The 65,754-nt window shown below is 43.6% G+C and overlaps 1 protein-coding gene and 1 long non-coding RNA gene across 2 annotated transcripts; both read left to right on the top strand.

Moving 5' to 3' along the window:
- Positions 1 to 5,264: 5,264 nt before the first annotated feature.
- LOC121079418 lies at positions 5,265 to 15,410 on the top strand. The gene is made up of 4 exons (XR_005825016.1): positions 5,265 to 5,384; positions 7,224 to 7,326; positions 14,073 to 14,154; positions 14,925 to 15,410. It is a non-coding gene; the product is annotated as an uncharacterized LOC121079418 (long non-coding RNA).
- A 1,818-nt stretch (positions 15,411 to 17,228) lies between these two features.
- Positions 17,229 to 59,197, top strand: MN1 (MN1 proto-oncogene, transcriptional regulator). The gene is made up of 2 exons (XM_040576908.1): positions 17,229 to 20,765; positions 53,631 to 59,197. The coding sequence occupies exons 1-2, from the start codon at positions 17,333 to 17,335 to the stop codon at positions 53,813 to 53,815; spliced, it is 3,618 nt and encodes a 1,205-aa protein (XP_040432842.1). The 5' UTR covers positions 17,229 to 17,332; the 3' UTR covers positions 53,816 to 59,197.
- The last annotated feature ends 6,557 nt before the right edge of the window (positions 59,198 to 65,754 follow it).

Raw genomic sequence — 65,754 nt, 5'->3', positions numbered from 1 at the left:
TTTTTTAAGTGCACTCTGAGCTTGTCTCCTTTCCTTCCTTCCCCCAAATCACAATATCAGTCTGAAAATGCTGAAAATGTCTCTGATAAGGCAACTTACTATGAATGTCTCAAAATTCAGTTGATTCAGCTGTATTTGGGAGCTACGTGATGTACTTGGAAGTGTTCTTGTTCCTCTATTCTGGTGAGCACAGAAGGGTCCTTGCCATGGGGTTTCTTGCTCCAGCATTGTCAGTCCCAGCTGAAACTTTGCATTTTCAGAGGTGAACACCTGTGTCTAAGGAGTTGTTATTCTTCCACTTCAGGCCATGGGGCAACACTTTCACTGTTTTGAATAAATGGGAACAGGCTGAGCAGCAGAAATCTGCTTCTGTCTTGCACGACATGCTAAAGGCACCAGGTGTTCTCCCTGCAGGACCAAGTTTGCTCTGGTTTCCATGAAGACCTGTGGGGATTACTGCCAAGTTACTTGGAAGCCCAGTGTCATTTCTCTCCTTGTTTTTAAGCTGCTTTCCAAACAAAAACCAAAAACAAACAGAAAGCCAGGTGACATCCTTGTTCTTGTTGGCAGCTGCTTGTGTCTCCTGCAATGGAATGGCATGACACCTTCTCTTCTTTTGGCCACTGTATTTACTTGGCAGTATCTGAGACAAGGTATGGCTTACACAGGGGGAACCACTGGCATCCAGCTCTCACACAGATGGTGTGAGATGCTTTGGGGCTGATATTGATGCTTCATGTCTGCCGTAACTACTAAAGCCAACTGTAAAGCAAGAGAACTAAGTTAATGTTCTCAGCAAATTTGTAAACAAAGTGAACACTGAGCCCCTTGAACATTACTGGTGAGGCCAGTCCCTACTGTAATCAAGTGCTTTGACACAAATGGCTGCCATAGTTTTGTAAGGGCATGTTAAAAGACTGTTAGAGAACATGCTATCTTTGCTTACAACTCTGGGCTTTCACCCTGACCTGGAACTGTGGCAACAACCAACCATGGGAGGGACGGGGATGAGGCTGTGAAACACCGAGATGATAAAGTCAGAGCAAGAAAAAACCTCCTTTGTATTTAATTAATAAATTTGTTCCTTTGTGTGAATTTTGACTACAAGGAAAAAAATTTCACACTAAAAAGACTAAATATAGCTCAACAAGGTGTCCATCTACAGCAGTTCAACATGCTTTTCTCTTTTACGCTTTTGTGTGGCCTAGTGTAGTATAAATAAATGCCATTGTTATATACCCATGCAATACATGAGGAACATGGGAAATGGCTCCTGAGCATACATGTAGCACCATGGGTACGTGAGTGCAGCAAACGCCAGTGCTCCAGAGAGGGAGGTCTGGCCTAGCCAGAGGGGGGGAGGCATGGCTTTCTCAGCTTGTTGGGCTTGCTCAGCACAGGCTGAAAGGATAGCCAGGTATTGCCGCAAGTTACATTTCCAATAATTTCATCACATGTACCCTTCAGATTTTATGGAACCAATTGCTCATTTTAAGCAGATGGAAAGAATTCCACTTTGCTGCTTTCTGTCCCAGAAGAAGAAATAAGGCAAAACTGGGAGAGGCATGGCTATGATTATTCTTTGTTACATGAGAGGATCATTTGTACTTCCAACTTGCTAGAGACTGTTATAGCTTACTGTGAAGGTAGAAATCTTTCCAGTGATTTAATGAGGATTATTTAATCACCCAGTTAAATGCAGTTGTTCTGGCTGGATTCTGACAGTCCATGTGAAATATGCAGTATGAGGAGGGGGAAAAAAAAAAGAAAAAAAAAAAACAGGAGTGAAAGATTTTGTGTTGCATTTCCAAAACACTTCTGAAAAGTGAAATTAATTTGGTTACTGTTTTGCTTGTGCTATGGCTCCACAGGGCAAAATCTTACACAGAAGAGAAGCTTTGCAACACTGCAAACAGAATCCTGTCCCTCCAAAGGGACTGGAGCAGCTTCACCTGAGTGGTATGCGTTCCCTTAGGCAGTGGTGAGCTGTGCTGAAACAGTTTGTGTCCCATGCCAGCGGCTTCAGCAGGTGAGCTTGGTGGCAGGAAACCGACTGATTTGGTGGCTGTGGGCTGGGTTTGGCCCTGTCAGTGCTTGAGTTGCATGGCTAGGGAATGAGAATTTTAAAAGCCCAGCTGTGTTCAGTAACCAACAGAGATGATTGTCAAAGAAAGGTGATGGACTGTTTGCAGACTGTGAAAATTTCTATCAGTGATATGGCCAACCCTGTCCCCGATTTGGGCTGCTCCTGCAGTTGTGGATAATATCCATATAAAATGTTATCTTGCCATGTGCAGCTTCTGTTTTCCATGTTGTTGGTGGCTTTTCAGTTTCAACATGATAGTGCACTACTGTTGTCTGCCAACATCCAGAAGTAAATGAGGATTGATATTGCTCCAGTTACTCAAAACCTTCATGTTTCTAGCAACTGAACTTGTGACCTCCAGCAGGCTGGCACTAACATGCACATCAGGAAGTTCAGTGTGTTGAATGGGCACATAAATATATTCTGGGTCCACTGGTGATGTACAAGAGTGTCTTTCAACCACAGAGCTACTGAACAGCATTGCCTTGTTCCTGCTTTGCTTTTTAACCATTCCTGACAGATGGATTTTAACATCATGATCTCCCCTCAAAGAGATGGAGTAAATAAGTGATTCACTTTAAATATTAAAAAAGTACAGTTACCCTTGTCAAGAAGAATAATATAGCTTTGTAACTTGTAAGAAGCTCACAACCTGTTTGCCACAGATCTTAGCTCTGCAGACATTGTGTGTAGGATGGCAGGCAGGCAAGCTGTGCTCACCAGGGGACCAGATTTGCTTAGGGTTCATCAAGGCAGGATACTGCACAGTAACGAAAGCCCAAGATCTACAGGTCCACTCTGATGGGGAGCAGACACATGGGGCTGATCCTGGGACTAAAACTGCTTGCATGGGGAAGCATGCAGGGAGCTCCATTGTCACCATGTGAACTTGCACTGTGAGCTGAAGGCACACACTGGATGTTTGCAGTCATTGGTGCCTGGAGGAGGCAGGTGCTTTCCGAACCAATCTTACGTGAGTGACACTGACCACCACAGAATGAATTTTGATGCTGTCATCCTCACATGGCAGTCATGATTTTCGAGTAGGAGCTCATGTCTCTGGAAGTATGCTTCGAGAGATGTTTTCGCAACCTGTGGGTGTGGAGGTCCCACGGCTGCGAGCCAGGCTCAGTCCCTTGCCACAGTGAACAGTGGCACTGGCTCAACAGCTGATACCAAATTCTTCCTGTCTCGGTCCCTTTTGTTTGCTGTCACTGTTAAACATTAACTAAGTTCAGCACCTTACTTTTGTTCCAGCCTACTGCACAAATGACCACTGCTGAGGAGACATGGCTCTTTTCCACTTGCAGGGTCACCTCTGCTGCATGGAGACCTGTATCTAGTGATGTAAAAAGCACAGTTTTAACAATTGCTTATTGGTGGACAAGGTCCAAGTGGCTTTTATTTGCTCTTCCCTGTCAAATCTGTGGTGTATGAATATTAACGCCTTTCACTGAAATACTGAGGACTTAGCTATCTTCTAGGTTATGATGTGCAGAGCTCCTTATCTGGGCACAGGTGACATTGTTAGTAAGCAAGTATATAGCTGCACCGAGCAGAGGCTAAGCTGGCAATGTGGAAACTGTGGGTGCCTCCCACCTACAGTTACTGAAGAAAGAAAAGAGTAGAAAAAGCCTCAGAAAGAGTCTGCAGAAAGTTCTCGGGGCAGTTTTGTGGCAACCACCAGCTGCTCTTGACTCCTTGGTTCAGGAGCAGTGTTTGAGTGAAGCCTGTTGCTTTCTAGACGCGTTTGTGCTTAGCCAGCTAGTATTACGTGTGCTGCCCATCGGTATATTTTGCTAGGTTAAAGCTCCTTATGAAAAAGGCTGCAAAGAAATATATTTGATTAGCTTAGTTTGCAATGTTCATGAGATTTTAGAAAAATATATATATTGTAAAGTTTTAATGTGTTCTCTATTTTGCAGATCTAACTCCCCCTTTCTGTCTTCCTTGTGGAGCGGAAGACCACTGTTACAGGCTCCACTTGCTTCTTGTTTTTGTAACCACACCATTAACGGCATTGCTACAGCTGCAGAGTCATTCTAGTCTGCCATTTCCTTTGCTACCTGGTAAAACTTGCTGCGCTGAAAAAGTAATACCTCCAATGCTAGTAGTGAAAGGAGTCTTTTGTTCCTGTTACATTTCCTGCAAGTGTCAGAATCTCTGCTATGAGAAATACTGTTACAGTCAACTTACTTTAAATCAAGCTTTAGTATGGCAACATGTTAAAGAAAATTTCCATTTCTTGCATCGAACACTCATACACACAATTTGAACTTCAATTTTGGTCCATGGTTCCTCCAGTAACTACCTACACACACCCACCCCATCTTATAAAGTACTAATGGATTACAGCTGGACTAGCAGATTAAAAGGAAGTCAGAACACCTGCCTCTGATCACCATAAAAACATCAGCAAAACCTTTTCCTCACATCGCTGATGGTTTGCCAGCTTCACGAAAAGGGATCTGTAACCGATATTAATTAGAGTAGAATGTTTGCTAATTGCTTGTGCTTTAAAATAAATACTAATATACCTGAGGAAGTGAAAAAAAAGCCATGGCAGTTAATTTCAATGGATCCTGTTAGTTTAGTGGGGAATCTGATCTTAACCAGTGCTTGAGATTTTTAGTAACAGATTTACAATTTACATGAAAATGAACAATTTGTTTGTTTCCCCTTAAGCACAGCCCTCCCACTGTACTAGTTTTGGTGTCTGTGAACTATCTCATGGCCTGTCTGCCTGACCTCGTGCCGTCTTACCCACCCCTTGCAACACACCTGTTTTTTTTTCCAGTTTTGCAACAACTTTTAAAGCACCTTTTCCCCCACTCCATGTTTTGGTAAAACTGCTTTTCTTGGAGATTCATAAGAGGGAACCAGATGGAACAATAAACAACAATTTATTTTAGGGGGTGTTTTAGGCAAGAAAAAAAAATATATTTTATTGCATTGTTTGCTTTTTTCTGAAGGCTAGATTTCTTTAACCCTCAAATGCACAAACAAATTGTTGCAAACTTTTTTTTTTTTTTTTAATTTAAAATAGCATGTATTCATTTTGTCACTGCATTTCAATACTTGTTCTTTCTTGAATTTGATTTCTGTAATATTATAGCAGGAAATTATCTTTAATTTGAAGCTCGTGGTAGCAGGATCAATGTTTGCCTTTTTTTTTTTTTCCAGTTTATGTTACTCTATTTATGTTAAAAAAGTATTATTTCTGTGCCTCCATTTGAAGTAGGAATGGACATGGTAGATTCCATGAATTTCCAACAACTAAAGGAAGTAGAACCTGAAGGTAAGCACCAAATAATTTCATAATATAACTACAGAAAAGTTCATACATGACCATATATGACACTTTTGAGTGGCTGAGGATTCAGTATATTTCATACAGATAAACAAGCTTTTTTTGTCTTTTGCAGATTTCCATAGGTGTTAATATTCTTTTCTGAAGGATTAAACTTGCTTTTTTTAGAAGAAATTGGTAAATTGGGTGTAATGTTTCTGATACAGAATTATGAAAATAAGGTATATAAAATAATATGTGTTGCTCAGTGAACTTACTTGCCATTTTTTTCTGATTTACACTCATGTTTTTAGCTGTTATGTTTATGAATACAACATGTCATGCTTTTTGTTGTAACTTTCCCTCTTTGCATGTATTTATATTGGAAGTCAGAACATGCAGCAGTCAGACTGTTCTAATTTTAAGACTGCATCATAAACTTTTAGCGCAAAAGAAAGAAATATAAATAGTATTCAGTCGATTCAAGCATCTTTTTATCTCTATTTAAATTGTAACCAGGAAATACTAGCTCACTCCACATAAGAAGTTTCTAATTGCTGGAAAATATTTTAAAAACCCTTTCAGACATAGGTTTTAGAAACAAATGTTTTATGGGGACAGACTTCAGATTTCAGCAAACAGTCAGAGCTGACAAAATGAAATATAGGCCATAATTCTGAAAATTCTGCCAGATGAGGAAAAATAACTGAGTGTTTGTTACACAGTCTTCAAATTCAAATCAAAACTTATCTGCAATGACTTTTGCATTATTATGTAGTATTTGTGTTGGACAATTAGCTAAAGCAGACATTTATTTTCACTTTCCATTAATTTGTAGGTAACAGTGTCTCCGGAAGTTAACATTAACTTTAGAAAATAATGAGATTGTGAAAGTTTAAGCTAACTTTTTTATTTTATTTTATTTTTTTAAATATTCCTATGCCAGCCTTAGTGATTTCCTGGGGTAATCTTTGCTTGAAGATAACCAAATGAATAATGGATTATTCATTTCTCAACTGTGCAGTAGCAAAAAACTATCAGAAACTTTTGGCTGTTTCAAAGGTTTTGACGTGCCAGTGGCCCCACAGAAAAAACATTCCCATCTCAACCAAACCATCATTTTCTCAGCTGAAAGAGGAGTTGATGTTCTGGCAGGCAACGGAGCTTTTGTAGGTGCACAGACTGCTTCAGGTGGAAGCGTTCAGGTGGAGCAGGACCAGCTTCAACTTGGGATCTGGCTGCCCTGCACTGGGTCCTGCTATGGCTGGAGGATGTCTCCCCGAGAATGGCCCCTCCAGGTGCTGTTCCAGCCAATGGCCAACACAAGGAAGGGCTTTTTCCCTTTGTACCTGTTGGGATTTCCCATGTTGCAGCCTCTGGTGCTGCCTCTGCGCTTCTGCCAGCACCAGAGGAGCCTGGCTCTGCCTTTGGGACCTCCGGGTACTGGGATGTCTACCAAGACGTGCCGTTCAGTTGTGGGTGACTCACCTGGGGAAAAGAGAACCTGTTTGGTGGTTGTGATCAAACGGTCTATGGAGAGGCTGTGGATAATTGTGTGGCATGTCTTTGATTTGTGACAAAGAAATCTGTCATTTGCCATATGCTCACATTTTGTAGCAATAACATTTTTTCCCAAGAGTCTCTGATCTTAGGAACTGTATCAGAAATACTTTAAAGACTTTTTCCATTTGAGATTTTTTTATTTTTAAAAATTAGTATCAGTAACTAAATTTCTGCATAAACAACACTAAAACCTAGTGGCAGTGATTGTTACTCTTCTGTTGACCACTGCAAAAATTTCAGTGGCCGACTATTTATTTATTTATTTTTTAATTTTTCAAAAAACAGGGTTGCTGAGAAATTCTGCACAAAGGACTTGATCCCAAACAACAAAGTAGCTTGTGAAGATGAATGGCTTTCTGCAAAGACAACTCAGACTTAGCTCTTCTGGGTGAGTGAATGCTCTTAGAGATGCTCCTGTCTCCTTTGCCTCTCTGCCCCGTTTTCCCCTGCCCCAGGGAGCTGCCCTGCATGGTGCTTACAGATTGCTACCCTAAACTTGTGTGTGCTCAGATGTCGTGGAAATTCAGTTTGTGTGTCTGTCATTAACAAGTATTTCTGTGAGTTTCCTTTTGGGGATGCTGTTTCAGAGAAAAAAAAAAAAAGTGGTGGTGGGGGGGGGCGGACAACAAAAGACAGTACTCGTGTGCCTGGTATTGTGTTTTGACAGCATAGTCTGAAACTCGGGGCTGTAACTGTGGTTTTTATACAATGCTTGCAATTCAATAGCCTAAGGAAAGAAAAAAAAAATCAGAAAAAAAAATCTTGGTAGTTTTCTAACTCTTTTTATTAAAGAATTTCTATTTGCTTGAATTTATATGGAAAATGGATTTTAATCAAAAAAGACTAACTAGCAAGACTGTAGCATTGCCTTGAAAGGTTTGACTCATCCTTATTCATACTTAGGCTGGAAATGAATGATTTTAAAGGAGTGTACAAAAGTAACAAAACCATCCCTTTACACAGGAAAACGAGGGTTTCCCTAAACTCTGAGGAGGGTGGGAAATGAAACCGAGATTATCCAGACACTGCAGCCTGTCATGCCTGTCACCAGGGTGTTTAGCCACCGGGGCTATTCTATTCACTGCTATTCTTGATAGCCTCCTCTTCTTCTTGTTACCTAATGCAGGCAGAATTCAACGAGCAAACCATACAAAACAAAGTTCTGGCATTTGCAATAACTTGCAAAAACAACACATCAAAAAGAGCTTTTGGAGGCATATTTTCAACGTACTTCCACCTGAGGCATTGCTTACATGAGGACAAACGGGACCCTTGATTAGATTTGAGTGAAGTTCTGATAGTTCCAGTATACGCAGTACCCTCTATCACTTATACTGCCCCTTTTGTGAATAGTGGGTTATGGTTCTGATTTTCCTCCCCTTTCCTCCATATAGATGCATCTAAGTAGCTATTTTAATTTATTTAAAAATCAGGCAAAAGAGACGAGAATGATTTACTGATGTAAAGTGTATGTATTTTACATTTTGCTTTGCAATGCACTCTACTGACAAAATCTGGAAGTAGTTCTGCTACTGCCCTTATTTTTTATTGTCTTATTTTCTGGTACTTATTGTCTTATTTTCTGGTACTTTTTCTGATACTTGTACTTAATCTGCTTTGTTGCTCTCTTTTTTTTTTTTTTCATTCTGTGTTTTTCCTAGATTTGCTGTATCTTTTCAAAATGCAAATCTCAGTATGAATCATCACAGTCCTAGAGGTACTAGTGCTAACTATTTGGGCTAGTTATCTTCCTTCTATGCTTCAGAGCAGCCATGGATTTCTCATTGCTATAAACACAGCAAACTCAAATTTAATTTTAAAACTCTGTTTCCTCAGGTTGGAAGCAGGTTTCTTTCTAGAAAACCACCTATCTTGTGTCTTTCTTTAATTTTTATCTCTAGAATTATATGGCTTTCTGTTTTAGAATTGCATATCCAAGACTTGAACAAGAAATTTAAGGCATTTATTGAATTTGAACTTCGTAGACATTCTCTCAATCCCAGTTAAAATTTTGGTACGCTAATTTAACATGCTTCCTAATTTTAAAAAGTTGTTTTAGCTCTGACTAGGATAGTAGCTAACGCGGTCAGCTGCTGCTTTTGCAGCGGGCTCTCTGTCTTCCTTGTTTCTTATGGCCTCAGAAGGCAGTCCAAGGTAAATTAAGGGGATGTGATTATTAGGGCTTCTGAAAGATTCAGTAGTCACCAATGAAAATGTATAGTAAAAAGAACCAAGCTACACCAACAAGTGAAGTCCCTGAAAAAGCCTGGAGGCAAAATGGCTATAATTAAAACCTGAAAGCAATGAGTTCATAAAGAAGTAAACGAAGAGGAGGGCTCTCTGTAAATGATGACCTAAAAAGTGTTCTGGGTTGTGAGACCTCATTTCAAATGTATTCATTAAATAATATTTGAATCATTTAACAGTTTGAACTCTACTGCACTGTTAATATCTTCAGGGGATTTTTTTTTTCAGTAACAAAGAAGTCTTTGTTCCTAGTCTATGCTTGGGCTGTGCCTTGGATATTAGTTGGAAACCTGATAGCCTGACATTGCTCGAAGTCTGTGAGTACAATGTGAGTCGTCTGCAACTGGGATTAAAACAGGCCTTTTGTACCAAGATGCTGAGAGGCCACGTGATCTTGGAAAAGCAATGGTTTTGGATGGCAGGAGATGTTTAACCCTTTGTGCTTGTGGCAGGGAGCCAGGCGTGTTGCTGCGGGAAGCAGAACCCGAGTGTTTGTAGGGGAGAAGGTGGCCCATGTTGCACAGGGGTAGCCAGGGCTGCTGCGTGTATGGATTGTTAGTATACTTGAGTAGTTTCTGTCAAATAAGCAAATAATGCCTTGTATGAAGAGCATGCGGGCATATCCCCCTGCTCCTGTCCCTGCCTCGCTGCCCAGCCTGTTCTTGCTCCCTTTGGAACAGGTCACAGAATCACAGAATTGCAGGCGTTGGAAGGGACCTCCAGAGATCATCGGGTCCAACCCCCCTGCCAGAACAGGTTGCCCAGGTAGGTGTCCAGACGGGTCTTGAATATCTCCAGAGAAGGAGACTCCACAACCGCCCTGGGCAGCCTGTCCTAGTGCTCCGTCACCCTCACCGGGAAGAAGATCTTTTGCATGTTGGTGCGGAACTTCCTGTGCTCTGTTTCATGGCCATTGCCCCTTGTCCTGTCCCCACAGACCACTGAAAAGAGGTTGGCCAGATCCCTCTGTCTCCCACAATTAAGGTATTTATAAACATTGATAAGGTCCCCTCTCAGTCTTCTTTTCTCAAGGCTGAACAGACCCAGGACTCTCAGCCTTTCCCAGGTCCCCATGATATGCTGTGGGCGTGCTTTTAATCAGGGCTATCAACCAACGTTCACCAATGTCTCAGAAAGATGAGCTGTTCTGTAAAAATTCCTGAAGCAACATAAATGATAAATACAGGATTATTTTTATCTGCCTAGTGGCTTTTGAATTCTGGGCACTATGTTCTCAGGCTTTGCTCTGTACCCACAGAAACTGCAGCTTGATTTTCAGTCAAGACTGGGAGGTTGGGACCCTTGCACAAGTAGTGCTCTGAACAACAGTTTTACCAAGGACCTCCAAATGTTGACAGTGGGAACGTATTTGCTGTGTTAAATGGACATAAGATGACAGTGAAAAGTGGGGGATCCTCAGACATGCAGCCCTGTGGGGGGATACCCAGGAAAGGCTGGTGCAGTCCGTGCAGGGTGAGTTCCTGCAAAACAGCAACATCTAAAAATGCATGCAATAACCTGTGCTGCTCCCCCAGAGCAGTACAGCTCTGTGCGGGCAGAAAGGCTGGCTTTTGCAAGTGACAGAAGAGAAGAACTTGCAGACACAGCGTGTAAAATATCACCTGATTTCAACATGTAAAAAGGAAGGGCCAAGGTGAATGCTGTTGTGAGCCTAACGCTTAGTGAAAATTAAGTCATCAAGGCTTTACAAGATAGCCTCTGGTTTTCTCCTTTCACAATAGTTCAATTTATAAGATGATGAAAAATGAATTAACTTTAGTGGTTTTCTGGCATTTCCCACAGTGAAAGCTAGACTTTCGAGATACTCAAAGATTGTTCCTGCTCTACCAAGCTTACATAAAGTCCCACCTGGTTCAAGTTTAAGAAAACAGCAGAACAAAGTCAATCATATAAGCTCAATAATAAAATACCGAGGGGAGTTAAATACTGATTATCCATATAGAGAAGTACTACTTTTTATTTATGTTTCTCTGAGTTATTCTAGGAAATATAAAACTTTCACAGTTCCTGCAGCCAAACTAATTCTTTTGTGTTGTTTATATGATTGAATTCCATTTTTCTTTTTCATCACAATCAAAAGTGTAACCTAACAGTGGGCATTTTGGATTTGGAAATTAAAAAAAAAAAAAAAGAGGTATATTGTAGTCTGATTATTATAGATGGGAAGGTTTGCTTCACCATTTCCCAGAATTTTTAAGACTAAATATGTTGTATTTTAATCGTAATACTATCTTGTTTTTTTTCATGATCTATGTTGGAAAAATTGAAATGAATGCAACAGGTATATCTAAGTGCTCTATATGACTTACAGATTTTTCACTAAGCTGACATCACTGGGACCCAGCAGATAATTAATGCAAAAAGCTGTTTGTACCAATGGAAGCCCATACTGATATTGTGGAAAATATAGTAATCTTTACTGAGGTATTTGAGAAAACAAACATGAAAAAATATACACCTTAAAGTTGCAGAGTTTTGTTTTTTTTTAAATGCCCGAGGAAAAAAAAAAAAAAAGTAAACCACCCAACCTTGCAGAAGAAACAAACAAGAAAATCTCTGTGGAGGGCTAAGTTATGAAATCTTTGCAGATCTCTGCTGAAAATATTTCAGTAACTTAACTTTTATTGTTCAGTTAGGCATTTTTTGAAATGGGAAGTAGACAATTTAGTACTGCAGAAATCAAGTCTCTGAAGGAATTTGGTTCAAACTTTAAAGAAAACAATATTGTTGGCAAAACTAAGCATGAAATATTTACATCTGTAAGGTGAACTTTTCAGAAACTGAATGCAAATGAAGTTTTACAGATGAAATCGTCTTTTACCTCCATTAAAAGAGCGTGGGGATCTGCACCCCCCTCAAGAAAGAGCCTTTCCTTACCCACAGCTCCTTCCAGTCCTTGGGAATTAAAGGAGGCACGCACCAATAAGTATTGTCTTCTCTTGAGGAGTAAATTTTCTCCTGATTCTGCTCTGCATTTGCTGCAGTATTGAGCTCATCTAACGACTTCACACATTTGCCTTCTGAGTTGGTCTAGTCACTGAGTTCGCTTTGATTTTGAGATAGAGGGGATGTCATAATTTCCCTAAGTATTCCAGGGAGAAGTATTGAAAACTTTCCTGGTAATGTCAGCCACCAGAGTTAGAAACCTGTCCTTCAAAATTTTCAAATTCCTTTTATTGCATATCCCTGCAAGGGGTAGAAATCACTGCCTGGAAAAATGTATCAGCTTTTTTGCAAAGTAACTCTTGGGAGCCCATACTCTAAAGACAGGACTCATCACTTTGGATGGTACATGACACGTAGCAGCAACCAAATACTTTTTTGTATTGTTCCAGATGGCTGCGCTACCAAACACTGTAGAGGTTATTTAGTAGCCAAAATTTGTATACTTGAAGTCTTAAATATTAATGAAGGGTATCTTTATAGAGCTGGGGATGTAAACACCATGGAAAAGTAAGATGTGGTTTTGCTCAATGGAACAGCTTAAAAGACTTTTTGCTAATGGCTAGCTGGGCTAAAGTTCTTTTTTTTTTTTCTTTTTTTTTCCTAGCATATGGGCTTGTTTTGTACAGTTTATGTGGTGGTTTTTCGTTAGATTCTCAGTGGTAATGAGCCCACACAGTTGATTGCTGCAGGGAGAAAAAAATTATTCTGAATAGGTTTGCTGAATAATTATGAACTGAGCTGAACTCTTACATTTGCTTACTAATTGTATGGTTCGTGATGTTTTATGTATGATGCATTCATTTTGTTAAAAAGGATTTTCTTATTTTTATTTTTTTTGCTGAGCAGCAACTTTTCTCAGTGCAAGTTAAACTGGCACGGTGGAAAGAGCTGAATTCAAGTCTGATGAATTGATGTTTGAATTATTTAAAAAAAAAATCAACCCCACTATTTTGTTTTCAGAGCTTGCAATATGAAACCCAAAATCGTGCTATTGTCTTGAGAGTTGAAATAAATGAATCCCCTCAATTTTGGATTTGGCAGGAGCAATTACTATTGTTAACTTAGAAAATAATCTCCTGCAGCTACAACTATTTAAATAATGCCTTTCCCTTCTTCCCTCAAGATGACCAAACCCAAAGACTGAAAGTAAAAAAAAAAAAAAAATAAAAAAAAAATTGTAAAATGTACTTTTCACTATTTGGTACATCTCAGGAAAGGCTTCTTCCCTCCTTGGTGTCGCGATTGTGGCACTTTGTGACTGACCTGTTCCTGACTGTGATGGCAACAGTCTGGGGGAAATCTTCTACCATGCTCCCCAGTATCGCGCTGGAAAGCCATGGTGTATGCGGCGCAGTTGTCAGCTTCTGGCTGTGTTTTGCTCAGGATATGTTCCAAGCTGGAAACCAGGCTGAGCCTTCTTCTGACATTTAGCAAATAGTAAATGTTTATACCAAGAGCCTGTAGAACACTATAGCTGGTACAGTACCTTACCATTTCAATCAGCTCACTGTTTTTACTGTCAAAATATTTAGGCTGATATTATTTCCATATTTGTCATCGGACAGTTATACAGTACTCCCAAGCTGCAGCCAGATGCAGGGAGTGCTTCCTGCGAGTTACTGTGCTGAAACTTTCAATGTTGAAATTTGCGCCTAGAAGATGCTGATGTTAGGCCAGAGGGAGGTGAGCAGAAAAGCTTTCTGGTACAGCAGTCTGGGGAAGAAGCGAGCAAGCAGTTAGCCATTGCTTGCTGACTCGAGTGGCCAGCCCAGCTGCTGTGGCCTGGCAGGGACACTCATGCTGGTTGGCACAGACAAGAGAGGACAGGAAACGAGCATTAACGCTTGTCCAGAAGCGTTCAAGATGGCTAGCCCATGGATCAAGGAAGTCTCCATCCCACTACTGTGTTCTCCTTTACAGCATCATTCTGCTCTTCCATAGAGAGACAGTGCTTCCTCCACCTGAAAAACAAATGGACTCTGCATCTCCCAGGAAATGCAAGGTGAGTCTTCTTAATCAGTAAAAATGTGCCATTTCTGAAGGGTTTGGGCTCTTATGTGGAAGCCAATATCCATAAATCATTGCAGGAAGCATCTGTGAGAATACCCTCTTAAAACCCTCTGATTTAGAGAAGAGATGTAATTTTGCAGAGGCCTGAGGTCCTTTTACACCAGCAATGGTAATTCTTCACAGCAGAAATCTATCTGCCTTACAGGAGGAAGTTCTTTTCACAGCAGCTGTCACACAACTTTCATCGTGTCTCTGGCACAGAGAGACCAGGCTATTTCTCCAGAGAACTAGCTATACATAAATGCAACAACAAAGGGTCAGCTGTGATAAAAAGGGTCAGCTACAAATGAAACCCAAGATGATTACGATAGTAATTAATGTTCAAGAATGTTCCTGACATATATTGTCCAACTGGCATGTGGTATCTTAAATGGAAAAATATCTTTTTATGCCATCCTACCACAAACACACAACAAAATATGGATTCTAGCTAAGCTAGAAACAGTGTTACTTCTCTGAGGAGGACACTTCACTTGCTGACCTGTTGCAGCAAGGGCTGATCACGGTCCTTACCCCTGTCAAAGATTTGCCAGTGTGAGAGCTTCAGTGCTGTTGTGTGACTGTACCGGCAGGAGTGGCATTAAAAATCCAATATTGTTTTTGTTTACAATGTTCTTCCTTGTTTTGATTGGCACTCTTAAAATTAATTCAGCTTTTTTTCTTCTCCCCCACCCCCTTTTTATTTACTTATTTTTATACAAGGCCATGAACTCCAGTCCCGCTGCCCATGGCACCTGCATACAGGGGAACCACCGTGCTTTTGGCACTGTGAGCCTGCTGCTTGAGCTGATGGAGAGGCACGTGGGAACACGCCAAGTGCGCTTCCTGGAAGGGTAATGCAGCAAAAGATCTCGCTTGCTGCAAGAACCTATTTAGCTGGGGCACGGTCCAGCCTTTACTGCAGTCAACAGAAGTCGTTCGTGTGTGAGACAGATGGCTGTGGGAGAGCTGAAAGAGGTCTCGGGCCAGACGGGCCCCAGGGCGCTGAGCCCCAGCTCCGAAACAGAGCCCTGGGAGGACTGCAGCCCCCGCCTGTTTTCGGCACCACCCACGGCACCACCAAGACGCATGCAGCGACCATCAGCCGCCCTCGCCCCTTGCCGTCCTGCCCACGCTGCAGCAGAACACGGAGCCAGGACGAGGCCCGGGGGTACCCGGCCCTAGCAACCCCGGCACCGGCGACGCCCCCGCCCCCAGGGGCCGGCTCCGGCGGGGCGCTCCGGGCGTGGGGGCCGGGGCCCGGCGGGCGGCAGCCGCGACGGTGCCCCGCGACGGTGCCCCCCGACGGCGCTTCCGCCGAGCCCCCGGCGGCTGGGGCTGCGCGCGGGGCGGGCGGGCGGCAGGGGGCGCTGTGCCCGTTCGGAACGGCCGCTCCGACGGCGCGCACGCAGGCGCAGAGGGAGGCGCGGCGGCGGCGGGCGGGGGCGCGGAGCCCCGGGAGCGCGGGGCCGGGCCGGGCCGCGCCGAGGCGCTGGGGGGGGGGCGCGCGGGGCCGCTGCGCTGCCGGGCGGCGCGGCCTTCGGTCCGAACCGCCGCCGGCGGGGGCACGGGCCCGGGGGGCCGGCGGCTCCCCTTTGTCACTGCCTTCCCGCTGCGGACGGGAGTTGCTTTCCGTTCCTTTGTGCCGCCGTCAGGCTGCGCGGCTCCTGCTTTTTGCCCTGGTACCAGCCCGGCCCCGCAGCCCCCCTCTCCCTTGTCACTTTGCTAAGTAATAATTTCCATGTCCAATTCCATTTCTTTTCTAGTTCTGAAATCTCCAAGCCATCAGCAAGGAGGATAGTTCACATGAAAACTAATTACACAAAATCAATATTTAATCACAGCGCAGCATCCTGATCCTGCAGGAACAAAAAAATCCCTTTAAACTCTCCTGCCACATACAAATACTTCTCGGCCGCATATTTATAGATCTCTCTTTATATTTGTTTATTTATTTTTTTCGTGGAGTATTTTTTTTTCTTTTTTAAGCTATTGACACGTGCGAACTGCGAGCACCTCAAGGGCCTCACCCTGCCGGGCGTTTCCAACCCCCCGGCGCTATCGGGCATTTATTTCCCCCTAGAGATGCCGCGCTCTGACAGCCCCGCTCCCGCGGTTGCCGGCAGGGCTCCGGGCGGCCCCGCTGCCTCGCCCGGCGCTGGCCGCGGCCGGACCCCGACGGGGCGCCGCGCTCGGGCTCCGCGCCGCGCCGCCGGCTTCGCTGGGGCGGCCGGAGCGCCGAGCCGCTCCTTCTGCCAGCTCGCCGCGCCGGGCGGGCTTCGGCGCCGCGCCGCAGGGGCCAGTCGCGCCCGTGCGCTCGGAGCACCGGGACGCGCCGCGGCCGGCGAGCGGCGCAGACCCCGAACTCCGCCGCTCGGTTCCGGCCTCCGCGCCCCGCTCCCCGCCGCGCTTCCCCGACCGCGCTCCGGGACTCCGCCGCCGCCGGCTCGGCCGGGCCGGGCCGGGCCGGGCACCGGGGGCTCCGCGCGGGCTCCCCCGGCCGCCCGCGTCCCCCCGCGCCGCGGGAGCAGCGGCGGCGCCGGCCCGGGGCAGCGGCCGGAGCGCGCCGAGGGTGCGGGCGGGGCGCGGGGCCGGGCGCTCGGCGGAGCCACCTTAACGGCGAGCCCCGCCCCGGGCCGCGCGGCGCTCATTGGCGCAGCCCCGATGGCTGAAATTCATCGCTGAAATGCAAAACTTGTTGCTGCTCCGCCAGCGCCGGCTGAGAGCGGGGGAGCGCGCGCGAGGGGAGCGCCGCGGAGCCCTCCCAGCGCCCGCCCGCAGCCCCGGCCCCGCCGCCCCGCCGCCGCCGGAGCCCTGCGAGCCGCCGGCCGCGGGCAGCGAGCGGCGAGCGCCCGGCGGGCCGGCCATGCGGCGCGCAGCTGCCGGGCGCCGGAGCCTATGAGCGGCGGCGCGCCGCCCCGTCGGCTCTCGGGCAGCGCAGCGCGGCCGGCGCCGGGCGGCAGCGAGCGGCGAGCCGCCGGGGGTGAGCGCGGGCGGGCGGCCGGTGCCGGTGCCAGCGGCGCGGCGGCGCGGCACGATGTGAGCGGGGCCGCCGAGCCGCGGCGGCCGGTGCGGAGGGCAGCGGGACGGCGGAGCCGCGCGGGCGGCCATGCCCTTCTGAGCCGCGCAGGATGTTCGGGCTGGAGCAGTTCGAGCCGCAGATGAGCAGCCGGAGCGCCGGGCAGGGGGAGCGGGGCTTCGGCCAGCCCGGACTGAGCATGAGCGCGCACTTCAAGGCGCCGGCCTTCCCCGGCGGCGGCCCGGCGGCGGCGGCGGCGGTGGACCCGGCCCTGGGCGCGCTGGGCGAGCCGCCCCTCCTGGGCATGAACATGAGCCTGGCCGGCGACGCGTACGGCTTCCCGGGCCGCGGCCCCGCCGAGCTGCACGGCGGCGGCATGCAGCCGCCGGTGCACGGCTTCTTCGGCGGGCAGCAGCCGCACGGCGGCCACGGCGGCGCCCACCACCCCCACCAGCACCACCCGCACTTCGGCGGCAACTTCGGGCCCGACCCCGGCGCCTCCTGCGTGCACGGCGGCCGGCTCCTGGGCTACAGCGGCGCGCTGGGCGGGCAGACGGCGTTCGCCGACGGCTACGAGCACATGGCCGAGAGCCAGGGCGCCGAGGGCTTCGGACAGCAGCGCCCCGGGAACCTGCCCGACTTCCAGCACCACAGCGCCGGCGCCTCCAGCCACGCCGTGCCGGCGCCCTGCCTGCCCCTCGACCAGTCCCCGAACCGCGCCGCCTCCTTCCACGGGCTGCCGGCGGCCGGCTCCTCCGAGCCCCACGGCCTGGAGCAGCGGCGGCTCCCTGCGCAGGGCGGCGTGGACTCTCTGGAATACAATTACCCCGGCGACGGCCCCGCCGGGCACTTCGAGCTGCCCGTCTTCTCGCCGTCGGAGCCCGAGGGGCAGCTGCCGCACTACGGAGGTGGGCGGCAGGTGCCGGCAGGCGGCAGCTACCCGGGGACACCCTCCCTGCCCCGGGCACCGGGCATGGCCGTGGCCAAGGCGCATCCGCCGCAGCAGCACGGCGTCTTCTTCGAGCGCTTTGGGGGGGCGCGGAAGATGTCCACCAGCCTGGAGCCGGGGGCCAGCACCAGGCACCCGTTGATGCAGCAGCAGCAGCAGCAGCCGCCACAGCCGCAGCAGCCGCCGGGCTTGCTGGCCAGACAGAACTCCTGCCCGCCAGCCATCCCTAGGCAACAGCAAACAGAAGCCAATGCTCCCAACCCCAACTTGCAGGACAATGGGCCAATAATGCAGAACCAGCATGCACAGTTTGAATACCCTATTCACAGACTGGAGAACAGGAATATGCATCCCTACACCGACCCCGTGTTTAATATGCAGCACCCTCCTCCACAACAGCCACCAAATCAAAGACTGCAGCACTTCGATGCCCCCTACGTGAGCGTCGCCAAGAGGCCGCGGTTCGACTTCCCCAGCAACCCTGGCGTCGAGCGCTGTGCCTCCTGGGGCGGCAGCATGCATGGCCCCGCCATGGAGAGCCACCTCTCCCCGTCGGCCTACCCCGGCCTGCCGGGCGAGTTCACCCCGCCGGCGCCAGAGGCCTTTGGGGGGCCACTGCCACACGGTGGCCCCGAGCACCCGGCGCTGGCGCAGCGCCAGAATGCAGCCCTGGTGATGAAGCAGATGGCCTCGCGCAGCCAGCAGCGCCTGCGGCCACCCAGCCTGCAGCAGCTAGGGCACCACGGTGAGGTGGGCCCACCCAGTGGCCTGCCCCCGCCGGCCTTCGAGCGCGAGGCCGGCAGCGGCCGTGGCTTTGACCCGCAGGCGCCGCACCTGACCCCTGACAGCGCCTGGTTTGCGGGGCCGCCGCCACCTGGGGAGCTGCTCCCGCGGCGCATGGCAGCGCCAGGGCTGCCAGCCGAAGCGGCCCCCCATGAGCTGGGCCTGCAGCCGGGCGGCGCAGCTGTGCTCTTCCGACCGGGCGCTGGTGGGCTGGGGCTGCAAGAGCCGCTGCGGATGGCAGGCGAGGGGCCAGCGCAGGCCCTGCCCTCACCTGGTGTCCACCCGCCCTTCGCGCCTGCCATGGGCGGCCTCTCGCAGCTGCAGTCGCCGGGTGGTGGTGTGTCGCTACCCAATGCCCCTGCTGAGCGACGTGGCCCTGCTGACTTTGCCGCCCAGCCAGGCTTCCCCTTTGGGGCAGCCGCACGGCAGCCAGCGGCGCACGGCGCTGCGCCCACCCTCAGCGCCTCGCCGGGTGCCTATCCGCCACCCCCGCCTGAGTTCCCCCCACCGCCGCCACCGCGGCCTGCCGCCAGCAAGCTGGGTGCCCTCTCGCTGGGCTCCTTCAGCAAGCCGGCCAGCAAGGACAATGTCTTCGGGCAGAGCTGCCTGGCCGCCCTCTCCACTGCCTGTCAGAACATGATCGCCAGCCTGGGCGCCCCCAACCTCAACGTCACCTTCAACAAGAAGAGCCCGGCTGAGGCCAAGCGCAAGCTCAGCCAGGCTGAGCCTGACCCGCCGCCGTCAGCTGCCCCGGACTATTTCCCAGCAGGACCGCCGGCAGGCGGGAGCAGCGCGGGCAAGGTGGCAGGTGCTGCCCCGCTGCTGCCTGCCGAGAGCAGCCTCTCGCCCGGCTACGCGCTGGAGCCGGCGGCCAGCAGCGAGGGGAAGGCGGGCGGCGGGCGGGGGCGGGGCCGCCGGAAACGGGACAGTGGGCACGTCAGCCCCGGCACCTTCTTCGAGAAGTTCTCGGCCACAGAGGGCAGCGGGGCTGGCGTCAGCCCGGGGCAGCCGGCGCCGCCAGCTGCGGGGGCGCCGCCAGGGGCTGCAGGCACGGAGCGTGGAGGGGGCACCCCGCATGACAAGCCCCTGACCTCACCCTCCTGGGGCAAGGGTGGCGAGCTTCTGCTGGGGGAGCAGCCCGACCTCATGTCGTCGCTGGACAGTGGTATCCAGAGCGTGACCAAGTCGGACGGCAGCTCCCCGCACGTGGACTTTCCTGACGAGGTCAGCACCAGCTACGGCAACGAGGACGAGGTGTCCTCCAGCTCCGACAACACCGTCTCCAAGCCCACCCGCAGCCCGCTGCTAGGCGGCTCGCCCAAGCTGCCCCGTGGGGAGCATGCACTTCTCAACGGACAGAAGCCCCTGGCCCTCGGCCTTCTCAATACATCTACCTCGACCCCTGACAGCTATGGGCTCAGCACCACAGCAGGCGCCCACCCTGGCACACCGGGCATGGAGCAGGTGCGGACCCCCACGAGCACCTCAGCCCAGGATGAGATCCACCCTCTGGAGATCCTGCAGGCGCAGATCCAGCTCCAGCGGCAGCAGTTCAGCATCTCGGAAGACCAGCCCTTGGGGCTGAAGAGCAAAAAGGGGGAGTGCGCAGGGCAGAATGGGGACAGTGACCTGAGCAGTTGTTGCTCAGAGGGCGTTAAGGGTGCCATGAGCACCATTGACCTGGACTCCCTGATGGCGGAGCACAACTCCACCTGGTACCTGCCTGGCGAGAAGGCTCTGATGGAGGGGCAGGAGGAGGACAAGCCCATGGTGCCGTGGGAGAAGCCCAAGCCCCCGAACCCCAGCAAAGAAGGTATCTGTTGCCCTGCGCGGGTTCCCATGGGGGGAGACCCTGGGCTGCTTTCAGGGCAGGGGAGGTGGTGGGGCTCTGGTCCCTGGACACGGAGCATGCACTGGCCCCAGACCCACTCTGCCCCTTGCGGGAGCCAGGGCAGGTGCTGGGCACTTTCTGGCACCAAGGCTGCCGGATAGTTGTGCTGGGGGCAGCTGATGGAGGGGACAAAGCGCCTGCTGCCCTGTGGGGACCGGCCGGCACTGAGCGTGGTGGGACTGCCCGCCCCTTGGGTGATGGCCCTGAGCGCGGTGTCCTCTGCCGCCAGCTCTGTCCCCACCGGCTGCCTGGCATGCCCAGGGGTCCTGGGGAGAGGGGCTCACGGCGGCGCCCCGTCATGCTGCTTGGCGTGGGGTGCTGAGGAGAGGGCTCCCTGCAGAGCCCTGTGCCTTCCGTCCTTTCCAGTCATTTCCTCCAAACTGTTAGAGAAGTCTTCTTAAGCTGTGAAAGCATGTATTTGTTAGTGGTGTTTTCCTGCCGGTTTCAGGTATTTTCCTGCATGTGTTAAAAGCCTGGGAGCAGTGTGATATTAAACTAAAAGGCTCTTGGCATTTATTTTATTATCAAAAAGGAAATTTAAAATAAGCTTCTGGGTCTGGTATAAAACTTGCATAGTTGACATATGCTTAATTTCGACATTAGTTGTCAGTTTTGATCCTTCCCCATGTCCAGAGGGCATCATAATTCTCGAAGCTCTGAAAAAAATACATTAATGGAAAACCCTCTATTATAAAAGCTTTTTAGGCTAAAGATAATTATGGATTCAATTGGTTTCTATCTTATCTTATCAAATACATATTTTTTTAAGCCGCCTGACTATATGTGAATATTACAATAGATGCACATGCATTTACCTGCTGTGTGAATGCACACAGGTGATTTCTCGATGCGCTGTAAGTACACGTGCATAATTTACGCAGTATAAACTCATTATGTGAGCCTAGGAAAGTTGTTGTTTGGTACTACTTGTGTAGCTGGGAATTATTTTCGTTATGCCTAGTCTTACAGACTGACTTTTTTTAGTATAGCGTGCTTAGTAATTTCACTAAGAAAGGTGTTAGGAAAATCAAAAGGGAGCTGAGGTGGTTTGAAAACTCATCAATTTCCTACTCCTAGTTCTGGTTGGCTTTCCAGCTTTGGCTTTCTGAAGCATGAATCCTAGCCCCCACTGTTTGTCTCTTTGTTCATGTTTAATGCCCAGCTCAGGAGACTCTCATTTGAGGCGGGAGTGTTTAGCATGCACAGCAGACTGTAGGAAGCCCATCAGCATTCTCCGTGCTTCACCCAGGCAAGGACATAAATTGGTTTGTTTGGGGCCTTTCTTTTCCATTTTTAAATGGAGTTGCACACAGCATCCTTCCTGGCCCCTTCTCTTTTATTGTTTCTTGTACACAACATCTAGATCTGACTGGATCAATAGCTAGTTAGCACAAATCACAGTTCCTGTCAGTTCTACCTTGGCAGACTTGAACACATATATACATTCTCTCACAACTCACACACACACACACCCCCCCCTCTCTGTCATGCATACACCCTCCCTCTCAGACACACACATGCACATAATATGCATATATACAGATATGAACATTTACACACTGTGCTACACTTAAAAACAGATTTTAAAAGAGCAGCTTATTCCATAGATCTTAATTTCATGGAATAAAAAAAGAAAAAAATCCGAACAATCATAACAAAACAATGAATAGTCTGTGCTTTTATTAAAAGTGTAATTTGGCTTAGAATTATGTATATTTCATGTATCTGTGTCATATGGAGTGTTGCCTTCTTTAACAGCACTCCTACGTTCACTTTGATCATCACTATTCTTAGTAACATCTAGTGAAATAAGTAATTGCTTTCTGGTCGCGATAACCACAATGTTGCTGTTAAAACAGTTCATCACTTGGAAGGAAAACCATTTAATCAGTGTTCCTATATAAGGATATGTTTTAGTATTTCAGAGAGTAAGCACAAAATAACGAACCAGTTTTACAACAATGGATAGAGGCACTCATTTTGTTTTACACTTGAGTCACTTGAAGGATTTGAATGGACTGGTACTTTGGATGAGGAAATTCATATACACCAGTAGAGACTTTACCATAACTGTTGTTGTAAGTGATAAAGATACAATAGGTGAGATAAAATAGGCCATTCTCTTTGGTTAGTAGAAATAATTTGACTTTACATTACCATACACTTGAGTGTTTGAAACTGTGTTCAGAAAAAGGGCTTTATTTTTCTAGTGATTGAGATTTTAAACCATTCTAGTCAACCGAGATTTGCATCGATGGTATTTTTTCGAGCAGTTCCCTGTTGTACACAGGTAGGATGAGTACGCAGGTTTCAGACAGCACTCTTCCAAGTTCCAGGCGGTTACTAAATGTGCTTAGTACTACATTGGAGGAGTGTTTACCATGGCACACATTTTGTAATACTGTGTAATATTATTAAGAGTGAAATTAGTTGTTAGACCTAACTTCCCTAACCAACACACATGCATTGTTGGTGGGCTATTTCATTAGACCTACTGTGATGGGAGAGAAAATTTATTCATAGTATGAGGCTGTTGTGGTGCGTGTTGATTCCTCTGTGGGCTCAGGGAGGGGTGGAAGAAAGGCTCAGACCGGTGTGAATGACCAAGTTTTACCGTGGCAGAGCGCTGAATTCAGCGTGCCGCCTTCTTGCTGCTCTTCTCTGTAGGAGTGGAGTGTGTGTGCGAGAGGGATTTAAGGCTCTGTTCTACTGGAGCTCTTGGAGGGATATTTTTGTAATTAACAAGCTCTCTAAAACCCAGCAAAACCAGGAACATTTTGAATATTCCATTAATGCCTGGATTACTGATGGAAACAACTTGTTCGAGTTGCTTTAATAACTGTTCACATTCCTTATATATAACTCATCTCTTTTTCATACTCATAGTGGTATTAAAATGATTTGCTAATACCTAACAGTCTATCTGAGTTTTAAAGGTAGATGACAACAGATAACAGTATTTCAGACACCTGTGCTGTAGGTGCCTGTGCAGTATGTATACACTTATATTATTTAATAACAGCCTTTAGTGAGTTCGGTGTATATGTCTGCATTTTTCTTCTGAATTTAACCTAATGGTGACCGGTCATCGCTTTTCACTGAAATGCAGTTTTCAATAAGGAATTTTCTCTGATATATAGTATCTCGTACTAACATGTACTGTGGGAAGAGGCTGTTTGTTTTTCACCAAAAATGCATTATAAAATATCTTCCTTTCCTCTGCCATGCAGCTAGAGCTAGAAGTGAAATGTGACAATATTTAGTGTAGAGAGGTCATGTTGACTTCCAATACCGTAGCTCTAACTAACAAAGAGTAACGGGATCAAATTCACATAAAAACCTAGCACTAGTGTAATGGGTTTCTGCTCTGCCTGGTTTGACTGAACCAGAACAATTTTCCTTCAGTGACATGTTGATTAGTATTCTCCAGGAACCCAGTAATTAGGTTCTACTGGGCTTTCGGCTTTAGTCTTTAATTGAAATTTTGAAGGTCCCATACTGCATATGTCAGGTGAAGACATTAAAATGTAACCTAGAACCAAGCAGGTTGATTGGAAAAAATAAGAATATAGTCAGATATTCTGTGGCTGTTGCACTACTCTGTCTGTGCCGATGTGCAAGTGTGGTGCGGCATATTTTAGATATTATCCTTGAGTTTTTTGTAAATATTTCATCATAATACCGAACTTGCCATTTGAATGAGCCAGCAGGCCAAAACTGTTGAAGAAGCAGGATGTAACATTTGTAAATTAATACCAAATACATTAACAAAAGGCAAATTTGGTCCAGATGCAGCTATGAGCCTTTGTTTTCTTTCTTTTCCTAGCATGTTCTGTTGTGTGCTTTTATTTTAAATACAGCTAAATTCTTTGAGAGGTTTTATGAAGGAAGTAGGTTTGTTTACTGGGACTGAGTTTGTCGGACCTCTTGTGAGGTATTTCAAACACTTAAATATCTTTTCAAGCAATATACGATTTAAACGGAATTATACCATAGTAAGGATTGTTGGAAATGAGTTCATTGACTAAGCTCAGTGCACTTTGCAGTGATGAATCTGTGATTCCTGATGATGCTTTGTTTGCTTTAAAGAGCTGTTTAAACGTACACCAGGAATTTTAACTGTTAGTGAAAAAAATGCTATTACCTTTGCCAAGAAGTTATGCGATATATTCCACAGATATGAAATACACATCTTTAATAAATGATCTGGATTAGCAGGCAGACTTATGAGGAAAAAATACTCCCATTGCATATTGTAGAAAAGATTTCAGTGTGCATTAGGTTTGGGTTTAATATGTTCTTTTAAACTCTTCTGATCTATTAAAAAAAACGAAAGGTTGCCTCTGATTGACCTGTTTTCATTTGGGTGACAGTAGTACTCTAATGTCTACTTTGACAAACTATAATTTTTAATATTTTCTTACAAGAAAATGGTCCTGTTTAGAAACATTTTTTTTTAATAAATATTTTGCAGCACTGTACTTGTAGACTTTTCTGGCAAATATTAGAGAAGGCAAGGGTAGAGTTTGCAGTATTACTTGCTATTGCTGCTATAATGCACTAAAATATTTAAGGCAGAAGGTGTGTGAATTTATTTTGATTTCAGTTACTACCGTAGCCACTCTATTTGCCTTTACATCCGTCTATCCGTCTCTGGATTGTCTAGCTGTATTTGAATTAATGCACATCACAAATTTGGTTTGCACCATGATACTTTCCTTTAACCAAGTCTGCTATTTTATGATGGTATGTTTTGTTGTGAAATTAGTTTTAACGGGGATATTTTGTACATGCTAAGTGTGAGAGTGTGCATGACATTTGGGGGATATATTTCTTGAAATTAGCGTGTGTGTATGTTTTAGTTCTTTACCTATGATGAAAAAAGAGATGGATTAGACTTCATATGTATCTATGAGCATAGGTCAGAGCATAGATTTATTCTGATCTGTGATGTATTGCTTAATGTCTGCTCTTCATTTTTAATATGAGATAGCTGCTTTTTTAACAGTGATCTAGTGCAACGCTGTGCTATAAAACCATAAATAATTTTGCATAAATGCATAAAATTTATTAATAGTCAATACCTGCAAATACAATTTGTTGTTACTTATATAGAGCAAATGATAAGGCATTAAACAGTCTAACCTAAAATTATATAGACTGCCTTTATTTGTAACAGTTGACTCCCTTCTTCTGCAACGTTCAGTATGAGGTTTTGGTATGGCAATATGTCTTTATGTGGCCATATAAAATTTTAGTACTAGCCAAATTACTGTACATTTTTAGTCTCAGGTTTCTTGTGTATTTCTTTTAAATGTGAGTAGAGTATCCACAAAAAGAGTGAATCCAGCTCTAAAATGAATCTTCAGGTGGCCCAATTTATGTGGTGTTTTTTTTCATACAAAATTTACCAAATATCAGGAACAGTTTAATTACGTAATTGCTAGCACTAACATAGAATATCAAAAGTGACCAGTTAAATTGTGTTTAGTGGGATTCTTCCCTTTTTTGTTACTAGGATAAAATATATTGTTCTTACCATGTTTCAGGCTGGAGTGCTTCATATGCAAAAGGCGTAGATAATTAATTTCAGAGTCAAAATACATATCTATACCAGGCCTCTGCTCCAGCCAGTAGCAAGCTTTCTGTCAAAGTATTCCTTTTTCTTTCTCCTCCATTGAAAAGTCTTAAGCCCTTGAAAATAACAAAATTTGCATCTGTAAATATATGCTTTTATTTTGTGGGATGTTTTTAAGATGGAGGTGTTTTTTTTTAGGTATATAGAATTACTCATTTCATTTATTTGAGCGCTGTTCTTAAGAGAGAGCTTCCGTTTATGAGTATATTTAGGACATGGCTTTCTTCTCCACTTCCTCATCATCAAGTTTTTGGGCAAGGGACACGGAGCAGGGCACCTTCTAGAAATTGAATAGGTGAAGCTGTGTAATCTCCCAGGAATTCAAGGTCCACCCTGTCTTTCTTCATCTTGGTTAGAATTTTCAGCTTTTAAAATGTAAACTGTATTTTTCTCTATTTCGTAGATAGACCCAATTTGCACATGGTGTTAATGTGACTGGCTTATGTAAAAATACCGATATTCTTTGCAGTTAGCTGCTTTTCCTTCGCAAAACACATTTCTGTTGATGCAGTTAAAACATAACTAATTATTAGTGACCTTTTTTAATGCAAAGATTTATTATTATTATTATTATTTTATAAATTTAAATATGTCTTATGGATTATGTGCCAATGTTTCCGAGTCAAATACTTTTTAAATTTAAAGCTGAGAATTGAACAGCTGGATGTCTAATCCATTAATTTTTACAAGCTGACTTTCTTAATACTTCAAAGAGAACATCCTAGGTGACACTGCTTTGCAACTTCCCTCCTCAACGCCCCTTCTTCTGGCCTCTCCCCCAGCACTTTCCTCTAAGCCTTCATATACAGCTCATCTCCTTGCAAATGACAAAAGCATATGTATGTGGGGAATGCATTTTCCTTAGTTGGTGTAATTAGTTGTATGACTTGATGATCCAGAAATGTACTCTCTATAAAGTGTTGTACTTTCTGTCTATATACTGATGCAAAAAATATTGTAGTTACCTTTTGGCTAGTAGCTTCCCCCCCTTATTTATTTTTCTATAGCAGCACAAGTGTTTGTGTTCAGCAGCCTTGTGTTTTGGGCTGGTGTGTTTCAAGACACCTTAAATCTAGAATGTATCCCTTTCAGCTGGTTCTGACCCCTGCCAGCCATTTTTAAATATGAGTTTACAAAGTTTCATCTGGCCTCAATTATATAGTAACCGTTCATTATATCTTAGGATTTCGTTCCCTGATGTGCATGCATTGGTCACTGGTAGCTCCTGAAAATGAACCATTTCTTGTCTACATGCTTAACTTGTGCTGTGTGTCTTTAGTTGCATAAGTCATGTGTGTTTGTTTTTAATTTTAGCAGTCTATTTGTGTCTGTTTGGTATTTTAGCATAAAAATGCAGTGCATGACACTGCGCTGTCTAATTTTTTATTAGCTTTTGAGGTTTGTCTGAAGAAGCTTTTTTTTGTTTTGATAAGCAGAAGTCTGGTTATGTTTAAGTGCTGCATTGATAGATTTTTACATTAAAATAAATACAATTTATTTGAGAGTAAACACAGAAACAACACATGTATGAGCTCTGAAGAGCTCTGCTAGTTCCTCGCTGCAGAATGTTGTATTAGAGACTGTGCTACAGCCTTTCTCTAGTGGCTGGTTTGCCTGACCTTTTGAATATATCCTTTTCTGTGTGGAGCCTTTAAAAGATGAGATGAGGAAACTGAGTTGCTGCCTTTTTATTTTTTTTCTTTTAACTCTCTTAGCTTGAATTCTGACTGCTGGGCCTTTAGGACTTGACATTCTTGATCACAGAAAAACCTTTAATCAGTCAGCAGTTGTGAAAGTGTGTGGGTTTTTTTGTTTGTTTTTGTGGTAAAATATATTTCTTAGAGTTAAGTCTGCATTTAATTAATTTTGTGAATTAGTATTCACAAAATACTAGAAAGCATTTGTATTGCTAATAGAAAGATCATCCTGAGGCTGAGGAAGCATAGTTAATTGAAAAAGCAGCCATTTGTAAAGTGAGGAAAATCTTAAAACACTTCATACCCTAATTAAGAATATACTCCTAATTTAAATTTGAAAATTTTAATTTGCAGTGTGAAGCAGGTACATGAAAAAAACCTGGAAATGGTTCTATCCTTCCTTCCTCCTCAACCTCCCAAAATGCAGGTTAAAAAGAATGGCACAACTTTTTTAAAATTTATTTATTTTTTGTAAATACCCTGAAGCCGTTTTGCTATGAAGATGTAAATTGATTTATTAGCATAGGAAATGGAGGCTGGACTAAAATTATTATCCGGTCCGAATTTTAGGATCTCCTTCCTAGAGAAATCTTCCCCCTCCCCTTTTTTTAAAAATATATTTAATCTTTCCCTATCATGGCATTTTAAAGCCTTTTGGTCTTGGATAAGAGAACTCATAAAAAGCATGCGATGACAGTGGATGATATCTAAAAAACAGAAATGCAAATGAATGCCAGCAAGGGCTGCGTCCCCAGGGACCCTGCGTCCGCGTTCCCTCCCAGCCGCTGCTGGAGGTGACGCTCTCGATTGTCTGTAAGGTTAAAGCAGGCGGAGAGAGTCTGTGTGAGTATTCCTGTCTCTTGGCTAGATGGCACAGTTGGTCAAGTCATTACCATTGCACTTATGGATGCTTGGGTATATGTTTGATTTAGATCACAGTGGAGTATATATTGAGGTCCCACTCTATTATTATTTTTATTATTTAAGATCATATGTATTGCGCCATAAACTGACACGGAGCTTTATGCCATACTTCAGAAGCCTAGGAGACATTCCCCCGGCTCAAGCTTTACGGTCCAAGCCAGATGAAACGGAGATGCTGCGCAGCGGGTGCTCACCAGCGCCCAGTGCCCCTGCGCGGCCGCAGAGGGGGAGGCGGCGTGGGGCGCGGAGCCCGGGGGCTGTGGGGCAGGTGGCGGTGCTGGGTGGGCCGGCAGGGCCAGGGCGGTGCGGCACCGAGCGGCGTGCACCGGGCCGGTGCTGCCCTCGCAGGGTGCGCGGAAGCAGCGTGCCTCAGGAAGAGGAGTGGGGAGCAATCTTGTCCCACTTGGTAGTCTGAGTGCTGGGTCACTTGCGTTCTCCTCTATTGCGTTCGGCGGTGGGAAGGGCACAGCGGTGCTGCCCTCCTTGGTGGGGTATTTCTTCTCCCCTGGAAAAAAGGGTGGCGGCAACTATGGTTCTTCTGATACAGTGTGTGAATGTAATAACCTAAATACATTTCTCAGTCTGAGCAACAGGAAAAAGAAACTGACATGATGTGAGTTTTCACCTCCTCCAGAAACCTAGGGATAGAAGCATCATGGGTGTTTCTTTTCTCCTCTCTCTTCTGGGAGGAGGGAAGAGGAAGATCTTCCCCCCTGCCAATAAATGTGCTTCGATGACTTGCACTAGCTTGTAAATAACGGCAGTACGGCATCACCTCATTTCTTGTGGTATAAACCTGTAGTTGTCCTGATGTCATACTGCTAAAAAAAGGACATCTCTTAGATGTGTAAGGCAGTTGGATGACTTTACATTTAATGTTATAGGTGTTTTTGATCCGACTCATTTGTTTTACTAATTTTCACTCGTTCCAGAATGATGCACTGATCTTTTTTTTTTTTTTTTTTTTTGCGCAATCTGAAGAATAGCCCATTTCCAGACCAAATAGCATTTTAAAAGCAGGGAAATAATAGAAATGTGCCTATTGTTTGTATTCTACCCCCACCTCACTCCCAAAAGAATTCCACAGTAATCATAATGAAAATTGCCACAATCTATGAAACAATAATTCTGCAACACTTTAAAAAATAGTGTTATCATTCAAAGTGCAAAGCAGCTGGTATTTTGTGATGGAACAGATTTTATGGTTGCTGGATATAGGGTCAAACACTTGCAACACATTCTTGATTTAAACAAACCAAAAGTACAAGTGCTTTTTTGAAGATAAAATCAGTACGTTTTTTAATTTTTTTATTATTATTATTATTTTTTTTTTTATGTTGGATACTGTAGTTCCCTTCTCTAAATATAGATACATGCTGTTCCTTTTATGCTGGGAGAAAAAGCTAGCATCCCAACTCCGGTTGTTCTCTATACAAGTTCTTAAGTTTTAGAGGCAGAGGGAAAAGTAGGACTTTTTCAAGTACAATTAAAATCTCATATTGGCAATTTTGAGATAGGAAGAAGGGAGAGGGGGAGGGAGGGAGAGAGAGAGAGAGAGAGAGGGCGGCTAGCAAGTGACTTCTTCATTCTGGTTATTTTTTATTGTTTTCAGCCAATGGGATGTTTTATACCATCTTTTTTAATTCATTGTAGCTGTCTGCAAAATGGATGTGAATTCAGATGGCTCAAAAACAGCGCTAGGAGACTGTGGCAATTGTCACATGAAAATCTATGGTGAACTCGGCAGTAACCTCAGTTATTTGGTTAACCTTTAAACTCTGCATGCAAAATAGTACTACATTTTATATGATAAAGTCATTTGTTCTGTAGATTACGCAAGTTAATATACTGAATTCCTGATTTTTCTTACTTTAACAGAGGTACGTAGGAAAAATGAAGAAATTAATTTGCTGCTTCTAGATACACCATTTTTCTGGACTGTAGGGAAGGTTTGTTGTAGTCTGTGGTCAAAACTCCCTGATAAGGGCTCGTCAAAGTGCAGCCTGAATTTCTTGCTGCAGGTATAGTACTGTGAATCTTGTTTTTATGGGCTGACAGACTTTTGCTTTTAAAACGTCGTTTGTTTGTTTTTTTTAAACAAACCAATGAAGTTTTATTCCAAGTAATTATCCAAATTCTCCTGTATTCCTGAGTGATTAAAAAGTAGATTAAAAAGTCTCTTCCTTGAATCAGACAAGTATGAACTTCAAGAGCTGGAAAAACATACATTGAGAGATTGTGATATAATTACATTTTTATGTCTACCTATTAAGCATAATGAAGGGTTGGTTGTTGGCCTTAAATTTGGAAATTGCTTACTGCAAAGCTTAAAACAGAAGTAGATTCCTGTAATTACTGCTTTGCAGTGAGAAGTATGGCTAGGTAAAGGGAATAAAAGCTATTCATTGTCCAGTTGTATTTCCACAACTGTTTCACTTTTATATATCTGTTTTGAAGGATAAAATTATTTGTTATACTAATTTTCAGAAATAAGCTTAAAAAAGTCAACATGGGAAAAAATGAGGTGAAGAATATCAAATGAAGAACAATTAGAAAATATACAGCTTTAACTTCTTTTGTGAGCCCTGATACATTATTTGTGGAATCAGTTTGTTTATTAAACACAAGGCCAGTATGCTATTTTGTTTTGTGCTGACTTGAGTTTGAGATACTTGATGGTAAAAGTTTTCTAAATTTCAGATTTTAATTTTATGTTCACCCTTAATTGTACCACATGAGGCAAACCTAGTCAAACATTGTCCAGTCAGTTCGAGTCTGCTTTCACTTTTCCTTGGGTTTATTTTTTTTGCCTGATGGCAATATATCAGGCAAATTTGGATCCTAGTGTCAATTGCTTGAAATTAGTGTTTAGATTATACCCAATTTGAAATTGTATGGAACTATTTATAGTGAGAAGTGAGCATTTGTTTATGATGATAAAAATATTTTCATTTCCTTTTTTTTTTTTTTTTTTCCATTGTATGTACTAGTAAATAGTATAACTCAGAATATTCCTGTGCAGTTTTTCAAAGCGATCACACAGCACCATTTTACTCTTTGTGTATGTTTGGGACTCTGCTACATTGAAGAGGAGCTGTTTGTGATTCATGCATGGAAGAAGAGAAAGACCAAGCCTTCTCTTGTTCCTTAGAAAAAAATACCTAAACTACAGCCTTTTTCCTCTCCCTGTCTAAAACACGGCTTACATCACTAAGGATTTTTTTTCCCTCTCCTTTTGCTACCATCTTTTAACATGTATTTTACTTGCATTTTCCCTCCTTTTTGTGGAGCTTCTCTTGGAACCTGCTTTAGGGAGTTGTATTTTAAATGTTTTTGAAGACCACTCCTGCTTTCCATAGTGGTCTGGCCCAAATAGAAAAGTGAAAAGTTCCCATTACTGAGCTGTAAAAGAATACTGTAAATGGGTTATGCAGGAAAAAAAACCATTTAGATAAAAATGCAATTTTCCCTTTCACACACACTGCTAAGAATTAATAGCACATTCTTTCTAAATGGGTACTTCTATATTATATTTTCACCTTAATGAAATTCTTTCCGAAACAGGAGTGTTTCATTTAAAATTTTAGAGCAAAATTGATCTGTCTTTAATTCTCAGTGCTTCTCTCTCTCTCCCCACCGTTCCCCCCCCGACACTTAAATCTCGCTGAAAAGACTATTATAGACTCTGTTGGAACTTTCTGGAAAATACCCAGCAGGTTCACAGGTGTGTTTCAGACAGTATCACAATTTGACTCTCCCTTCCCTTCACAGGATGCAAGTTACGGGGCATTCCTTACCCGCATCTCGATTCGTGCTTTTTGATTGAGCGATGCGTGTGCCAGTTGTCTTTTGCTGGCTGTTACTCAGCCTGCGTCCGTGAAGCAGTGGTGACAATGTGTTGCTTCCAAGTCATTTTTGCAAGAAGTACTGCAAAAGAGAGGGCTACCCAAACCGAAGGTTGAATTCTGCTTGGTGGTCTCTGTTGGGAAATGCTCCATCACTGCAGCACCCCTAAAGCAGAGGCGGTGTGCTTGAGTGCATTGTTACCTAACAGCGCAAATTAATGTTCTGCAAAAACATGGTGTTTTCTTTGCATACATGATTTTAATACAAGCTTTCTCTCTAAAAAGCAGGTAACTGCCTAACGCGGCAGACGAGAGGGAGGGGTGCCTAGTGGCAGCACGAGGCGGGTGCTTGCTGGGCTGTCCCGCGTGCAGCCTGCCCCGATGGTGGTGGGACAGTCGTGGGAACTGGCCTCAGTGGGACACGGGGGCTGGAGGTTTCACACAGCGTGGAGGTGTAAGCTCGTAGCTAATTTCGGGTGACAGTAATTTCTTTCCATCTGCGGTGTTAGCATTTCCGTGCTGTTTTCTTTTTAGAGCAATTATATCACGAACAGGCCCCGATGTATTGCTGTCACTGACTCTGGCTTCATGCAGTCATGGGTCATTAGCTTGCACATGTGAAAGCCAAGGTATTTTTTCTTCCTTCTGACAGCTTTTCCTTGGATTAGAAGGAGCAGCTCTCTGATATGAGTGAGTAGCGGTGATTCTTCCATTGATGCAGGCATTCATAAGACAAGCAAGTGCATTTGGGGTATAGCAGACTTCCCAGCCAGTATGCAGTAATGTCATAAACACCCGGTCTCAAGACATAGGAAACTAAAGCATATGTTCATGCTTTTAAACTGTTTCCTTTTTAAGAGTTTTAATATAATGGCGGGAACAACCTTTATCGTAGGAATAGGACTAACAGAAAGATGCCTGCTTCAAGCAGCTTTTCATTGCTGAGTTGCAGTGGGAAAAATGCTTTTATTAAATGAACTGTTTGGTGTTCTCATAGTATTAGTAAAATAGTTCCTAGGTATAAACAATACTTGTAGTGATGAAGACATGGATAGAGTTGATATACCTGAAAACCCCCATGTTCAAAATAAAAATGTACTTTGACAGTAACACAAACTGCTTATGACAAACTGCTCTTGGGAGGGACTTTTTTGCTTGGGATATCCTCCAAAATGTGAAATACAGAAAAAAACATAAGGAAACATCTTGTAAAGCCACTGTAGAGCACTTGTCCATAATACTGCTTGAAAATGTAATTTTGGACACCTTAGTTGAAACCAAAATCTAGCTGGACTATTGCAGGCATCCTGTATTGAGATCTTAATGGCTTTTTTTTTTTCCTCAATTTTTCTTCCCTGCTTGTGTTTATAGGGCCTGCTCCTGTGTAACTGCAATCAGTGAAAATACTGGTGTTGACTTAAATGTTAAGTAAACACAATCAAAGAAGAAAACAGTGTTTGTGTGAGTCCATATTTGTTAGTTTGTTTTGAAAGTCAGGCTGGAACTGCAAAGTAAACAGTCTTGAAAATGATCTTAAGCATTTGTCACCACGGTAAGTCAGTCTAGTGTCCAAGAGGTCAAAATATGCCCAATCACCACCTACTGCATTTCAGACAAAAGAACGGTAGGATGCGGTTTTGATGCAGAGGCAGCTAGTGCTTTGACAAACTTTGAGTTTATTTTTATTTATTTATTTATTTATTTATTTATGTATTTATTTATGGGTAGACAGCAGTGCTTTATTCAAAACCATATGCCTTTTTTAAAGTCGATGGGAAGTAAATTTGCACATGCTGCAGGGGCAAAGAAGTTCCTCACTCCGTCTGCTAACAGTCTTGTATTCATTCAGACTTGCTCTTTGCCACCTGAGGAAGGTTGTGACATCGTTACATTGTCCTATGTTTTGTGCATAGAGTTCGCACAGAAACAACCTGCTTCAATAGGTTCCTCCTTACCCCTCCTGACTTGTGGATTGCTGGGAAATGGATCACAAAACTCTGGAGTACGTTGTTCAAAATGTATTCTCAAGCTTCCTTAACAAGTATTTATCAGTTCGTGCACTCCAAATTGGAAGTATTTGCAACTTTCAATTTGTGTTGCTACGTTACTGAAGTGACCTCGTATTGTTTTGTATCCTTTCTGACTCTTGCTCCTAACACTGCGCTTAATACAAATTCTGTTTTTAAAAGGAGTGTTTATAGTCAGTGAGTCTTTGACTACGTACAGTAGTTTTCCGATAGCCTTCCAGTCAAAGATGAAAAAAAACCTATACTTTTTATTATATGGGTTACATAATAGCTATTTATTCAGTCACAAAACTTCCCTTTTGTAATTCACTTTTTGTGAATCATGGTAGTTCAGTGAAGATTTTAAATCATGGTTTTTACAATCAAATATACAATTCTCTGGAAGCAATGTTGAAAATTTAAATATTTCAGTGTAGTTATTTGTAACTCACCAGTTTTGTATTAATAGAAGATTGGTTCTTGAGTTTTTGTGTAAAATTAAATGTAACCCCCCACCCAAAAAAAAAAAGATTGCTCAGAATAACTCTTGACAACAAATATTTCTGAATAGTTAGTCTGCTTTCTCATTTGTTGTACTTGAAAATGTATAGCGTTACACCGAGCGCTATTTTTTATTATTATACAGAGGAGCTCTGGAATCCTGATGAATTCTGAGTCCTTATTTTGCTTTGGGGCAAAACCACATGCAAATGCAGAGCCTTGATTATCTGCCATTCAGTAAACATCACTGTGCCACACTACTTCTCCCCCTGCTCTTGAGGTGAAAAAAATTACTACTAAGCCTGAGTGTCTAGGTCTTGTGCAGCCATTTTATTTTTAGGACATCGGAGTCTTAGAAGGAAAAAGAAATAGAACTAGCCAAACTACCGGCTGCCCCCAGACTTCTGTTGGCCAGTTTTGGTGCCGTAGGACAAAAGTGCCTGCCATTGAAAGTGTTTGCTACCCTTTTGTGAATGGTTAACCGTTGAAGGAACTCTGCTTGATTCCAGTATAGGTATGAATTTCTTATTTGTCACTTTTTTTTTCCTCTGTTGGTGCTAATTGTACCTGGCACACACACTGCATAATAAGTTGTACATTTAAGCATTAATTGTTACAGTAAAAATCTTAATGGCCATTGTTTGTTTGCTTGCTTTTTAAATAGAAACAACAACAACAAAAACACTTCTCATCTTCCAAGACACTGCTGTTAAAATAATTTTCTCTTTGAACATGTCAGGATTCTGTCTTTGACTATATACTGGATTGTCTCTCGTTGTTGTATAATGATTTTTTTTGATAGAAAGACATTTTTCAGTTCATCACAGTTCATCCTCAATCCCAGTGGTACTTCTTTTTTTTTTTTTTTTTTTAAAGAGACTATGTATATAAGGTATTTAAGAATGTAGATAGTCAAGAAAATAATGGGTTTTGATTTTATATTTTCCTGTGATTTTTATCAAAATCCTATGTGATATATAGCTTCCTTTTACAATTGAACGTGCACTTTCAAAATAGCCCTTTCTTCGACTCTCCTTTTTGCCTTTGCATGAGAAATCATTTCAGATTTTTCTTCCTCATTTTCATTTGCTGTTTTGATGATTTACACTACACAAAATTCTCAGTAATTCTACCACCAGTTTATTTAGATTTATAAAAGTTTAGGAAAATAAGAGAATGAAAAAGTGGGTTTAGAAAACCACATAATGCTCATTCTGTAACTAAATGGATGTGGAAAATGATTTTTTTCTATTTTGTGTACTGCTATTCTCTGAAGCTGGAAAAGCCTTAGAAAACTCATGTTGGAAAAGAAAATGGGAGGAGATAAGTGATTGAAAAGGCATTAACACTCATTTTTGTGCTTACTGAGAAAAAGGGAAAGAGGAGAGGATGAATGATCGTGGCCAACTTTTAAAAATACATGTGAAAATTAAGAAACGTTTGGAAAGGGGAGTGGGCTGGTGCTGTGTGGTAACACCATTCTCTCGGCAGCTCTGCTGTTCAGCATCACTGCTCTCTGCTGTCTGCTGTGTGGGAGTGGTGGAGGCATGGCTCCAGCTATGCCGCTCCAGTGACTTTGAGGCCGGTTGGCTTGTTTGCTTGCTTGCTTTCAAGGTGTCTATCTGGCCTCAGGGCCCAGTGCTCTGCCGCTAGACCCTGCTTCTCTGCTCTCCATGGAGGGCTTGTTCGAAGCAGGGCAAGCACTCGCTGAGGCTGCTGCCACCAGAAGCTGTTTTCTGTTCTGCATGGGGTGTGCTGGTGGTCTGCCCCTTTCCCTGGGGACACGAGGTTACCTCAAGGCTGTGACTGGGCATGTTGCAGGTCCCTGGGAGGGCAGGGCACTGGGAGCCGGGCTCCTTGCTGCCCCTGCCATGCATCCGCTCACAGGGCAGGGGCTGGCGTGCGGAGATGCGCCGCTTGTTCAGCCTGGTGCCTTAAGCTGTGGTGCCCTGCTGGGTGTGATGTTCACGATAAAATCAGAGGGCAGGGGACTTCTGAAAGGCAGGGCTCTCTGGAAGGACCTCCCAAGCCTTCCAGAACAAAGTGAAAGCACACGGGCAATAGTTTGGGTTCTGTGTTTCAGCCTTGCGTGGGCGAAATCATTTTGGTTTGTGTGTATGCAAAAGTGCTTCCATCACTGAGTGATGTTGATGGCACAGGGTAGTGGGAAAACTGGATGAAAATGGGGTTGGTAGAACTGTGACAAGCAGCGAACAGCTTCGTCCCTTGGGAAGTGGTTCTTCTACAGAAATGGCGGCAGACCCAAAGCCTGGGCAGTGTCTAGAGACCGGCATCTGATCGCTGTGTGCATGTGCACTTACAGTATGGTATTGTCCAAATGCACTACTTAATGTGTATATTTTTTCGAAGTGTTAAATACAACTAAATCAAAAGATAACCTCTGTTAAGGTTTGCCTATTTGATTTCATTTGATAGAATTCTTTGCTGTAGTGTTTGTAAATCCTAGATGTTTTTTGAGCAGGAGCTCTCTTGCCTTGTGTTTTGTAAGGAAAGAGCTAAAAAGAACTCAGTGTATCTTTAAACGTATGGATCCTCAAAACCTCCCTAGGAAGAAGAAGGGGGAAGGGACCCTTTCAGGATTAATTAAACAGAGATGTCTTGCCAGTAGACTTCAGGGTTTTACTGATAAACACCAGCCCATCACCCATGTCTGGTGGTGGCTGCTATTATTTAATCACAGCTATTAAAAGAAATCTGAGAAATCTTTCCTTTCTCCTTCTCCTGTCTTCCATTTATCTGTCCTCCCAACCTGTTTGTTTGTGTATGGTTAAGTTTTCTGTGCCAGTGAGAAGCAGAGTGGAAATGTCAGGGGTCAGGCTGCAGGCAGGCAGGGGAGCAGTCAGCCCAGCTTCAGCTGCAGTCTTTGACTTTCTGAGAAATCTGAGATATGTTCCAGGCAAGATTAACTCTTTGCAGCACAGCTGCCTTGCTGTGCCTGAAGAATATGAGTGAAAATGGGTATGTTAAGAAATTGGTTTCAGTCTCTGTCATGCGTATATCCTTGTAGTTTAATTGGTGATGGGTGCTATTGCTTTCATTTCATTCACCCTCTTATCTAAGACGAGCAGGCCTAAAATTTCATCTGTCTTGGCAGCTGTGCATCTGGAAGATGAGGCTGCATGGATACAAACCTGAGAAGGAAGGAGGATAGAATAATTTATTGCAGTGCTGTTATGAATACCTGTTTCTCAGCGTATTTTCCAGGAAACAATGCATTCATCCACAAAGGGCGTGATACTTCTTTTTGAAGACACCTTTTTGAGTAGAGGCATGACTCGGAGGTTGCCACTCAGAAGATGTCTGAAAAAGATTCTAAATGCTCTTGTCTTCAGAATAACCAGTTCTGACGTTGGATCAGTTAACCTAGTATCCCACATACTTTAAGATATATGTTGTGCAGCGTGCTAAGTGTGCAACAGCCCTGGCTGGTGAAGTGACAGTTGGAGTTTGATGAGAGTTTTGGTTGTGTGACTCATGTGGCACTACCTGTATCTCACCCTGCCTGCGCAAATGAAATGTGAGTCAGCTGAGGGTGGAGATTTTTGTTTGTTTGTTGTCTTCGTGGCATTTGTATTACAGTAGTGAACTGGGGTTCTTAAAATCTAAGTCTTGCCTGGTTTGACAGCAACAAAGTGCAAACAGTGCCCTGTTTGAGACAGTTACAGGTAAAGACTGGAGGTAGACCTTACGCATTGGATAGTAGCTTCTTCATATTTGTCTTTATTTCCATAGCAACGTTGTTCCTTTAGAACTTACACATATTGAACAAATGGACCTTTATACAGGGAGCAGGATGTGCAGGAGGGCGTGAAGGGACAATCATCCCTGATGAGTGCTGGAGTTGCATTTGTGAACAAAGTCTTTTCACACAGGGGTCTTGGTCTAGCTGCTTTGTTTCTGATCTTATGAAGGTGTCTGTAAGCTTTAAACTTCTTGGAGACCTTGTGCATGGGCAAGTTACTTGCTGTTGTCTAATTAGCATGCACCCACGAGATTATTCTGTGCTACATAACCACTTTTTATAGGGGTGATGAATAGTCCACTGCAAATTTCTTTGTTTTAACTTATGTGAGTTAAGTAATGTTATCATTTGTGTCTGGAAGAATGAGGCCATTTGTGCTAGCATTCATCTCTGAATGGCTCCCTGCCAGGCCTAGAGCATATCAGGCTGCAGGGATGTTTCTGTTTTCTCTTTCACCATTTGTTCTGTTCCTTTGCAAGTCCACAGCCCAGCAGTGGGTGAAATAGATGCTGCTTTCTCTACGTGTACTTGTACAGGAGCATTCTGTGTTCATGTCACTTCATGCTATTTGCATACTGTATTTGCTTTAAACTTACTTTCCTCCACCGGTTCTCTGTTAACTTAGTTAATGTAAAGTCGTGCTGCTTGGCTGAGCCTTGAGGAAAGAGCTTTACTGAGTCTGTACATTTTTCTTCTGGAGGCTGGGTGATCAAGGAAAAAGCTGGGACCCTCCCTTCTAGTGTCTGCGCTTCTGTAATAAATGTTGTAAAAGAAAGCGCTGTTCAGCTAATATATTACTCCTAAATGTCAGGATATCTGGTTGTCACTGTGATGTTAGATTCTAGATTAGCCCCTGTGAGAGGTGTTAAAAAAATTCAGGGATCCTGTGTACAAATCTTCACTTAAATTGAACAATTCAACATCTTACTGCCCTGCTTGATAGGCTGTTGTAAAAGTGTCATCTAGAAACCAGCTTTTGTTTCCATCTTAGTGCTGAATGTTTATAGGCATGGCCAAGGTAAGGCCAAGATTTATCCAAATCTAAATCCATATTATGAGCAGTTTTAACAAATAGCTGGAGTTGCATACGGGGCACAAATGAACTGCAGTTTCTCATTTGCTACTCCTATATAGACTCCCCCTCACAGTAAGATATGCAGAAACACGTTTATGCTTTGATGTATCACCACTCCTGTGGTTTGGTGCTACTCAGTCCTGCACCCTTTCCCTGCAGTTTCTGCACATTTATAAATGGAGGTTGGCACTTCTGGGGTTCTTGTCCCTAACTGCTATAAAGCAGAGGTTTCACAACTGCTAGCATAAAGTGGAAAGCTAATTGTCTGTTATTGTTTCATTTTCCAGTGACATTGAAATTGTTGGGGGTCATAGATCACATGAGTATATGGCTAGAAAGTAAACATGGGCCCATACTTGTGGCTTTAGGTTTGAAGATGAGACTGTCCATATTGTGTTGTACTGGCCCATTTTGTTGATTTACTGGCTTTTGAAACTTTAAAGTTAACTTTTAATTGAAGCAGTGAAAGTCTGTCTGTCCATGACTCTGTTCCTTGAACAGCTGTTTGCTCCTGATTTGTTTCTATTCTGAGAATGTCATGAAGACTCTCCACAGTGAGGGACAACTGGAAGAAAAAGATGAGCTCATGTTTTTCTTATCCTAATAGTGACACTTATAGGCTTCCCTAAGAAAGCCAGGTTTCTTTGTGTTGTGTTTTTTAAGGTGAATTTCCCTCACTGCCATTTCTCTTTCACATGGCTGTGTATTTCTTTTATCTGATTATTTTTTGTTTTATTTTTTCTCCAGATAGATTTACTTTAAAAAAAAATGCTGTTCAAACAAACCTTCGTCCTCCATCAGGTTTATGACCTCCAGCTGAATCAACATATCTTTCTGCTGCTTTATGGAATATTTCTGAATACACTAAATCCATTATTTGGCAACAACATTTACATCTCTTTTTGCAGCCAAAATCAAACGTTGGGTATACCAGAATTTGAGATTTTTCTGTTGTAGAAAACTTTTGAATCTTGTTGAACAAACTCAGGCTTTCTGACAAGTCTTTTTTTTTTTTTTTTTGAGTTACTTTTCTTAGACTATTTAGAAATTGTCCACAAATTACTAGGAATTTGCAAATCACAATTTGAAAACGTTTGTTTTTGGAGTGGTACATCTGTGCCTTCTGTGTTCATTGGCACAGGGTGGGCTGGGTGGCTTCCATCTCTGATGTGTGTCTCTGCAGATTCTTAGGGTGAGACTCAGGCTTTGTTCTTTGGTCTCTGGTCCTGTTTTATTCTTACTCAGCGGTGAAAGTGCTTGAACTCCTTTTGATTTTAGGGAAGCTGTTTCCCAAGGTCTTCTCTTATAAGCCACTACTTCCAAAACCAACAAGCTGCAGCTGGAGGTGTCCTAAAGAGGAATGAGATGTATTTCAAGGTAACGCTATAAATAAATGGGATGAAATAGATAAAGATCCTGGATGCTGTTTCTTCTTGCTTACTGTAAGCCTTTGGTAAACTACAGTTGTATTTTCACAAATATCCTTGAGCTCGTGTGGTTTAACCCAGAGCGTTAATGTACATTATCACCATTTCTTCGTGTGCAAGAGCCTCAGATGTGTGAGGCCCCTGGGAGCGATTGACTTTGCCTGTGGCAGTTTTGTATTATGGTCTCTCGTAATTGTGAATTATAGATATGGCAGAGGCAGTTCCAGGAGCTGCAGGCAAAACTGGGGAGAAGATGGAAGGAACTGAAGGATGAACCTCATGTAGCAGCTGGAGGACTCTAGATGCCCCTGCCCTGGCAGCCAAGCTGGATGCAGATCTGACTTTGGGATATGAGAATATTGCTTCTGTTGATTTCTTTGGGAACAAAATGACTACATACGTAAAAGGCTTCATCCAACTGTATCTAAGCCTTCTCCTCACAAGAGATTGATAATATTTCAGAGACAAATTCCTTTTTTTTTTCCCTCACTAGGCTAACAAGTACTCATTTAATTTGCATCCTGAGACTAAGCGACCACAAACAAAGTTCTTTGAAGGGAATCTTCCTCTTTCATTTTGTTTTCACTTCATTTAAGGAAAATAGAGATTTCCATGTATAATTTGCAGGGCTTAAATATCCTACTTAGTGTTGTCATTTCTATTTCTTTCTCCCAGCAATTATGTAGAAGCTCTTGCACAAATCTGATGAGAGAAAGCTGGAATTTACATGTTTCTTCCTCTGTTTCACTCTGTGCATAATCACCATCTATTCATTGCCTTTACAAACTCCATTAATACACCCACTTTCCTTGCCTGTGTGTGTGGGCATTTTAATGCTATTTTTGGAAGCCTGTTCTGTCTATTGAAACTCATATTGGGCTGAAGGTAAGATTAGTACTTTTGACCTGTATGTCCTCAAGAAGAAATGAGCTTCAGCAAAACTTACGAAAACGATACCACTGATTATTGAATGAGTTGACTGTTAAAGTAAATATTGTTCTTTCAGTTACTATCCCCTGGCTAAGGTTCAAGTTAGATGGTGCAGCCAGCGGAGTGAAGCTCAGACCAAACTCAGAGAAATTTTTTGTTATTTAACATGCATTAATAAGTTCTGTCATAATGGGGGGAAAACAACTCACAGGTCTATAAAACCTGATTACAGGCCACAGGTTGGGTCACCACCTGATGACAGTTCAGAGCTTTTCTGTGACCGACAGTGAGCTCTCAGGTGCTTTGACTGGTGGTGGACAGTTGAGCTGTGCCTCCTGGAGAGGGCAGGTCTGGGAGGTAATCCAGTGCATGGAAACTGCAGGCATTAGTCACCATTAATCGGCTTAGTTCCTTGTTAAATGTCAAGGTGGCAATTTAATGCAGAATGTGTAAGTAGAGTTTATTTCAATTTTGGTCTGTCCTGAAATGATACTAAACAATGTCCAGGAATTGGGTTTAGTTAATTGAGTGTGTATTTAACAATTCTGGTTGACTTTTATGCAGACAGAAATTTCTCACTCAAGGTTTTATGCAAAACCTTTTATTTGCTCATGCATTTTGGCTGTCAAGAGATGGATTTCACATGGTCTGGAGTTGTGCATAAAGCTGCCATGTGATAATTTGCGCGCATGTGAAATAAATTTGAAAATACTGGATGCAAAAACCAGCATTTCCTTACTCGTCATGGGTGTGTGGGTTGTTACTGTTGGTGAAAATAGGCTCAAAGCATTTAGTTAGTGCAAGTGAGTGACATACGCCAACAGTAGAGAAAACATGGAATCAGTCAGCCAATATTCACTCCTACTGTGGAGTTCTCCTTTTCAGGTGCATACTGAATACAGAGGTAGAGGCACGGCTGAAAAAGCTGCCGTCCTTTGGAGTGAAGATCGGAGTTGTTTGTAACCTGTTGTCCTAATACTAGGTTCAAATGTAAATTTAATGGATGGGTATCACAGGGGGGATTTAAGCCATTAAAAACTTTCTGAGATGAACAAAAGTGGTTTGATGGCCTTTTCTGACACCTGCCACTGAGCAGCATGTACATATTTCCGTTTCTTAGCTGAACCTGTCCAGTCCTTGCACCAGGTGTGGAGCCGTGTCCCTCAGAGTCACTGGGCAATAGGGAAGATCGAACTTTATGTGAAAGATAGCTTGCCCAAAGTGGTTGAGAGTGCTCTGGTACCTGTGAAGTATTCAGCCAGATTAGCTTTAGGGCTCATAAATGTCTGTCTTTTGAATGGCAGTCTTTTTTGACTGGCAAGTATTTTATGGTTTAGAGAAGAGAATCTCCTTTCTTACAAATGCAGTGTTTGCCAAGTGTTTTATGCGTAACTCCTCAAAATGAGTCATGAAGAAAGTGTCTACAGGCATTGTGAATTGGGGGGGAAGGACAGGGTGGCTTTCTGTTTTGTTATCAGTTGAGGCCCAAGAAAATAATTCAGAGCTCCCGATGGATTCACTGGCCTCTAAATGGTAGCATATACATGTCAGGAGAGTTCAATGAACTGTGATGGGACATTGTAATTTCTAGGCTTCCACTTGTTTACTCTAGGAGCTGCCCAAAACCAATTTGACTGTTGATGGCAGTTGGTTTGATTTGCTTTTTTTATCTAGCTTTCCTCACTTAGGCAGGGACGTAGCTTCTCATACCACGCAGAGCTGAGGAGAGCGTGGATCAGTGGCAGCACTGGGGGAGATCAACCAGTTGTTCAGAAGCTGTATGGTTGGATTAGTTTAGGCCACAGGTGAAAGTTTGGCTGTCACAGCTCAGCTTTCACTTGCTGTTACATGTCAGCTGTGATTTGTCTGCTCTGGGGAAGGCAGGACTAAGCTAGCAGAAAGCAATACTGCAGCAACATAGCTTGTGATGGGATGTGGTTTGCAAGAATGGTCTTTTATTATGTGAGAGCTAAAATCCCCTGCATCAGCCTCTTCAAAATGGAGGCTGTCCGAGCTTTCCAGTGTGGTTTGCGTATTTGTAGTAAAGCTAGCATGAGCATTATAGTGTTAAACTGAAAAGAGGAACTGGTGGTAGCCAAAAGAGAGGAAGGATATGAGTTAAAAACAGTCCATTGCACCATTCTGCCTTATTCTCATTCGTGGCCATCTAATAGGGATCAGGAGCTGGTACTATCCCAAGGTATACAATGATTTTTCTTCAGGACTTCTAGCTTCCCCACTCTCACACAAGTCTTACGTTTCTTTTCAGAAAGCCATATAGTTGGAAAAAACTAATTCATTAATAGCTTGCAGGGAAGTAGGTGTAGACAGTTCATACTTTCCTGTAAAACCATTTTCCTAAATGGGGAATTCTGTGTTTCTCCCTTCCTCCTCTTCTCCCAGCTTGGTAGAGAGCAGAGTTTTTGTTGTTGCTGTTGCTGTTTGTTTTTTTTTTAACTGCAGTGTCTTTTTCCTCATCCTTACATCATTTGCTCTCCCAAGCACCAAATGATAAGATGAGGGGAAATGGCCTCGAGTTGCGCCAGGTGAGGTGTAGGTTGGATATTAGGAGACATTTCTTTACTGAAAGGGTTGTATGGCATTGGAACAGGCTGGCCAGTGAAGTGGTTGAGTCACCCTCCCTAGAGGTCTTCAAGAAATGTGTAGATGTAGAACTTAGTAGCACGGCTTAGTGGTGGACTTGTCAGTACTAGGTTAAAGGTTGGACTAACTGATTTTAGAGGCCTTTTCCAACCTTAATGATTCTATAATTTGTGCTATATCTTCAAGGTTATGCAATGTGTAAGATGACTGCCACCTTTTCTACTGGTTGGGTTAGTATTTTTTTCTACTTACTGGTGTTTTTACCAGTTTGTTAGCCACATGCCAGTGTCTGAAGAACCTGTGTTTGTCTTTAAGTGATATCCATCCCTAGCTTGGTGCTAGAGCTTTAGGGGAGCAAACTGCAGTCTGACTGTAACCCTATGGCCATCAGTGAGAGAAGTGACAACAAACCCCTTAATGCAGCCATGGATTTGGGGTGTCTCCCTGTTGTGGAATGCTTGTCCTTCCATTGCTCCTGTTGAAAATACGTGTGAAGGGAGGCTAAGGTAGAAAAAAGAACAATATTTATTCACAGCAAGCACTCTTGACTCTTGTTATCTAAATTCTGGGCAAGCAATGAGCACTGATACAGCTCCATGCCAGCTCTGAGACCACTTAAAGCAAAATAAACATCTTTGCAGCATGGTCTGATACATGCTCCCTTTAGAGTTGCAGGCACCTCCAATTAATCATGCTGCCTGTGCAAGAAGAGGCTTTGAGGATCAGAGGACGTTGCCAGACCTGATGGTCTGATGGAGGGGTGGGCACTGCCTCAACATTAAGGCTAGATGGGCTGTGTTCTCAGCTGAGTGAGCAGTGGCAGAAACTCCTTGCCTTTCTATTCCTCCTAGGCAAGAGATGTCTATATAGAGCAAAATCACAAGGTTTAATGAGCAAAGCTCTTGGTTCTGGTTAGCAGGATATATTAGTGGTGCGGGGCAATGCTCAGTGTTGTTTATGTTTTTGACTAAAGAGCCTTCCTTCCTTTGTGAGGAAAAGGCTCTTATAGTGTAGCACAGCTGGCTAGATCTCTGCCGTAAATCTATGGGCTGACCAAGCTGAATGACTTCTTGAAATGTTAATGAATGAGATATAACCAGTACGCTGGAGTTGGGGTATCTATGCGTAGCATTCATGATGAGCAAAGGGGAATCTCCTGCTCCCTGTTTGGAGTGTGCTTGTCATTATGTGTCATAGGCCTCAGCTGTGCATCTCAATAACCATGCATGCTTTTGACTTTTCCTCTAATTCTGGTGATACTGAGGAGGGTGGCATCTTTAAGCATTTTATGGGCTTTAAGAATTGCACAAATCACGCAAAATAAATGGAGGAAAAAAATCAGCATTCAAAGAAGGTTTCAGTAACAGAGCCCATAGCCAAAGACAGTCTCTGCCCCAAGATATTTATAGTTAGAAGAGATAGATCCAATCCAAAGCAGGGGTGCAGGGTACCAGAAGTGAAGGGAACTGAGCAGTGCAATTTTTGTGGAGACGTGTTTGTGTTAATAAACAAATGCGGCATGTGTGCTTACATATGCTCTGGGCTCGAGAAAATACCTTTGTGCAAGGTTTTGTCATTATTACACTGGTAGGGGAGGAGACGGTTCATTTGTTTATAAACAAAAATGAAGTAGCTGTGTTTAAAAATAAAATTTTATAAATAAATTAATCTGTGGAGACTTGGTCCACTGTGCAGAGAAACATGAAATGTTTTCAGACCTTGTTTTTCTTGAAAACTGAAAAAGATGATTCTGTAGTGTGTACAAATGCAGAGCTATGTGCCTGAACCAATATGTCAAACTGTCATGTGGGAGATTTGGTGAAAAACATCTTGTCCTAGGGGAATAATTTTAAACACTATATGTAGGTTTGCTGCCTCATAAGAGATCATTACTCAAATCTATTCCCTCTTATGGTAGCTTGGCCTCTGCTTAACGGGCTCAGAGTGAACAGAAGCCCATTACTGCATCCTTTAAGAGTGGTTATCGGGTGGTAGAGGGGGAACTGATCTCTGATCAGGGAATTTAGTGTTTTTGGCCAAATCATCTGATTTAGCCTTAACAAGATCAGTAGCAATCCAGGAGCTTTACGCCTGGCTGGTCATTGAGGGCGGGCTGTGGCGGCCAGGCCCACGCTGTGCAGGGCGGATGGGACTCAGGGGCAGCGCCGAGCCACGGCTGAGGCTTTGTCAGAGCCTGTGAGGAAGTGTAAGGGACAAGCCCTAAGGCAAGTGGCCATTCCAGGGATCTTCACCTCCTGTTTGTCACTCTAATCTCTCAGTAACGCTGAAATGTAGAGTGGAACCCCTTGCAAACCAGACCTTTACCGGACTGTAATTGCGCATGCTCAATCCCCGCTTGTCACTGTCTCATTTCTTTTGTTGTTACTGGCTTTGGCAAAAATTAGATAAATTGCATGAGCTGCACCTGAAGAATAGCATAAACTCCTGTTGCCTTTGTGTAGCATCTGCAGTCGTGTTGGCTGCACACTGTACCTTCCTCAATTGATCTTATCTCTTATGAGAGGATGCACGTAATGCATTCTAGTGCTGCAGGTGAACTCGTTTTTAATGGGATTATTTTACCTAAAAGTCAGGACGCATCTGAGTTTGTGTAGTGTTTTTTGGGGTTGTCACAGTTAAGAGAATGTATTTACTTTTTAAAAATAAGCATGAAGATGCTACATGATGGAAGAGGCTTTATGAGCAACGTAGTGTGGGCTAAGGAAAAAGACAGTGAGAAGAAAGCTGGAAGGAATGGAAGTATATATATGTAGTGTCTTCAGGAATGAGGAAAGTGTCAGGATCTAATCTCACTAAAGAGAAATGTGTTATTCCTGGGCAAATGTGAAAAACCTGTCTGCGGTGTTCGCACTGAATTTTCTGGTCAAGAAGAAGTTCTTGTCTTCTCCCTGTATCTTCACTGTAGACTAGCAATGCATGTGACAGCAGCAAGGCTCCTTGTCTGCACTCGGGCTCTGTTGTGTGGTAGTAACCATGCCTTCATTAATACTGTGTAAACAAACAGCAACCTTTTATTTTCTGAATTCATGCATGCCTTTGCAAAATAGAGCAGAACGAAAGAGCAGCTTCCTAAACGTGTAAGGTCATAGCAAAAGGATAGAGGGACGTCGGAGTAAGGCTGGGTGAGAGTCTTTTTACTTGTGCTGTGTTTTTCTGGTTTTGTTTTTTGGGGGGACTTAGAGATTGAAATGTGTTTGTATGGGTAAAGCCTGTTCAAAAGCTTAACGTATAGCTTTTGCCCAAAAGCAAACTTTAATATTAAAAATCAATGCTTTTTAAGTCACTTGGGAGTGTGAAAGCATCTGTGCACATATATGCTGCTGTAAAGAAGAGAAACGTGTTTTGTTTTTGTTGTCCTAGCTGGTTAATAGAATTCTTACATTTGATTTTGTGTTGCTGTAACTGATGAATGCTACAAAACTATTCAGACAATACTCTGAGATATTTACCTAGAACCTACAGCTTGTAGTGTAACAAATAAATTTGCTAGAATATTGGAAGAACACAATGGTGTAAGGGGTGTGAAAATGACCAGAGTTAATTCACTTCAGTGTTCAAATGAATGTTTGTAAATATTTTTTTTTTACATAATCACCCAAATCTTCCAGATGTTGTGGCTGGCTCTTGGAAATGCCTGTGCACAAGCTGAGCTAATAATATTAATCAAACCTCATGCTAACTTCCAGGGCATTCAGTGATTATTGCAGGAATTTTCTCTGCTGTGAGCAATTTTGCACAGTTGGCTGGGATACATAGTTGTGTGTGTGTGTGTGTGTTTTCTAGTTTTTATCTTCTGAAATACAGAGTATGGGTTGTTGCTACGCACAGGATAATGGGTAGGATGGAGTGTTATGATCAAGATAAGAGGAAGGAATAGTTTCCAGTGCTAGGGATTTAAGCTCAATACTTGCAGCGACTGGCTTTTAGGTCACTTTTAGGTTGCTTTCAGACTGACCGTAGCTTTTCTCTCTTGCTCTGTGTGACAATAAGCCACCACCTGAGGGAAGGGCAAATGGCAGCATCGGAGAAACGTCGCTGCAGCTGAGGGCAGCTTGGTTGGCTTTGCTGTGCAGATAGGTGTCATCCTTGGACTGAAGGACCTGCCCACCACCAGAACATGCAGGGGAATGCTCTAGAAGAGAATGACTATAGACAGAGGATTCAAAATAGGCAAGAAATGGGAAAAGAAATAAATAATTCATGAAGGTGAGTGATGAAGGTGTAGAATTGATGTGGTGGTTGAGCCGTTTCCAGACTCTTTTTGATCTTCGGACACTAGTGCTTTTGGTTTCATGTCCTCCATATGAACATATTGTACAATGTTTTAACTCTGATCTCTACTTCAACATTTGCCAGCAAAATTAACTGTTTTCAAGTGGCACACACAGTCCTGCAAACTGGGTAGTTTTATTGCATCTGTCCTGCCTTATGTCATGCCACATCCTTCAGTTTGGAGGAAGTCTCCACCTAGACTGTCTCTATGTCTTCAGTATGGAGAAGGCTCTTACTACAAGGGTATTGCTTGTACAAATAACACTTCCAACTTTCTTGTGGTAGTTGCTAAGAGAGGCAGTTGTGCAAATTACGTTTAAATGTAATTTGTGTAAAAATTCCTTGCTTTCAATTAGGTGTACTTCATGACTGACAGTGATTTATCTGAAACTTGGCAACTGCGAGGCAATGAAGTGATGACACCATCTTGCATTATCTGACTAATTTTAACCTGCTGAGTCCCATCAGTCTCTACTAACAATACCCCTCAGGACTGTGTGCACCGCATAAAGCGGGTGCTGTGACATTGTTGGTTTGAATAGGGCGGAGAAACAGAAAGGAAGGCTGGTGAAACAGATCTGCTGGGAGAATATTACTGTTGTTACTGCTTGTCCAAAACAAGCATCAAGTGATATCTTGTGCGTAAGAACATGATTCTCATCAGGTGGATCAGAGCAACTTTCATTTTTTAATACAAAAGGTTTCTTCAGAAAAGCATCATAGCTTTGCCAAGTCAGAAATATGTTTGAAAAAATTAATTCACACTGGGTGTTTTCCACTAGACTGGCTTTGAGAAAGCTAATGCCGGTTTAGGACTAACTACAAGCCCTCATTCTCTTCCTTTTTGTTTTGGATTTCAATGCATCATTTTCTGCCCTCTTAATGAAAGGCCATGACAACTTGAGCCCTTACATAATGGTGTTGAGTTAGCACTGATTGTCACTGTCCACATGATACCTCACTTCACAAGTTTAGGATTGGGTCCTGCTATGTTCTTCAAAGGATGGTGAATCCTGTTCGTCACTGTGGGATACATTTTGCATTGATTCCTTTATCATTAGTTTGCTTATGGATTTTATCCACAGCAAGTATTTTAAACATAATTTACAAGTCGATAAGCATATCTTTTTTATTTTTTAGATACTTCTGGTATAAGAACTTCCTCACTTAATTATTGGCTGAGGACCTGGTGCTCTCTGTGTGTCATTGGTGTCTGAGTGACGGATGCAGACATTGCTGCTCGTACCAGCAGTGCACGGTGGAGCTCCAGACCTGTCTCAGCAGAGTGCTTGGACATGCGCAGCCTGGTGCTGGTCTTGGTCTGGGAATGTGCTTTCTCTGCTGCTTCTGTCGGTGTCCGTGTTCCCAGCTGAAAGGCTGGTCTCTTGAAATCCTACAGTAAGTGCTCCTTACTAAAACACCACAGATATCCTCGGGCCTCTTGCAACAGCAGTTCACAAGTACCACTCTTTCCTCTTTTTCTGCAGCAGAGGAAGAAAGCTGCTGTCACAAAGACTAATCTCAAGGCACTGGCTTTTCCTGTACTGAAACCAGCATGTCCTGTACATTCAGGGAGACCTAAGAATAAAAAAATACTGGGTACTGTACACTGCAATGGACCTGAACAAATACAAATGAGAAAAACATTTCACTTTCTCAGCTCTTTGCAATATTTATTTAGGGTTTTTGTTTGTTTGTGTGTTTGTTGTTTTTCTTTTCTCTGGTTTCCCCGAAGTGGCATCATAATCAGAGCCTGGGATTCGCTCATCTCTATTTATTCATTAATACATTAATAACGTATCGGTGGATTAGCCCGTGTTGCATTGTTCCCTGCTCTCCACCGTGCCTGCAGGACGCTGCAAGTGCACCAGCTCCACAGCACAGACATGTCAGTGGTGTGTGAAGGGCCGAGGTTGAAGTACTCCCCCGGGGAGGTAGAAATGCTTGTTATTCTTCAGAGAGGCAGCAACAGACTGTACATGGAAGGGAGGAAGTCTGGGATGTGAGGAGGCTGTGAGTAGCAGGAAAGAAGAGTAAAAGTTATGAGCCTTTAGGCAAAGAAAGGATGTGCTATGCTAAGGCAGTCATTGAAATTGTGCATTGGTTATTACATGGAGAACTGCTTGTGCTTCATCTCTGCTAGTTGGTATTGTATATTTATCAAAACTGAGTAAAAAATCCAAAGCCAATTAGAAGACACTGTAATCCCTTTTGGGGTTTAGAAAACATCTATGTCCTGCTGGTTTTCATTACAGCAGTAAGTGAGTATATCTACAGAAATTGAAACCAAAATGACACTGTGCTAGGCCGAGGTGTGTAACATAGCTCCACAATTCATTTCTCAGTATGGTGTTATGATACTGTTTTCAATAAAAGCATCTCTGATATCCTATAATCAAGTATATAAAGCATTTTCTAGTTTAAAGCAGGGACTTCTAGACTGGTTTAAGGTTATTTTTTAAGGATTAATGTAATATCACTATAATTGAGTAACAGAGCTGTCGGGTTCCTGTTTGATATCTGTTGTAGTGGATAGCTAAGTGAAACAAATATGAGTTGCCCCATGAAGTGCAGTAAAGCTAGACAGCTTAGGTCTGCGGAACACCGGAAGGATAACGTGAAATAAAATCTTACTGAGGTTAAACATTCACAGCTATTTTTTGGCATATGTGGCATGTTCCAGCATCAGCCTCACCCATGCAAGATTCTCTGAGTCTATCAGAAAAAAAATGCGGTGGCCTGCCCTTGCTCTTGCTGCTATTAGCTCTTTGTGCTCTGGGTGAATATGAATGAAATGGTGAAAGAGAGGAAATGCAGACTGCCTGTCAAGATGTTGCTTGTTGCCTTGACTCAAGCTGTTACTCCGTTTACTTGCAGTTTTTGATTCCACTAAAAGTCCTCCTTGCAGGGGCTGGAGAGGGCTGTCTACACTGGCTGGGGCCTCCTCCCTGTCCACAGCAGTGGTGCTCCTGGGGGATGCTATCTTTGAGAGGATTTTCTTTTGTTATCAGGCTGGCTTGTCCTGGAGGGAGGGGAGCAGCAAGCAGCCTCCTCTGTGCCACTGGCTGGCCAGCAGGAGCCACAGCAGCTGTGAGCCACTGCTTTTCCACCTCAGAAAGCCTTTAAGAAGGACCCCGTAGAAGGGTCATTAAGGAAATGTGAGAATTTACAAGGTGAGGGCTGAATTTGGTGTTTTTTGTTTTGTGATTTGACTAAGAGCAATGGAGGAAATCTAAAGAATTGATTGATTTCAGGGGGGAAGAAGGTGATGAAGAAAAGATATCCCTGGCCACAGTGGGTAGGGGAGAGTGGAAGGCACATGGAGGCAGACTTTGAAGGTGACAAAAATGTTTTTACAACAGAGATTACTGAAAGTATTAAGAAGGAAAGCAAGGAAAATTAATGGGTAACAGTGAGTGCAAGTTGTGAGTGCACGGTTATATACTTTGTAAGCAGCATTTTAGTTACTTTTCATATTAATTGTAAAGCACAGAGGAAAAAGGCCTGGGACATTGTTAAGGATGTTTTAGTTAACCCTTTCATTTTCTGTGGTTAACAGAAACTAACAGTGGCTGAAAAATCATACAAAAATCTCAAAACAAATAAATTATCAGGAAAATGTTGTCGTGGTATTGCATTAAAACAGGTAAGTAGGGAAGCATGTACCCGTACGAGATGACGAGGAGAATGACTTGGAGGATACAGGGAAGTTTGGGGCTGGTTTTCTGCTTGGAGAGGCTTCGGTGTTGCTCTCAGCCAACAGACGGTGCACGGGGGTAAGGACTCCCTGTTATGCTGTGGTCCAGAACACGCATAACTAATTGCGTGTAAATCCAGAACGTCCAGCCGTGTTGACGGCTTGATTTAAAGCCAGCACATGCAGAGTTGAACAGCTCGGGTGAGGAGCGATGGGTGGGATACAGCAGCGCGGGCGAGGACGGGGCACGGGTGCTGGGCGAGGCGGGCGCGGGACCCCCTGCCGGGGCTGTCCCTGCCCAAACTCGCGGCCGCCAGTGCCCCTCATGCTGCTGGCGCAGGTGCACTGCACGGTTCTCATAACACTCTCTCTGTGAACCCTTTCCAGCCCACGACCTTCCCCCGAGCAAGACCTCGGCGGCGGCGCAGACTGGCAGCCACTTGCAGTGCCTCTCGGTCCACTGCACGGACGACGTGGGCGAGGCGAAGGGCCGGACTGCGGTGCCGACGTGGAGGTCCCTGCACTCGGACATCTCCAACAGATTTGGGACTTTTGTGGCTGCCCTGACTTGAACAAAAGAAATTATTTTTTTTTTCCTCTTTTTAATTTCAAAGGGCCGCTACTGCTAGGTGGACTATTTTTCTAGGTTGGTACCTGCTTAGTGGCGTATGGACTGGAAAGGGTTAATTTAAAGTAAACCTCAACTTTTTTTTAATCTTTTGCCACAGTATGTTACCAGTGTTAACCCTTCTGCAGTTAGCACACTTTTGCTTAAGATTTTCCTGCTAGACCACTTTTTCCCATTATTCTGTAATCTTGGCATACATTTATAGATGAGGCCTTTTCCTTTTTCATCTCAGCGTATGTCCAAGTCACGTATGTCATAATAAGACAAAGATACTACTTCTCCTCCTCCTTTTCTTCTTTTTTTGTTTTGTTTTGTTTTGCTTTGTTCAGTGCTTATTACAATGGTAATCCTGAAGAACAGCAGTTCAGGAATAAATGCCAGTTAAAGTGAAATTGTCATCATTATGTTATATATTGACACCCAGCTTTTGCCAGTCACGTACAAACCAAACAATTAATGCTCTCCTGAACATTCAGGCAGTGATCCTACCCTTTCCTGAGAAAATTGTTTTGTTATTAATAATGTTCAGCCTGCACCTCCCTCCCTCATTTGCTCTCCATCTCTCTTTGCGAGGTGAGGACAGGGCTTTGTTTGTTTACTGTTGTGAAGCCCAGATATGGAGCTCTGTCATGAACGGGCTGGTTCAGACGCAGCCTGGAAAGGCATACAGATGTGTCTCTAAGTCTAACAGGAAGTTTGCCTAGTAGTGAATCATCATTGTATTCTCCACCAAACACCCAGACTGCAGTAGCATTGTCTTCCTCTGTCTCTCACTTCGAGGAGTGAGGGTGCACGTGCTCCTGAGCAGGGTGTGCAGCCTTGCATGTTCTCCGTGGTGTTCCCAGAGTTGCCACTTTATAACTGCTGGAGGAAAAAAATCAATCCCCCCAAATCCATTGAACTCCTTCTGTGTTGCTCTTAGCGTGCAGAGCCGTGTCCTGGCCACAGGAGCATGTGTGCATCACATGCATTTATCTGTGGGAGCTGCCCTGGCTCCCACTGTGGCTGTCCTGGTGCGGTGGCAGCAGGTGAGCAGTGGGGACAGCACAAGCAAGGCGCTATGTGACCCAGGCCAGTCAGGACAGGGAGACTCCGAGTTAGACCCTCCCCAGAGTCAGTCTAGGCCCTGTTTTAGCTATGCATGTGAAGAACAGTATTATTAGATGGACACAATAAAAGGAAAACCATACTTTCCTGGTCTTGATAGATAATACTCATTTGAGAAGAAAGCTGGAAGCAAACCAGATAAAAATACAAATGACACGATGATTTGACACTCCTCTGGTTTTACGTAACGCTGTCTATTATTTGTGTATCCTCTGTTTACAGGGAGTGTGAGCAGTCCCACCCTTGTTCAGGCCAGCCTGGCTTCCTTTGCTCCCTGAAGCTTAGTACCATCACTGGGGATTTAGGTTTTAGCTGTGAAATAAAAGTCGGACTCTCTGGAATTATTACTTCTCCCATGAATTCATAAAATGTCCCTTCTCAAGGGATAGAGTTCTAAGACTGCTTTGTGTTTTTAGATGATTGTGTTGAGCCTTTAATTATTTTGAAGTAAGGTTTTCAATAGACATCAATGGGGAGGGAGTTCTGCCTACAATGCTAATGGCACAGCATAGTCTGAAATTCTCACTCTTGATCATAAGTGGCATCAGAAAAAATTCGAACTGTTTAGAAAGACAGGAGTTCTTTCTTGTTATTTGAATGTGCTCTCATTAACCATGCATGGATTGATTTCCTTTTATGGTTCTGGTCAGTGACTTGATTTTGGAAAAAAAATTGGGGTTTTGGACCTTGATTTTTAATATTACTTTACTTTTTATCGAAGCTGGAGCTCCCACTAGGATGAGGATTTTTGCCCATCCTGAAGCAATTGACTATGGAGTTGCCTTATGCCCACTTGGTTTGGAACAAAAAGATGTGATATTTTGTACCTTTTATAGGTGTGTACGCTACTGAAAGTTCAGAACTTTTCCCTGTACTTGCAGTAAAATATCACTGTCCCTGGTAAAATATCTCCTGGTAGAGTAACAATTATCAGATGCCACTCTGGAGGATGCTTCTTTGCCTGTGATTTCTTAAGTCCCAGTTCATCAAAATAAGTGTTTAACTTTAAATCCTGTCTAGCAAAGCACTTGAGGATATGCTAAACTGTAGGATTTCTGTATCTGGGGTAAGTGCTTTGGTGGATTTGGTCTGCAGTTTTAATCATTTTGTTTTAGCTTGTGCTTGTTCAAACTAGGTGTGTCTTGGAGTAAACCCAACAAAACACATGCCTAGACATACGATACTGTCTTTCGGCACTTACAGCTGAAAATTTAGGAAGAGTTCATGGTCTGATGGCATTCCTCTACCATAGCTCAGGCCTGATGGCTTACTTCTTTGTTTTTAGTTTTTCCTGATGCATTCAAGAGAACAGGTTTTTCAAGCTTCCTCAGGTCAGGGATGCACACCCTGTGCTACCAGAAGGAGACCTTTAAATGAATGCTGGATCAAACACTTCAAACTTTTTTTAAAGAGAAATCCTTCTGTAAGTAGAAATACATTGATTCAGTTGGTCTTTATACATCCTTTTCTTCTGGTTTGCTCTCTGCAGCTTGTACTTCTGGAGTTGTTCTTGTTCACTAGGGCTTTATTTTTTCACTTGCTTATAGGAGTATAAATTGGAAACAAGTCCATAAAGAACAATGGAATTCTAAGCATTTTAAATCATATGAAATGAGGAGAGGATGGGATGTACTGAAACTGGGGGGTGTATTGTCAACTGGTCAGCTGCACACTTGGGAAGTGCACGGGGCTGTAGCTCTCAGCAGCAACTGAGAGTGCTCCCACATCACCGGGACTGTTGGAGCTGTGAAGTAAATGCAGCAGGTGGACAGGATTTTTAGATGGTGAGGAGTTAGAAACAATGGTTGACCTTCTGCTGGGCCTTATTGTCCATATAGTTTTGCTAAATAATATGGCTATGTGCAGTCCTTTTGCTAACCTTCTGTACATTCAGTCTTGTTGAATTCAAGTGACGTTACCAACTGAGCAAAAGGAGAAGACAGAAGCTCTACCTGGAGTAGCTGTTAGCAACACAAGTACCAGTGTGTGCTTTTATGGTTTCTTTGCATGTTGCCAAAGATCAGAACAGACATGGTACATATGATGGACGAGTACAAGTGTAACTTCATGCTCATAACCTGGTGTATTTGGTACTGACAACATACACAGAAGGCTAGAGCTTTCCCACAAACTTATATTGCCTATGGTAATTTTACTGCTCTCATTTTCTCCGTTAATTTGGCACTGAATGCACTGTGTTTTTTTTAATCTTATTTTATTTTTAACGTATATAAAATATCAGCATAGCCCTACATGGTAAGAATTGAAATGATTTAATTTTGGGAGTAATGACACTTTCAGCCAAAGAGTGTTTGAGAGCTGTAGTTAAAAACCTGTTGTGCAAGAGGTAAGTTGTGCTCTTTTGTGGAGAGGGAAACTGAGGCACAAATGTTGTCCACCTGAGCTGTGTCAAAGGCAAATCCATGGCAGAGCTGAGCTATAACCTACATTTGACCTCTGGCTCGCTGCCCTCATCGCTGAGCTGTTCTGTGCTTCTGCACAGTGCTGGGCTTCTGAGGACAGTTTGGTACAATAAAGAGGGGCATATAATGAGTTACAAGTTCCCCAAGATGACTGCATAAAGCCAGAATAATTTAAACTTGCACCTGCACATCATACATGGCTTCCAGACAGTGTTGTACTAAGAATTCAAAGATCTGTGGTAAATATGCTGCTAAGACATGCACAATCCTTGCTTTATATTTTGAACAGCAGCTAAAATAATAGCTCCATATTTATTTTGGAAAATTCTCTCCATCTTGCCCAGCGTTTTTGGTTCTCACACAGCCCTGTGCTGTAGGTGCTGGTTTAACTGGGAGGTTGGAAGGTGCCTGTCCTCTGGTTCTTAGCCTTGAAGGCTCATTTTCCTCCTGACCCAGGTTGCTGATCTTTTTGGTATATGTTAAAAGAAGCTCTGTACTTATTCTTTAAGTTAAAGTGTAGTAGCAAATTGAGCAAAATATCTTTTGCATTTAAATTGAAATATCTCTTTGCCAAAAAAAAGAAGGGGGGGGGGAAGGGAGGGAAGAGTAGGCCTTATTTATTAAATACTCCTGAGGATTTTTTCCAGGCCATTTTTTCATGGGGTTAATAGTTCTCTGCTATTCTAGTTCAGTTGTTAGGAGCATCAGTGAGAGAGGAGTTAGACTCATTTTTATTTTGTTATGGTGAATTTCATCAAATATGTAAGGATTTCATTGTGTGATTTGGGTGGAAGGGAATGAACATCAAATTCATGTCATCCGTGTCATTTAGGGAACTTTTTCAGATACTGTATTTAGATGTGGTCATTCTAAGGCTAGTTGACCTTTCCAAAACAGGAAATCAGTCTGAAAGCTTCCAGGAACCAATGATAAGGCAAAATGTTCACACATTTCTTAAAGAAGGAAAATGTAATGTGACCACAGGTCACCAAAATGCTTAAGCGGGGTGTGTTTGCTCTACTGTTGGGAGGGAGGGAGGAGGTGGGTGGTGGGTGGGGAAAAGCAGACAAAAATAAAACAAACAAAAACCACCACCAACAACAAAACAACTGGTAAATTTTGATTTTTTTAAGCTGCAGTGTAAGGTTTTCTCAAATACTAGATTCACAGCTGTTCAGTGGATGGTGTATAAGAGCATAAGCCAGTTTTATAAAATTGTTTCTCCTTTATTGCTTAAGGCTAATGGAGAAAATAGTCTAATTTTGTCATAGAAATTCTCTGTTAAAATTGTTGGTTTGAGTCCATCCGCTCATAGATTCTGACTGATGAAACTGCAGGCGCTGATTTCCGGCAGTTAAAACTTTATCACTATTCACTACCCAAGAATATTACAGCTTTAAAACAGCCTTAAGCAAAAGGATGTTATTTCTTTGTTCTAAATTTGGTTCATAGAAAGGAAAAAAATTCAAAACACTGGTAATCCGTACTGCATAGCAAACTCTTCTGAAAAATGTTATTGCACATGTAAAATATGAAAACTTGACTCTGCTGTGTGTTAGGCAATCCTGTAATCTCTTTTTTTTTTTTTTTTTTTTTTGATTCTTGTTAAATTCATTTCTTAAATGCTTGGTTGGAAGACTGTGACAATAGCTCATGAAATTGAGTGTTATTTTTCTTTTTTTTTTTAAATATGTAAAGTGCAGTCTTCTGTATTCATGCATATTGTACATATCTGTATATGTTTTACTGAGCAACTAAATAACAATAAATATGATGTTAATGGTGGCTATAGTATATTTCATATTGTGCTTTTTAATTTTTGCAGCAACTCTTTTTTTTCCTTAAGATATGAAGAAGTGAAATGATGCTGTTCACATATATGTAAACCTTGGGCCTCATGATAATTGGGACAAATTTCACTGGTGATCTGGCGAAATCCTCACTCTAACAATGGGCTTCTCTCACTGATACGGCTTCCACCCAGAGCCAGATTATTCAAAAAAAGTGTGGGGATACAATCTTTTCCTAATAACTAGGCTAGGAAGATTCCTAGGCTTTGCAGATTTCCTTTTTGCATGCAATGACGTGCACCTTTTCTTCTCTGGCGCAGTGACAGTGTGGGCAACAGGGAGTTGTTAACAGCCCCTTGGCCAAATCCTGCCTCTCAGCTTGGGTGTTTCTGGTTCAGAACGACAGACACAGAGTGTAGCAAGGTTGGACCTAACTGGTCTGACCAGAAACATCCTTTTAGCTTAAGTCACTTCTCCTATGTGCTATTACAGCAATTCCACGAAGTTTGTTGAGCTACCTCACCTGTGGTAAAGGTCCTTGATGAAGAAATATAAACCTAACCAGGACCAACAGCAACTCTGAAATTTGGCAAGGCTCTTCCCTGCATTTGGAGGATCACTGATTCTGGCCGTGTAAGATGGAACACTGAATCTTTCGCGGAAAGTCTTCTGGCAAGATTTTGAGTTAAATTCTATGAATTAAAATTAAACAGGCTAGAAGTCTTACTAAGATTCTAAAAAAAATCCCTTCGTCTCTCAGTTATTCAAACTTCAGACTCTTTAATCCTTTCATATTGCTGCGAGTTTTCCAATGAATCCTTCAGCAGAAATGTCCTATGGTATTTTCCAAAGAAAAAAAAAGCAATAGCCCAGGCAGTGTTCAAACATGTTTTTGAACCAAAGAAACACCCTTCCATATCTTTCATGCTCAGAGGAAACACAGAGAAGAGTTGGTTGTTTTTCTTTCTTTCTTTTTATTTATTTGTTTGTTTGTTTGTTTTTTCCATTTTGCTATCACATTCAACATGAGTTGAGATTCAGAAAGCCGTACAGTGCTGAAAGAGCAGAATCATATATTTTGGTGTGCAATGTAACAGGATGAGCCAATGTGTCTCCCACACAGCTAGTGAGTAGTTCTTGCATCTTACCAGCATTTCTTTATGCTGAATTAGGTATCTAGTAACTAGTAGGTAATTCACCAAAATATAAATAAAATAGCAACACACTGTATTCCATATAATCCCACTGCATTCTTTTGTAACATTGAAAGCACAAATGGAAAAATAAAAGAAACTCTTCTGAGAACCACTTCAAGTCAGTTGAGGGAGAAAGCTTCACTTCATGCTTTTAATATTCTTGAAGGGACTGAACAATTTGTGGAAGAGATGTAATCTGTTTTAAAGATGTGAGCTTGCTTCTCATTATTTTGGCTAGGTATAGAGGTAACAGAGATGTGTTAACCTTGGCTCTAAAAAGCTGTTTCATTTTTAAATGCTCTCCCATATTAAATCTGTTAATTATATGTTAGCTACATTGCAACTCTAGCTTTAAAAATAAATAGCTTGTTTACTTGTTTCTATGTGCAACCCTTCTGAGAAGTAAAACTTGTGTTTTCACAGCTTTTTGCTCCTTGCCATGTAAGTAGTGTGCATGTTTTTTCCCAACATTCATCTCAAGCCCATAATTTGTAAGTTTTTATTTAAATTATTTTTTCTTTTTGGTTCTTAGTGTTTTTTAAGTTTGGGCTTCCTTTTGATCCAGAAAGAGGAAACAGCGTTCTTGGAGCTTCACAGCTGAGATCCCCAGAAGATGAGCTCTCCTGCTCTTCCTGTGCAGCCCAGTTTCCCCCCAGGACCAGGTGCATGGTTTTGGTCACAGGGAGCTTCTGGTGTTCCTCACCCCTATTGATTGCCCTTGACTTCTTCCCAGTCCTCCCATTCTAAAAGAGATGCTTGCATGATGGCGACTCTGCAGGGTTAAGATCATTATGCTACTTTCAGCTGTTTGGGTACTTGGGACATTCCAGTACAATTTCAGTCTCAGCTACTTTGCCCAAGCACAGTCTTCGGGTTTTCTGGGCTGTTCTGCTCACCTCAGCATGTGCTCTCTCTTTTGCAGCATTTCTCTTTCCCTTCTTGTGAGCAGAGGCTCTGAAGCTTGTCTGGAGGAGATGGATGCTCCTGTAGCCATGCCTTGTGCCGGCTCTGTGCCGCTCTGCCTGTCTACTGGGTGCTAGAAAAAGCCCCCGTGCAGCAGTTTTCTGGCTGCAGAGCCCACGCCCTTCCCCAGCTTGTTTAATGCACTCTCGTTTCTTTTATTTATGTGGTTATTTCACTAAAATGGCCATAAGCTGTTAATAGTTGGATTCATGCAGCACCTCAGTACACATGATGGCTGTTTCTCAGCTAGACCTGCTTGCATGCGAAGACTCCTCTGCTGACAGCAGCTGGAGCTGCTCCTCCTGCGGCCACAGTGCTCCTCTCCAGTCTTTTCCTGGCACTGGAAAGCCAGGAGGAGCTCAGCTCGCTGTTCATTGTGCATCGAGTAAACGGATGAACATAAACTGATTGATCTCTGATTTCCTACTTTGTGCTGGCCTTACATGTCGTCTGGTTGTGTTGTGACCTCTGCAGATGTTGGCACGTGCTTGCTTACCTAAATCACTTGCCTTCGTGCCCAGTGCTCTGTGTTCAGAGAGGAGATTCTGGTCTGTGTCAGTGTTAAGCAAGCACTACAGAAAAGCAAGTAGTTGGCTGGAGAGCTTTTGTAGTTCTTGCTCTCCTAATTGTTGCTCCCTGTGCTCAGTCTGTGCTGAGAGCTGAAATCTGGCTGTAGTGTGTCTCTTTTCCCAAGTCATTTAACTGACTTAATTATGTCCTTTGAGTTATTTTTTGCATGAGGCTTTGGAATTCTTGTCACGGAGGAGACCCTATAAATATGTATTGCATGTTCAGCAGTCAGGGATCTGTCCAGAGCGCAGCTGGATCCAGTGTGCTGAGATCTGCCCAGCCCCTCTGCAATCACCTGACAGTGCTAACAGCCTGGAAAACAAGTGGCTGCACGGCAGTTTGTGCAGCTCAGCTTGTGCATGGAGAATGCACGTGCTTTTCTGTGAAGACTGCTGCAAATATGGCAAAAGAACTCGGCACTGCTTTGTGACTATTTTTCGCCATTAAGAGTTAAAAGTCATTAGCCTAAGGAGCCCTGAGGTCTGAACCATCCTGGGCTTTGGAAGGAAAACACTTGTCTGATCCAGTGTGGAGCTGCACAGAGCAAAGATGAAGAGATGCATGAGGCTTTGTTGTTTGTGGGTTTCTGTTTTTCACTCCCAGAGAGTCATTTAAAGCCTTTTTCCCAGGTTGCTGTCTGTGCTAACTGCTTAGAGACTACTGCTGATTTTGTGAGAGCGTGGCAGAAGGCACAGGTTTCCCTGGAAATGGAAGTAAATAAACACAGGAATTAAAAATTCTGTGAATTACATTCTTGCGGCTGAGAAATGTTAGAAGATGGAGTTATGATGGTTTGCTTTTAATATGAATTGCGTACTTCCAAATATCTCCAAAATGCCTAGCTGAAGCAGTTACTTTCCTGCTTGGTGGCCACATTTTGTAGCCTCCACAGCCAGCTTTAGCTTTATGCTCAATATCATCACATACATTTTTCTTGTAAAAACATTTGAAAACTCTGCTCAGTTGAACTCTGTAATGCTGTGCCTGCTGGGCAGAGGTGGAAATAGAGGTGATGTCTAGTCTGAGCTTTCCTTTTTTTTTGAAGTGTTGCAGAGCTTATTAATGATAATGCAGAAAGTGGAGGTGATGGGACCTGAAGAAAATCATTTAGGTTGTCTTTGGTTAATTAGTGCAGGATTGCTCCCTGTTCTCTAATTCCCAGAGCTCTGACCAGAACAGCTAAAACTGAGAAAGCAGTGGGGATGCATTAACCTTTTATTTTAAAAACAGAAAACAAACAAATGAACAAAAACATCAAAAAAACCCCAAGCCTTTATCCCTAGCTGTCAAGTGGGGATAACATTCAGCCTGATGGAAGGGGAAAAGATCTCTCCAGCTGTACAGCCTCTGTTGTATTTGCGCCACCACCTTCTAGCACCCACAGACAGTGGTGGTGCACTGCCAGAGCCCCGCTGGGCAGCTCTTTTGGCCCCCCCGGCTGCCCCTGGCTGGAGGATGGTGCTTGGTGCTTGGCACAACACGGGATATGGGAACATGGACCCCTTCCCATTCTCGCTTCACCTCGGACGATTGCTCACCACAAAGCCTGTAGGCATCACTCAGCTTTATTATTTCCAGCTTTATCTTGTGTGTGTCACCACCTGTAAAACTGGCACAAGGGAAAAACTGGAAGCCCTAGTTAACGGTTGTTGTGTCCTTTGGCGTCAAATGTTACTAATCCGCAGAGAAAAAAGCAGTTGAATTGCCAATCTATGTTTAAAGTTGAAGCATTAATTTCAGCCTCCTTCTTGAAGGAGGCTGAAAACTTTGGTGTTATGAGGGCTTATATTCTGATGAAACATCCTGAAGGGTTTGTAATACATTGGCGTTAACTGGCAGAGAATATTCAGTGCTGAGCTTCAGGAGGTGGGAACTTTTCTCAATTTCCTTTTATCCTCTGTAAAATGCCCCCTCTCCCTTCCCCCTTTCTTCCCCCCACCCCTTTTTCTCTTTATAAAGCTGGAATTCTTCCAGACTCTGCTCTGGGCTTGCAAGAAAACTTTACTGTGTAAATTTGCTCTTTGTGTTGGGAGTCCTTTGTTTAAACAGCATTGTGAGCTTGCTGGGGAGGGATGGAAAGAGGGGGAGCTGGGAGGAAGAATTTGAAAAGCCCTGACCCCTGATGAATAAAATCCAGCACATTAACACATTCTTCAATAAATTCATGATTGCAGATAAGGTGGGAGTCCCCAGGGCTGGGCTTTTCATTAACCCCCTGCTGGCTAACCCAAACAGACTGCAGTGTTTTGTTAGCGGGCTAGGACAAGCAGACCCCTTTTGTGGCGGAGGGGCTGAGCATGCATGGGGAGATCTCCTATAGGAAACCAGGTTACAAAATGGGACTCTATTTCAGAACAAACTCCTTTTGGTTAGTTTGATGAGATTACAGAAGGGAAAAGGCTTTAACAAGGGGCTTATTGAAGCTAAGTAACTGTTCTGAATACAGTGAGGACCAGGGCAGAAAACATATGATTCCCAAGTAAATAGGAGCCTCTACAGTATGGCCAAAACAGCAAGGCTGGACATGCTCAGAGCGGTTATTGTGTAGCTTGTGGGATCTGAGTGCACCCCAAGAGTGACCGCCAGCTGTGGATGCTCGCCCAGCTGTGTTCTCCAGCACACCCACATTTGAGCGGGGTCGGGCACCTGCATGGTGTGCACAGTGCGCATCGCACCTCGTGATGTTTCAGGCTTTGAAACCATACTTGTCCTTCTTGTTTCTGATGGGAAAGTTTAGCTAGGGAAATGTTTTGCTTTTATGGAGACTTGTCCCCCCAAAAGTCTCCCTCTCATATGAGGTAGGTCTTCTGGGTTGTTTATTGGAATATTTACATTTCAAAAGGGTCGGAATTCTGTGGCTTTGCTCCCAAATCTTGTTGTGCCAAGCAACTCAGATTATCACTCAGCCCAAAGAAATGTATTTTGGGATGAAAAACAGAAAAATCACAAGTTTATCTTAGTTTCTTCCTGCCTGCTAGCAATAACTCTGTGCAGGTTGTGCCCATGTCAAGTGACTCCTGTCCCTCAGGAACAACACCAGGTATTCTGTATGTGATGCTGCACGTGGAACCAGTTGTGCCATGCTGTGCATCCCTCCTGCTGAGGACGGCAGCCTGCAGGTCTTGCCTGCTGCTAGAAGCAGCACTTCTGCACCAGGGCTCTGCAGTCAACACCAGTACTGCCATATCCTGCCTTCTGACTTCGCAAACATAACTTTGTTCTAATTTGAAGGGTTGTTTGTTCTGTTTGGTGGGTAACTTTATTTATGTAAAATATATAATTTCAAGTTATTTCTCATTGCTGCTAGCAAAAGGATTTTCTTATCTTCCACAGAAGACAGTTCCTCTCTCTCAGAGGAACTGATAATGTTCCAGACCTGATTGTGCTCCTGGGCCCATTGGCATTGCATCTCCTCTCGTCAATGTAAGGAAGCACCACACACTTACATGGTTTATAGGGAGAAGAGCAAAGAATGAGCTCTGCATTCCTGTAAACTCTCTGCCTGGGTCATGGGCGTGCAGGCCCCCGTGTACAGAGTCTTTTCCTGCAACTCCAGGGAAGCCAGTCTCTTCCTGGGGATGCCCAGCAGAGTGGCAAGGCTGTTTGGGACTGTGAGCACTTTGGGTCAGGGAGATCTTGGCTCTCCCTGTGCCACGGCTGGCCTGGGAGACACTGGGTTTGCATTGCAGCAGTGCCTGCACCCCGTATATTAGCTGGGTGAAAACTCAGGCTTTGTGTTGTGCTTCTTATCTGCTCTGCTGGCATTATGGGGGAAACAGCTGGTGATTTTCACCTGAGATCCCTTATAAGCTAATAGATGTCTGCTGTGGCCTT

Source organism: Cygnus olor, chromosome 17 (assembly GCF_009769625.2).
Source record: "Cygnus olor isolate bCygOlo1 chromosome 17, bCygOlo1.pri.v2, whole genome shotgun sequence".
NCBI classification, from domain to species: Eukaryota; Metazoa; Chordata; class Aves; order Anseriformes; family Anatidae; genus Cygnus; species Cygnus olor.
Note: the sequence above shows the minus strand (reverse complement) of the source record. Positions and strands in the feature narration are given on the sequence as shown.

Excerpts from the sequence above, each read along its gene's own strand:
- MN1 (XM_040576908.1), top strand. The coding sequence starts at position 17,333 with ATGTTCGGGCTGGAGCAGTTCGAGCCGCAGATGAGCAGCCGGAGCGCC. Across the intron at positions 20,766-53,630 it reads CCCGAACCCCAGCAAAGAAG|CCCACGACCTTCCCCCGAGC; the intron begins GTATCTGTTGCC and ends AACCCTTTCCAG.